This window comes from Haliotis cracherodii, unplaced genomic scaffold (assembly GCF_022045235.1).
Source record: "Haliotis cracherodii isolate W230 unplaced genomic scaffold, xgHalCrac1.p SCAF_7, whole genome shotgun sequence".
Classification (NCBI taxonomy): Eukaryota; Metazoa; Mollusca; class Gastropoda; order Lepetellida; family Haliotidae; genus Haliotis; species Haliotis cracherodii.
This window is the reverse complement of record NW_027266330.1, coordinates 34,877,474-34,949,562: the sequence shown is the minus strand read 5'-3', so window position 1 is coordinate 34,949,562 and position 72,089 is coordinate 34,877,474. Positions and strand designations below refer to the sequence as shown.

Below are 72,089 nucleotides of genomic sequence, written 5' to 3'. Positions count from 1 at the left end.
AGACACAGCGCCACATATACAGAGACACACACACACGTACACAGTCACATACAGAGACACAGTCACACACTTATATACAGAGACACAGTCACAGCGGCACATATACAGAGACACAGACACACGTGCACAGTCACATACAGAGACACATACACATATACAGAGACAAAAACACAGGTACACAGTCACATGCAGAGACACAGTCACACACATATATACATTGAATCAGACACAGCGACACATATACAGAGACACAGACACACGTACACAGTCACATACAGAGACACAGTCACACACTTATATACAGAGACACAGTCACAGCGGCACATATACAGAGACACAGACACACGTACACAGTCACATACAGAGACACATATACATATACAGAGACACAGACACGTACACAGTCACATACAGAGACACAGTCACACACATATATACAGAGACACAGTCACAGCGGCACATATACAGAGACACAGACACACGTACACAGTCACATACAGAGACACAGTCACACAGGCACGCATATATACATAGTACAGGCGCATGCACATATACATAGACACAGACACAGCGCCACATATACATAGACACAGACACACGTACACAGTCACATACAGAGACACAGTCACACACTTATACACAGAGACACAGTCACAGCGGCACATATACAGAGACACAGACACACGTACACAGTCACATACAGAGACACATATACATATACAGAGACACAGACACGTACACAGTCACATACAGAGACACAGTCACACACATATATACAGAGACACAGTCACAGCGGCACATATACAGAGACACAGACACACGTACACAGTCACATACAGAGACACAGTCACACAGGCACGCATATATACATAGTACAGGCGCATGCACATATACATAGACACAGACACAGCGCCACATATACATAGACACAGACACACGTACACAGTCACATACAGAGACACAGTCACACACTTATACACAGAGACACAGACACGTGTATACAGTCACATACAGAGACACATACACATATACAGAGACAAAAACACAGGTATACAGTCACATGCAGAGACACAGTCACACACATATTTACATAGAATCAGACACAGCGACACATATACAGAGACACAGACACACGTACACAGTCACATACAGAGACACAGTCACACACTTATATACAGAGACACAGTCACAGCGGCACATATACAGAGACACAGACACACGTACAGTCACACACAGAGACACAGTCGCATACAGAGACACTATTCCAGCTATATGACGGCGGTCTGAAAATAATCGAATATGGACAAGACAAACCAGTGACTGACATCAAGAGCATCTATCTACGCAATTGGGATACGATGACATCAACCAACCACCCGATCCGGCCTATAACGATGGGCATTGGTTGCTGAAGATCTTTCTAACCCGGATCTTCATTGGAGAACCCGTGAAGATCCGGGTTAGAATAGGCCTTCAGCAACCAATGTTTGTCTTATGTGGCGACTAACGGGGTAGGATGGTCAGGCTCGCTGACTTGGTTGATGCATGTCATCGTATCCCAATTGCGTAGATCGATGCTCATGATATCAGTCACTGGATTGTCTGGTCCAGACTCGATTATTGACAGACTGCCGTCATAGAGCTGGAATATTGCTGAGTGCGGCGTTAAACAACCAAACAAACCAATCATAGAGGAAACTAGACCAGCTCTTCTCGTGCATCTAATACTATTCCAGAAATCAAGCTATTTAAGTTTATGCGGTTGTTTAAAATGTTAAAAACTACAAATACCAGTTCCGGATAAGATAGGGAACCTTAAACTCACGTTACTCAGTCTCGAACTACCGAGATGCTATTCAACTGGCCTTCTTGAGCTCCAAGTGATGCTGATTAGCAAGTCTTTCAACGTCCTATTGAATAAATAACCAAACTCATTAGTGTTAGTTGCTGCAAAACCTGACGACGATTGAACGTGATTTCCCAGAGGGTTAGATGTTAACAATTTTAACACGCCTTGAAAACACCACACCTTTATGTAGAACAGGGCAAATTATACACCACACATAGTCAATACTTAATCAGAGAGAAGAGAGAAATAGTTACATGCATCAATTTGTGTACGGTGGTGGGAAACAAAATGAGAGGGTTGCCCAGTCGTCTTAGACGTCACAAGCAATTCGCTTTCCAGAGTTTCATCTCCATATTATTCTGATAAAGCAAGAATACCGATCAATGCGAATCTGGGATTCGAACCCACGATCCTGCACGCCAATGAGGAACCAACAATTGTGGCGCCACTACAAGACATGCCACTCGCAAATATTTTCCCGACGGCGTGGGTTTTTGCTCACAATATCAATTACTGGATTGTCTGGTCCAGATTCGAATATGCCCGATGATATATGGCCGGATTAGTGCTCGTTTTATAACGAACATTGTGTGAGTTGTGAATGTTCCCGATAGGGCAGGACATGCAAACCCTACTGGCGAACAAATGGTGCCATCACTGATTTTCAGTAAACCAATGAAACCTTTTGCCATTTTCGCCATATGGAAAATATAGATATTCAAGACTAATTAGTCTCTGTCGGTATTAGTAGTGACGACTGAATGTACATCAACACCAGATCTGATATTCAAAACTCGAATTAAGGATACATGAGATGTGGAACACAGTTGACTAAGGCATCTGACGCGCTGCAATCTGCCGTGCAGAGTTGTGTCCCTGAGGCATAGGTTCGACCTGCTTAGGTGACAAGATGTGTCTGCATCCTACTGTGCTCGTAAACGTACTAGACCGGCATCATGTCAGGCTTTCCTCCCACATCAAGCTGCCATGCCATGATATGACCGAAATACGAGGTTTTTCCACCCATCCACGAAGGATGTATTAAGTACAATATTTCCATGTTTACGGGAAGCATTGCATGTGAACATGTGAGTTCACAAAAACATATTTTGGCAGTCTTAGTTATTCTATGTTGATGAAAAGGTAAAAAAATGGCTACCATGCTGCCTCTGGTATCTCCAATGGAAAGGTGTCGATTTTGGGGATGATGTTCCTTCTGTTGCCACTCTTAAGAGTAAGGCAGTGGAGATCAAGAGAGTAAGCACGACGATGACCCAAGATCAGGAAGACCTTTTAACCGCACTGCTAAGAAAATAACTGTTTGGCAATCATTATGCATATGGTGATGACGTCATTTCTGCTGTTGAGGACTTTCTACAGCATGAAGAGCAGGCCTTTCTCCACCTGTGGGATCGAGGTTATCTGTGGCAGAAGTGTTGAGACTATGTTGAAAAACAATTAGCAACAGCCTTCATCAACGCTGCTATTACATAGTTAGGCACAGAACCTTCCACCAAAAACATCGTATCTGTCTAAGCTCACGCGTTCAATTTACACATTGTAGGGTATCACGATGGGTGTGTGTGGTTGTATGCGCCAAGCGTTAGGTTTTATACCACGAGCCGGATATAAGGAATGCATTCTCCAGTTCAGTAGTCCACGTGAAGCCTGATTTCTTTGTGGTGGGGTATAAGGGATTTATTCTCCTGCTCAGACATTTATTTCCATCCCAGGGGGGATACAGAGTATTTTATCAAGATCACGTGATCGCTACAATCTGAAATTGAGGTAAGACAATCTAATTTACTACATTCGAAATACAAAATACGCTATTTGTAATTTATATATACATGTAAATTTCGAACCCACAATCCTAGGTTTCTGACATGCCCAAGGGATGCAAGTCTGCTTAACGAATTGCGGTGCCTTAGACGACTGAGCCACTCGTGCCCCAAGAAACGTATGTGTGATATACGATGACATGCTTTTCTGGTAATTACTTTTGCAGTGATTCCAAATGCCACCAACGTAAAAAAAACAGGATCTCAAGTTATCTGTTTACCTTCAAGATTGAAGAAGAGAAGAAACATTCGCTTGAGCTCAGAGTGTGTACACAGTGATTTGTAGTGCTTGCATACTTGGCGGGAGACATGTGGCTCACTACGTGTGCACATGCGCACGTGAAAGAATGCACACTTGTGTTTGTGTATGTTTGTAAATGAAGGTAAATTTAATATTTCAAAGGAAGTGTATGCGTGAATCTCTGTGTGGTTAACACATTGCATGATTTAATAGCATTGAATAATCCTTCTTCTGTGATGCTTTGATTGTCATCCTTAAATTGTCAACTAAACTATCTTTTATAATTAGTTGCCATGATTTTTTAATAAAAACATTGAAAATCTACTTGAATTGGCGTGTTTAGTCTGTTTTATGAGTTTAGGTGTCGGATGACGATACGTGAGTTTTCCTGTGCTTCACAAATTGTGATTAAACTACAGACCGACTGTCTGGGGCGTTGCTCTTAATCGATCACTGTTTATTGTAGGATCCTGTCATAAAGCTGGAATATTGATGAGAACGGCGGTAAACACCAAACAAAGTATTAATGTTAAAAGGTTGCCGTACTTGTAACAAACAGGAAAGACATTCAGCCCACGATACAAATAGACCCGCAGCAGTTATCTCTCTTCAATAAACGCACATCATCAACTATAATATTGGAGTAGCTAGAAGACTTTTATTGCCGCTTCTTTTTCACAGATTCGCTTCACATACACCAGTTGATGAGTTATAAAGAAAGAATGAATTTTGAGGTAACCTGTTAAAGGTGCTGAAATCTTTTTGCGATAAATATATATCAAATGAATATAATTTTAAAGTTTTATGGTAAATGGCAAAGAATATAATTGTATAGTATGATTGTGAGTATAATTGGAAAAAAGAATATTTACTGTTTATAAATGTAAACTGAAGGACGTAAAACGTTTAGATTTTCAATACTGATTTCTACATTGAATTATCTACACAAAGAAGGAACTATTATCAATGAATCTTGTAGACAACAGTGTATGTAGCTTTTGTTATGCTATCATTGAGGACATCAACCATGTCAAACATTGGTATGTCGCCGGGCTGTTACATAATCCAAATGGCATACGCATGTATTCGTAAAATCCCAAGGTTCCAACGGTGAAGGCTGCTCTTTCCTTGTGTGTTTCTTCGATCTCTACTTGAGATAACCGCTCTTCATGTACAAGGTGCTGTAAAGTCTTGTTCCTGAGGGAGCTTCGAACATCTCTCCTATCCTCAGAATTGTGTAGTTGTCTCGGATCGTCTTCTGGTTCAGTTGGCGAAAATCCACGCATAGCCTTAATTTTCCCGACTTCTTGTAGCGGCCATAAAATGTCCGAGTTCCGTGATGGAATTCGAAGCACGGACCTTCTGATCAGAGGTCTGACGCCTTGTCCACATGACTCCACGACCTGCTGCATAGTTCCCGGTCAACAGAAGGCCCGTCTTACCTTGTCAGCTTGCTGACGGGATTAACCTCTTTGGTCATGCAGACAAGGCGTCCGACCTCTGATCAGATTGTCAGTGGTTCGAATCCCATCACGGGACTCGCAAATTTTATGGCCGCTAGATAATGCAGCTAAAAAATTGGAATGATCTCGAACTTTGGCTTACTAACTATCTTTCACAAAAAAATAAGTTGACAAAATATCTTGTTTGGTTTGGTTCTAACTACTCTTATACTATCAATCAGGGGCATATTCATGTATGTTTAACATTTACTTTTCAAATAAGTTAAAAAATATATTTATTTGAGACATTTGTTGCTATAAAAAAGAATGACGAAAACAACCTTAACCAAAAATGGTCACCTTTATTCTTAGTAATTGATTCTTAGCTAAGACTATGTTTGAGTCTGAATGTGACACTGTTTGTGTCAAAACCTTTACAGTTTATAGCGCGTGTCATTCTATTGCAATCCGAGATATGTCTTGACGGAATACTGTATTACTCTACAACAGTGAGAACAATAAAACTTTCAGTTAAAAAAATCCAAAACAACTTTTGAGGTTAGTTCCGATGTGTGGTGATGATAAAGTAGTGTGTGGGCGATACACGAGGGTTGATTGGTCGCTTCTGTGCCTTAAATAGAAGCAGTTGCGGAACAGGGAAAGCTTTTGTTAATGACATTACATAATATTTCCACAAACATGAGTCAACGAAGTAAACTGGCTGTGACTAGTCAGTATAATAGGAAGGGTTATGTGAACTTGAACGTGCAGTGAGAAAGTACTTGGAGAAAAGGGTTTAACACCAAAAGCCAAACAAGAAAATATTTGTACAACATTATGGAATGATACGCCTTCCTATGCCACGAAAGTGTGCAGCAGACTTAAAGCGTTGCAGAGAGAGTCCAAAAATGGTGAAGACCGATCGGCTAATGTCTAAGCGTTAAATTATTTGTTCCGTAGGCATTTCCCAGGATAGAGAACATTACATTATCACAGAAATGAAGAAAGTATCATGCTGTAGTATTCCAATGCATTATGTATATGGTGTGACGTTTTAGTAGGATCTTTTATCGAGTAAAATTGTAGTCATTTACAAGTCGGTGGCATATGTACATAATCCATACGGTATTTTGTATGGATTAACTAATATTATCATGTGTCATTTATGAAACATGTTACAATTTGTGATTAGCAATATGCTAAAATTGATATGGAATTAAAGCTGTAAAGGATACATATATTTGATTATGCAGAAATGGTACGAATATGATATTGTCAATGATTATTTGTGCAGTTAATATCGGATGTGATGGATGAAATGTATATTTGCAGAATAATTGATCGAGTCCTATATCATTGAAATATCCAAATGCCCATACTTAACGAAGCAAATTTGTATCGAGTGACTAATATATTTACTATTGGTGCTCATACTCCATCAAACGTACAAGTGTTGAATAGTCACAATGCCGAAAAGCTTTTTAAGTGTAATTGATTCCATATGCTTCTACACCGTTATGGAACATTCTCTCAATGTATTATCATATCTGTAACAAAAACCAGTTTACCTAATTTCTATATACATAACAATTTGCTGAGAATATTGTTCCAGCAATATCGTTGACAGTGCCACGTCAATTCTTTGTCCTGTATAAAGCTGAGCAGGCTCGGGCACTGCTATCAACTGATGAGGTAGTGGACCAGAAGAACATTTGCCATTTCTAACATGAAGTTCTCATCTACAGTTTTGGTTGGGCTTGTCATAGCTATCGTAATGTCTGCAGTGCTAGCAGAAGAGAAGGTACGTTAACTTTTACATGTGTTAGTTTACTGTTGCATGAGTGGTGCCTTGCTTCGTGTTGTTGCACATTCGTTTGTGAAAATTTCGATTCCCCACATCATTCAATGTACGTTTAAGTATTTACATGTTTGTGGTAGCAATAAATGTAATAGGACAAGGTCATATTCCAAATCAACAAACACAAACCTTCCAGTAAAATGAAAGAAAGGTTTCAATTGACAAACTCTGTCTATCCGTGTGAAATTACTACATTCCGTACGAGTATTGTACCTTTAAGTTAATTGAACATGCGACCAAAGGTCTATGTGATGGTCATGAATGGTATTTGCAATCATTCCGTGTCAAATTGTTATATCAATCTGTATATTGTGTACATGTATAAGTTCGGTAATGTTTGCCTCAGGTCATTATTGACCTGAAAGCAGCTTGATCTGCAATGTTCACAGACATGTTATTATTTTCTCAGAGCCGTCGGGGAATAAACAGTTATCAAGGAAGCCGCCATGGAATAAACAATTATCAAGGAAGCCGCCATGGAATAAACAGTTATCAAGGAAGCCGTCATGGAATAAACAGTTATCCACGAAGCCGCGACGGAATAAACAGTTATCAACGAAGCCGTTTCAGGAGTGCCTAAGCAGTAAATGCATTTGCAATGCCATATACCACACAGGTAGATTTCGAAACATTTTGACTGAAAATAACCAAGATATGCTATTCCTTTTCCCAAATCAGACAAATAGCTCACACTTCACTTAAGCATATGCACTATTTAACAACGCTGACGAGAGCAATATTCAAATACTTTCATGTAGAAGAACGAAGATCACTTTGTTGAATAAGCAAATTATTTGGAAATAGCCAGGCTTAAAACGATTAGTATCAGGCAATATTCATTCACCAAAACACATATCTTCATGGACGTATAATGTAGGATGATTTTTAAATAGCATTTCTAATGTTTCAGGTTGATACGGTCTTGTCTGGAGTATAATGTGCAAATTAAATTTCTCTTTTGTTGTATGATGAGCAAATTGAAAGTATATTGTTTTGAGAATGGAAATAAATGCCAAAATATATTTCATTGTTTTTGTATGTACTTTGTAGTTAATTACTATGAGTAGTTTATTCGCTGTATCATATCTCCTAACCTTTATTATAGATAGTCGAGTCGTCTTAGGCTCTTTGATTCGATGTACAAATTTGCATCTAAACACGGTTTGCCCTGATTATGTTTCGTGGTTTGTCAGTACCATTTCCGTGCTGGCGTTAATTGATGAACGTTTTTTAACATATATCTCTCTATACATTACTTCTATACGTATACTTATTGCATGCATTGGTTTTGCATTGAGCAGAACTATTTTATTTTGTAAGCGTTTTAGTTGATTGGTTTGTTGTTTGACGCCGCACTCAGCAATATCCCAGCGGTCTGTAAAAAATCGAGTATACTTATTGCCTTCTCATGATGGCATAAAGAATGAGGCGAAGCAATACATTTAAATTTTACTTTTTTAGGCGTACAGCAATTTAAATGTCGGGTTATATCTTGTGATGAGAGCATATTTTGCATGATTTCGTGATCTTTGCAATTGAAATCCTCTCACGTTTTCAAAAAGCTCTCACTCTGTATTCGTGGTGACTTGACTATGTTGATTTGCCTTCAGAAGGGATAATTATTTCAAAGCATCGTCATTAAATTATCCTTTTGAGAAATACAAACATTCACTTTATCATTGTTTTGTTTAAAAGAAAATATTTTTTTAATTTGAAGTTTACACGATATACGGCTTTTCCATTGGACGAGAGGTCGGTCACATGACCGCGAAATTGACGTTCATGATTTTATGAACGACACTATTTGATGTTCATACGTTTTTCACGAGATCGTGTTCTTGAAATGACGTAAACACTGACGGACTACTTCCACATTCCTGGGGAAACCCCTGGGAATTCATACATAAGCGTTCTTTCTGTTCATTAAGAACCTTTATTCCTGTTCTCAGCGTTTCAGTATACTTTGAGAAATGTCAGAGAGCGTGATTGCATGATTGTTCACGAATATCCTCGCTGCAGCCTATCCTAATGAACGAACGAAGAAATGCACATCTAAACTATCGTAGTATCGACTCAATCCGTGCCTAGGCTGACATTGACCGTCTCCAGCAATATATGAATTTTCCTTAGTGTCTGTTTGACGCATCTTTATTCACATTTCAATGATCGGCCAGTTGATCAATGATGACTTACACATGTAACCGCCACAGGTTCATTAACAACTTCGGAAATCTCTCCCGTCACGTTTATCGTTTCGGCCATTTTGACGTCTTGTACTTGATGTAAATGTATTACGACGCGCTGTTATTGTGACTGACTTACTGAGGTAGGTCTTTACAGACCTTTCTCATTTAATGAGGATATGATTTGAACACATGTGCTGCGTAAGATGTTTCTGGAGAGCAAGTTGTGCATCCATACGCCCATGTCACCTCTCCTTTTGAGGAACTATTTTACTCCGAGATATAGCTGGTTGTTGTATGGCTGTCAGTGTAAACATGAAGTCACACGTACTAAATAAAATTTTGTTTAGATCTTGGCCTACATCCTTTGAGGTAAGAAATTGTGTTAAAAAATTATAAGAATTCACTTTTCACTTCGCAAGCTCCGACGTTCATACAGTTTGGCCCTCACTCTATGAAGGTTCATACTCCAATGAACTCACACAAGGTGAACGCCAATTCTTAATTGAAATGATTCACAAATTTTGATTAACATGTTTTGTATAAGATAAATGATTTTTAGATTGGTAGAATAAAGTGACTGTGCCTTTTCGGATGTTGAGATAGTAAAACGATTCTCCCCCTTTTTGCTTGAACATGATAGCCCTGTAGCCCTGGTGTTAGTAGTCGGTGTTGACACTCCATGGTTGGAGTTGCGTAACTTTCTTTCATTTTTTCTACCCCACATTAATCTTGTTCTCACTCAAAAAGTAAACGAAGTGATATTGATACAGATCCTGCAATATCTTCAGATGAATATTCTGTACCCAATATTGATTGTTGGCCACGATTTCTGGTTGTTGAAGGTGTTGATTGTGTAACCCTCAAAATCACCCCCTTTGTAGTTTCAAAATCTATTGAAGGAATATGTGGAACTGTAAAAATTGTTACTCATCTCTGGTCCGGTTCATTGCTTGTGGAATGTGTACGGAGACAACAATCTCTAAATCTGCTCCAGGAACATCATGTCACAGATGCTGAGATTGTTGTCGCAGTTCACAACACTCTGAAATCCTGGCATTATCCATGACTGCACAAAATGTCAGAGGAGGAAATTGCTGCAGAGCTGAAAAATCAAGGTGAAATTGTGTTTCTGCGAGCGCCGTATCTACAACTAAGGGTTTATATGGAGAAATTCATGCTTGACGACCAAGTTCAAGCGTCTTTACAGCTATTAATTTTAAAATAAAGTCTTTGTCTTTGTAACGATTGTAACTGAAATGACTAAGTGTATTATCCCAGGAAATCAATGATGGCAAATAATTGGCATGCACCAAACTGGCATGTCATGTCATGTCGGGCTGTTGCAACCGTGTTGAACGTTAATCATATTTTACTATATCGGCTCATAAGGAAACACACCTTGACTGAACATGTGAGATGTTTGCCGAGATCAGGATGTCCATAAAAGACCAGCGCCAGAGAGGACAGGGTCATAGTAATCCCGGCAAAATGGCTGCCAACTCGTCGTTAACTGGCATTCTAACAACAGTGTCCATTAGCTCCATCAGGCGTCGACTGAATGCAGCAGGATTAAGGGCCAGAAGACCAATAAGACGTTCCCGTCTCTCACCCTAACACAAGCGGGACCGTTTAGCCTGGTGTCATGCTGGAGCATCCTGGAACTTGATTTGGTCAGATTTCAGGGGACATTAATTGGACAAGATAACATACTGGACGGTTTTGTTGTACCTCCTTTTGATAACTATGCACATACCTCACGACCTGCCTTCATGGACGACAATGCCCGACCGTACCGAGCATTGGCAGTGACTGACCATGTCCAGAACAAACGCCATTGAGACTCTGCCTTGGCCTTCTCGAAGCCCAGACCTGAATCCAAACGTTCATCTATGGGATCAGTTGGGCGTAGGGTTAGAGCCAGCGACCCTCCAGTACAGCTAGAATCGCTAAGAATTGACCCGGGGCATTGCATTAGGGATGGCAACACATCTTTCAGTTGAGGATCAGGCTTTTGATTTTGAGCATAAGAAGACGTTCTGATCCGTGAATGGAATGGCTACACCAGATATCGACTTACACTTTTCATCATTTAACTGTGACATGAGTACAACGTTACAAAGACTCGCACGTGTTTATCTGTCCATCTCATTCTTAACAGTTACCATACATATTTTGCCTCTATTTATCCCCGATTACAGTCCTAGTCCTTTTATTCATGAAAATAACATTACGTAACAGTTGTGATTACTTTTGGTTCGCTTTACAGCTTCTCCTTACTCAGGGGTAGTCGGGTAGCCGAGTGGTTAAAGCGTTTGAACGTCACGCAGGAGACCCGGGTTCGATTCCCGACATGGGTACAATGTGTGAAGCCCATTGCTGGTGTCCCCCGCCGTGATATTGCTGGAATATTGCTAAAAGCGGCGTAAAACCATACTCAATCTCCTTACTTACTCATCTGTTTTCTGATTATGAATAGGTCTTGGTGGCGTGATACTTTCGACGAGGTGGACTAGTCTAGGTACATCCAATATGTAGTCTTTATTTACTGAATCAGAAGTAGCATGGTCCCCGGAGCTGCCAAGTACAAACTGTACAGTAAAATCCCCTAAATCGACAACATTAATGTGTAAAGGTGCTCCTGTTCACTATACATATATATAGCTTTGATAATAGATACAAAAGGTGAGGTGGGGTGGGTTATATATATAGCATGCACTTATGACGGTTTCATAGTCCTAGCCCAGTAACACACACACACAAGTTACGTGTGGTGACATACTGCTACAGGTTACTTCTCAACACAAGGAAGCAAGTCGCTCTAGCCCTTTTTAAACATGTCATGGTCTCATACTGGATTTACATTGGGGCATAGTGGCATACTGGTACAGTAAGGGGATTCTGAAAAGATATATCACGTCACATCATTACATGGGTCGGTCCCCATTTCCATCACTACATGTAGTCTAAATACTAACCTAACATATACTGAACCGCCAAAGAAACGTCACCATGGATAGATATATGAGAAACCATATTTGTCCAAGCACTGTAAACATACTTTAAGACATATTATAAAGATGAAACCTGGCAAACCTGATCATCAAGGTTGAAATGAAAGTGTCAAATGCTCAAATTTTACAACTCGTTTCTCACGCAGTCAATCTTTACATTCATGGTGAAGAAGGCATAAATCATGCACCAATCCTACACCCTCATTCAGATGAATTTAATTTAACAATAAAACCTTCATTTATGCCAATTTCGGAAAATGGCTTGATAGTTCTGTATGCTGCAGATGATTCATGTGAAGTCGCGGAACACTCACAGATGGTTGATCGGCAGGAACGAAGTAAATGTTCAGAAGAATTCCGTCATCAATCTTAGTTTCCAATACTTATAAGCTCAGTCATGAAAAATATGTATGTTTTAGGTGAACAATTGACTTGCCTTTGCATGTGTTAGTGACGGGTACTACTAGATGGTTAGGACACGCCCACCATTTCGCGAACAACTTGGTATGATCATTATATGATAAACACATGCTTATGATAGAGTCGGACTTTTAGAAGCGATTTATTAAGATTTTGGAAAAGGCTTTGACGCTTTTATTAATGTCATAGTTTGACATCCAGTTTAATATATCTAATATTGTAGATTCGTGTGCACTTAAGCCAATAAAAAACATTCATTTTGTAGATATGATTGATTCTAAATGCATTCAGCGAAGTTCAGCGAAAAATAATACACTATAGCTCTAAAGGTAAATAGAGAATACTACACTCATCCTCGTTAGATACCATTTTTACGAAACAAGTGGACTTTCTATGGTATCTGACCGAACGAAGGGCAAGGTCACCACTGGAATAAAAGACAACCGTGACCTTCCCACAGCGTTTTACGCTAGAGATATTGAATGTCATTGTTCACATTTGGGATATTTTGGGCAACATAATCAGAAATCAGGCATACCTCTACGGAGTTTTTAAATGATTTGTATCGGAAACGTTCACTTTGAGTGATCTGGACGTGCAGTCGTGAAGAAACAACTCCCCAAAAAATCCACAAATACGCATCGAAGTGGACACGGATGGCACAACCGGATCTTCCCAAGTAATTCTAGATATCTGTCCAGATAAACTGACTTCATTTCACCACGCTTATACTTTTACATTAAATCAAATTGAAAGTTGCGAAAGTGGTCCCTCGGTCTGTCGGTAGCCGTACATTGCATATGGGTAAAGCTCGATTACTTAATGTCTACAGAGGCTGTATGCATAACTTATATAGAATGCAATTGAAGTTGATCCGTGTGACTATCTTGTTTGGTTTAATAAAGTTTTTGCAAATACCTCTCGCTCTCATGACATTGCTTCAATTCTGCCTTGAGTTGCACAATGAATGACGTCTCGCGATTTTTTTATGAATGAAAAAATTAGTCCTGATGAGACTTCAATCTAACATCAATATGTATAGAGCAGTTAACGAAAATCAGTTACAGTTCACCTATGTACAGTAAAGTACGGTTATAACGAACTCAAAGGGACTACTAATTATAGTTCGTTATAACCGTAGTTCGTTATAAGCATATATACAGCATAACTACAGGAAAAAGTCGGGACCAAAAAAGTAAGTTCGTTATATCCGTAAGTTCGTTATAAGCGTGTTCGTTATAACCGTAGTTTACTGTAATATGTTTTACCTGCGGCATTCTCACAGCTTATCATTGACCGGAAATAATATCCAGTAACGAGATCAAAGGATGGAAAGGAAAACGAAGATGAACACGAAGATGAAACCAATAATAGCACTTGCAAGACGGAGTGGACACTAAACACTAAACCAAACAAAACCTTGTTCAGCGATGACACAATGTTGATGAAGCCGTGAAATAAAAGATTCAACAAGGCAAACACATTGTGCTGTATTGAAAGAAGTCCAAAGAGAGAGTATAGTGTTTGTGGATCCTGCACAGATGATAAAGAGGCACGGTGAAGTAGAACACCAGATGTTAAACTACTTGCGCCAAATGGATGCAGACACTGAGGACATAACATTTGAAACAGAGTTGCAAGATCTCTGTCAATATGAAAAGAAAATGGATAAAACAGGTAAAAAAATGTTTGTCAGTAAACCAACGTCTTTGTTTCGGTATGGCTGTATAGCCCGGCATATGCTGTCTTTGATCATGAAATATTTACAAATGTGCTGCTTACAAAGTACTTAATACGAATGTACATTTGGTTGTGATGGTTGGGCTTTCAACATTCTCTATTTCTTACAGATATTCACCAAACACTGATAACAGACTTGTTCGTGAACAACCTTCATCTTTTGTTTGATGTGTAACTCAACAGTCAAGAACATTCAGGGTGTATCACGGCGACCTATGAAAAGTCAAGTCTATCAAACCAGTGGTTGATATTTTGAGCGATTTCCCATTCGTCGTGATTCCTTGACATGTAATCAACCACGCCACTGAGCCTGATACATTGTTGTTGATGTTGCAGGATATATGTATTGCAAACAATCAAGCTTTGGTCTTTTGGTCTGACATATATGTTTTCACGTTTAATTGTCGTAGAACAAATACCAGTAAAAAGAAAAGGAAGAAATAGGGACTCGAAATTAACACAAATAGATTCCCATTCCGTTGATCCATCTCAAATATCTTCTAGAGGTATGTACATCAGTAGAAGGTTGAGATGGACGATATAAGCAATAATTAACCCTGATAATGTTTCTGGGGTATGTTTTGTTAATTCTCTCGTCATTATATTGTTGCTGGGGATATTTAAAATTACCTTCGCGGTAACATTCTATATGTCGTCAGTAAAACGCCTTTTGTCTACGACTGAACATGTTACACAATCATCTATATTTATCATTGTGTGAAAGGAAACAGTGACCGTCGGATCACATTTCAGTCAGCAAAATCAAATCAAAATCACAAAATTTAATATCTACTCCAGGTACACTCACTGTCTAAATCTTACCAGATCTGTTTTACCTCTGACACTCATGAGATCGTATATTATTCCTTCCATGAACATGTCATTTCGGAAGAAAAGATGTTTTGATAAATAAATAAATGATACATGGTTTTAAGTATTTTCAGTACACGTACAAATACCAATGTATAACATAAACCCGAGGATGGATTTGTTGTACTGCACAAAGAACCAGATTCAAATAATGTTGTTCGCTTGATCGTCAAGGCAACTGCTACCACCAAAGTCTTGTTATTGTCCACAATTCGTAAATCCATGGTGTCAATACAAAAGGCAAACTTATCCCTTAATTATTAGCAGATATGCCGCATATTAATGACAGTCATTTTTAAAGTAACTTTCTCTTTATTATATTAGTTTTCCTTGTGACAGAAACCCTTTCCATATCAAATAGAATGATTAAGCTTGTGGGCCTCCCCTCAGCCCCTTCAATATATATTATACCAGTATATCACACCATTCGCATTTTCAGTGCCAGGAAATTATGCGTGATCTGAAACAAGAAATAACAGCTTTGAAAGAAGAACTTGCCAAAAAATATAAACAAATAAAAAAACCAAGAACTCTCAGCTATTCATCCTATATATTTCATTCTCCTACTTCCTACTATTCCTCACTGCATTGATATTAGAAAAGACAACTATTTTGTACCTTAAATGGGGAGAGAATGCATTCTGAATTTATGCTCTAGCTATGATGGTAAATGATGGACACGCGAAGGAGCAAGCAGGTAGTATGTCCACTATTTCAAACTGTTTTGCATTTGTACAGCATTTCTCTATGAATGCTGGTAGTGTAGCCTCGTGACGCCGAAGGCGCGGATATTGCTCAAATGTTGCTAAAATCATATGCATACACTCACTTAACTGTGTTAATATCATTTTTACCATACCCATTATACAAAGAGTAACCGTTGATATTGTGTCAACTTCATTGGTTGATTTGAAGTGATAATTGTTTCTGTAATAGTATTTGAATTCTCCTGGCGTTTAATAGCCAATAGGAAGAATGCACATTCATGTACAAGAAATATAAAAACACTTTATATTTGAAGCTCACCTGCCTCACATAACTCAACATGAAACTCGTATCTTATAGCCGTAACTCCATGCTCGTTCAAGCTTGTGTGTACGCAAAAGTGGGAATAGTAAAACAACTCTTGTCCAGCGGTTTAGTTGACATTAATACCAGTACAGAGGGTGGATGGACGCTTGTGTTAATGGAAGGTTTCACGGGTAATATGGAATTATTTAGTCTTTCGGTAAAGACAGAATGTGACCTCTCTGTTAAATTAGATGATGGAAGGAATATCGTACATGTCTCATGTTAAAGTGACAATGTAGATGTTGTTAAGTATCTTCTTTTTTTTAAACAATATTTATTTCCACGTGGTACAGTGAAAGGGGATTGATAAACAGGCAGAGCTTATATAAGTATCTCTCCCAGACCCAATTCGAACAAGCAGCAGTAGTATAATTATACAGTAGTATAGACTTGGTATTAAGTCACATGTGGTACATCAATTGCAAGATATACAGTTGTTAGTGAGATTTATATTAGAGTGCATGTTTAGACAAATCTTTTGCTCATAGAGAGGAAATTAAGTATCTTCTCTCGCATGGGATAGGTGACATCGAGAGCTGAAGTCAGCATGGTTACGCACCGGTGATGGTTGCAGCACAGAAGGGCAATGATGTACTGTACTTTGGAATATGTTACCAGAAAACCTAACGGCGCCAGAGACCGTTACATAATTTAAGAATTTGCTTCACGTAACGGGAGATATTGGTATACATTTGGATATGAATTATGGAAGCAGATTATGTCAAATTATTCACTGTCGCCTAAGGTTTGGCTGCAGCGATCTTAACGCAGATCAGTATGATAGATATATCTTGTATACAAAAACTTGTTCCTGTGGATATCACACCGAAGATGCTTTACACTTCTTTTTTGGGTGTACAAATTACTATGTTCTTTGAAATGAAATGTATTTTTACCAATATGATTATTCTTTACAAACAGTGCTATACGGAAATTCGTATTTGAGTAAGGAAGAGCAAATCCTAATATTAGGTTCTATTCAAAACTGGCAGATTTTCAGTTAAATGAATTGTTTGATATATAAATGCAAATATATTTATTATATAAACACATCTAGCTTGGCATGTACAATTTGTTACATCTAACCTTCATTGATGTATTCATTGTAATATGTCCTGAGCGGTATTAACATAAGCGCTTCGCTTGGTTACCAATTCATTTTCACACTTTTGTGAAAATAAATATGTTTAAACCAATAATGTACTGGTGAGCAAAGGATGCAGGTTGTCGGTGGTGAATAATAGAGTTGGAAACATTGTTAAGTACAGTCAAGTCTCGTTAATCCGACACTAATGATGGGAACCGATTAAATCAGTGCAATTTAGATCCGTTAATCCGACAGTCTCGCACTCCGACACACCTAATTTGCAACGAATTACCGAAATCACTCCTTAATCAGTCTCGTTAATCCGACACAGTAGACAGCGTACTCCTCTTGTGTCATCTGCCCACGAGTACACAGCCCGTCTTTTGATGCGAGAGAGTCGGCTGGTACCTGCATATTACAACGGCTGCAGAGATAAACCTGTTTTACAATAAACAATTAATGCTTGAGATAAAGAAAATAGGATTAATCACATGCTAAGAAGTACCTCAATCTCATTGGAATCAGATACAACTTCTTGCTACCACAGAGGACATCCTATTACAGGTCACGTCAGAACAACCTTTCGTGAACTATGACCGACCAATGAAATGACTAACAGGAAGTCAACGTTAGCCACTTAGAAAGCAGCTTTCTTAAGCTTTGCGGTACCAGTTTCAAACTTGCGACTTCCATCTCAGACTACTAATATTTTATAAGTCAAAAGTCCGTAACAATTGTTTTGTGTTGAGCTTTAGGAAGTGCATGATTAGAAAACATATTCCGCTAACAACGTAACATAACGTTATGAATATTTATTTTTTATTTTTTTATTACGTGTTTGTATCGTTATCTATTGTGTAGTTGTCCGATTTTTGATCACGAACGTTGACTACTTAATTTCGTTTAACTGACATACTCGTTAATCCGACATAATCATATGCAGCCAACCATGTCGGATTAACGGGACTTGACTCTATCTTATAGATGACATAAAGAGCAGAGACCAAAAGGGGAGAACACCGGTGATGGTTGCATCACAGACGACTGAGATGAAGGTATGGGACTTCCTGGTGAGCAAAGGTTATCAATTGTCAGTGGAACAGTCGTACAGATTCAGTAGCAGGTGGAATATGTGGAGGCTTTGGGCACTACACGTTACATTTTGTTTTTCAGGAACGGGGTTCTATACAGAAATAATGGCAAAGCATTGGTCTCCACACATCAGTCAGTGTCGACGACGTTGAGGCATTGGTCACTTACACCAAATAACCAACCAATGGGGTTCTCCATAAACATGATGGTAAAGTCTTGGTCTTCAGCAAAACTCGTGTGAAAACCCGAGAGAAGCTCTGTGCAGGATGTGGACGCGCGCGAATGCAGGTACTGGTAAGCATGTCTGTGTGTAGATATGTCTTCATATTGTACACCTGCCAACGTGTTGCCATTTCAAATGCATAGCTTGAGCGGAAGTCATCAACAGCTGATTTTATGCTGTTTGATTGGATTAAGGCAAGTGTGGATTAAGGCAAGGCAAGGATATGAATCATTCCACTGGTAATTTCCAGATTTAGAGTATATGTCTACGTGTCTGTGTACTGGTTTACGCATTGCCCTGGCTGATTAAATTCATATTGAGCTCATCGAAAGCTATGCTTATACACAAAGGACTGTTAATGGTTTAAATACCCTTTGCAGTATATATGTATTTGTGTCTACACGTCTACATAATATGTGTATGCATGGGCTTGCATACAGATAATAACGTTAACACAATCATATGATGTATAAGTGAGTTGGGTTTTACGCCGCTTTTAACAGTATTCAAGTTATATCACGGCGTGTCAGCTTAATGTTGGAGGAAAGCCCGAAGTGATGCAGGTCTCAGACGTTTACCACTTCGGTGAAACCCACGAGCACGGGTATGGTGCTGACAAAGCTAGAAACATAATCGGGGCGAACCGGGATTCGAACCCACAATCATTGGTTTCTGGCGCGCCCATGTGGTGAGTTGTTCAGTTCAGTACATATTATGTGTGTTTGTTTGCAGAACATTCAGCATGCCCAGTGATCATTTAGGTCTTGAAAAAGATTTTTTTCTAGCTCTTCGGGCACAGAATAGAATATAAAATGGTAGGACCCTTATTGTAGTAGTGCAAAAATTGATTCAGATGCAAATATTGATTCAGAAATCGACATCGAAATCCGGTTCATAAACTGTCGTGCAGATTTCGGTCGATTGCAGGATTTGCAAAACATGTGCACCGTTGTCAACAGATATTTTCCAAACCTTTTCATGATTTTAATCAAGGTGCTCGCGTGATTTGATGCACTTCGCGATGTAAGACCCGTTTTATCACAATATAGATCTTGATTATCGATCAGATCGTCTTGACTGGGCGCCGCCATTTTGTTTAAAACAAATGCAAGTGGTGGAATCGGATTGGAGAGACTCAGAAAGGACATAACTGGTATTACCACTGGTGGTGCTACGATCTAGCCCACTAATTCCAGCCTAGCTCGGCAAGGGTGGAAACTGGACTTTCATAGCCAGTTAACTCTCTTGCCTCGGGGAGAAGAAGTGTCCTAGTCCGGACTAATGCCGAGTAATGCCGATTTTATAGTATTAACCCACTGAGATACTAGGCCGCAGTTTTACATGAATCTCAGACACAGTATACTGACCGAGCCGACCAGTCCTTGTTTAATCCTCCACCCCCTTTAATACCGAGCGCCAGACAGGATAACAACACTTATTATCTTTTAACGTCTTTTATTATGAGAGAGAGAGAGAGAGAGAGAGAGAGAGAGAGAGAGAGAGAGAGAGAGAGAGAGCATTGGAAACAGTTTCTGTTAGCGATAGAAAGAAGAAGAATATAAATCAAAATATAATAGGGCTTCATCCAATTAAATGTATCTTTGATCTGAAAACAAAACAATAAAATGTGTACTTACTGGGTTGATTCCTTTGTGTTCAGGGTTACATACTGAGAATTACTGACACCAGCCCACAAATGTTCAAAGTGTATTAAGTATGGCCTGATCCCCAACGTTTGCCTTTTGTTTTATCAATATATATATGTTTTTTTGAGGCACTGTATTGATGTAACAAAAATTGTGAATCGATCCATTTTATGTGAAATCGGTCATTGTATTGTTCGATGGGTTGAAGGCGCTTTCATATAAGAGTTATAGCAATATCAGCATCCTATGTTTAATGCATAATATGTGGCATAAAACATCCTACAACACGTTTTGATATTCACACATTAATTCTCATAGTTGATACACACGTATCCCTTTTGTTTAGAACACGTTTTCAAATACTCACAGAAGAGCCAGTGTCCATGAGAGTCAAATCCCGTGGTGATGCTGACGTATCTGATTTTGATGGGTGTTGCGTCTGTCCACGACATGAACTCCCGTCTTCCGACAGTGACGCCATATCCCACTGCTACTCGACCATCTTCATAGCTTATCCAGAATGGTAAATGCTGATCCGGAGAGAGAGGCTTGTGAACAGCAAATGCCTCGTTTGTGCCCTGCTTACTTTCTCGGATGACAGACTTTGTGTTGCCAAATCCTCCAATGACGATCTCGTACATGTTATTGTCAGTGTCGCCGTCGTTGGCGACCAAGGCAATTTGGGCGTTGTTAGAGGCTCGTACCCAGAACACGAGGGCCGGAATACAGTTACCTCTTCGTATCAAGCCGACGCCACGGGTTGTAACAGACTGATACTGGTAGACATTGTCTGTTGCAACACCTGCTATAGGTACCCTCCTACACAAGGTGCTCTCGGAATCTGAAGGAAAAAGCGGTAATAAGATTACATCTTAAAAATACATAGTCTGTTTCTGAACACTTAACGTCACATTGGTAGTATCCTAAAATGTAGCGACGAGAGAAAGTCATACATAATTCAGTTAGCGAAGGTTCAGCAAACTAGGAAGATAAATTTCATAGATGCAATACAAAACAAAATGTTCTGTTGAAAATAAAATATAATATTCCAGTCAAACAACGAAGGATTCAATGACAGCATCATACTACAGACCAGTAGGATCAACAAAAGTCCGCATGACCTGTCTGGGGGATGTTAATTCCACTCTCATTGCAAGGCCAACAAAAAGTCGTGCAATGGTTTCAGGTTCAGGGTAACAGTGTCGTATACGACTATCAAGATCGTATCGCATTTTCAGTTGGGTTTATTGATCCATTTTTACCGTTATTATACATTATTTTCCATAATATTGTAGTTCCTGAATTTGTTTCTGAATAATGCATCATCTTCAAATAACAGAAGACATAAATGAAAACTATATCTGGATAGAATTGTATTACACTGGTGCGGTAGTTTTAAATTTGAGTTGCTAATTCAGTATATAACCTCACTCCGAGTTGTGTATAGAAGGTATCAGAAGAACCATTATGGTTATTCCTCACACAAGGTTATACATGGCCATTACATGGTAAAAAATACTCGCACAGAAGAAATCTTTTATTTTCTCATGGTTTTAGTTTTATATGGCTGTGTCAGTCAGTTGGAAATGTAAATATGTTTCTTAAAGAATTTCGAAATCGGTCTATAATTATGTTCTACCAAGAATTGCATTCCACTTTAGAGGATAGTTCACGTTATGAATATTACAAAACCTTCAAGACTTTACTTCAACAATTAATATAATTTTCAGTACTCACTACAGAAATCTTCAGAAAACATTTAATTAGATATTGACTTGTCTTACATAAAGCTGTATTATTCTTATAATCTGTATCTTTACATTTTCTAAATTTATTGAAAGATCTGAAACATTCTGTGGTCAAAGCAATTATTTACTTCATTTCTCACTTTGCCAGTTTTTCTGTTCCTGTCAGATGAAGCCGGACAACATGCCTCTACAATATATTCTGGGCTTGTATCAATACATGTAAATGCACTGTCAAGTGATTCTTGAACAACGTCAGATAAAATATTTTGTCTAAACCGTTCAAGCTTTTCATTATCCAAAATATATCTAAAAACACTTTTACAGTTGATATTCATTTTAAGGGTGGTTTCAGAAGCTTCTTCCTGGCTGAAATTGACAGGCTTCATTATCGATATGAGCAGTGTATTTAAAAGAAGATAGTTTATGTTGAAAAATAAAATGAAAACACTTTCCCAATTGTTGGATTTATTTGTAAGGCTAAGAACCTTTTGAGCAGCCCTCGGTTAAATAGCAAAGTCCCTTCCACTGATATAACACCTGAGCTAGAAATAAAGAAGCCTTCATGACAAGAGGAATGACTTCATCTTTCCATTAGTCAACTGACAACTTTCCAGCAATATTCCAGCAGCTACAGCCTTTGGTGTCTACATTTCACAACTTTTAAGGTACGATCGTGCATGCTCTTTCCACCAAGATTTCAAAGAGCGTCATACGACTCTTGCTTAAAAAGTGTTTGATCTTGGTAACAACATTTAAGTCCTCCGCAGAACTTATAAAATTTCTTGTTGTGACTTGTACTATATGTTCCCATGTTGTCCTAGGTAAGCAATTGAATTGCATTTGCATGTGACGGGTACCAGCGGTGGGGCAAATACACTCACCTTTTTGCGAACCCATGGGGTCATCACAATGATTCATAGACACATGCTCATGATATGGTCGGAATCGTTCAATCGAATCGTTTTCTTATGAATATGGAATGGGTTTTGTCGCTGTTATTTATTATGTTAAATGGAAATATTTCTTTTTTTGTTCTTATTTTTCAATTCCATTGATGATATCATTGGAATACAACTCAAAGACACTCAACTCATACTATCTCCTCTGTACTAATCCTTACCAAACTGCCAGGACCCAGAAGACCCGAACCCCGTTGTGACGGCGAGATAGTTGACCTCATAGGGAGCTGGATCCGTCCAGGTCATGAACTGTCCTGCGCCAACAGTCGTCCCTGTGCCCACCGATATCACACCTCCTTCCCAACTGATCCAGAAGTCGCGGAATTCCGTGGAACTGAGAGGATAATGAAATGCTTCGACCCTGCTGGTTCCCTGTCTGCTGTTTCTGATCATAGATCGCGTATTGCGATATCCGCCGAGGACGATTTCGTACATGTTCTGTCCCGTTTCGCCATCATAGGTGAGCAAAGCCACGTGGGCGTCATTTGAAGCCTGGACCTGTAAGCATTTTTACATATATTATCATGTCACCCTAATAGTAATCAGAGACATACAAATGCCTGGGTGAGGACATTAGAACGTTGCATCAGTATTGTTTTAGCCTTATAGAGTTATATATATATAACACGTCCCACTTTAATTCTGGAAACCCAATAGTCCAGAAACTCTACGGTCTTTGCCCAGTCTCGGTCAAAGGTATTTACAAAATTAAACATGCTGTTTTCATGGGAACATACCAAGGAAGAAAAATTGAAAAAAATTGTTCAAAAACTCAATATTAACTCTGTGTAATGGCACACCTGCCTGCCCATAGGCGAAGATTGGTCCTGGGTAGAATATGTTCTTTTACTTAAAACTCATTTTTTCGTTTCGCAAATACATAAATGTATTTCTTTCAAGTATCATGACACAAAATGTGACTCATTTTAACTTAATTCAACGATTTTATAGCGATATTGAAATATTTCGCCCATGGGCGAGAAAAAGGTTTGACCCAAGGGCGAGAATATTTTCCTTTACTCAAAACTCTTGTTTTGTTCGGCAAATACATATATGTATTTCTTTCAAGTATCATGACACAAAATTTAACTCATTTTAACTTAATTCAACGATTTTATAGCGATATTGAAATATTTCGCCCATGGTCGAGAAAAAGGTTTGGCCCATGGGCGGGAATATGTTCCTTTGCTCAACAGTTTTAATTTCGCAAATACATTAAGGGATTATAAGCACGACTCATGATTCAACTCATTTTAACTTAATTCAACTAATTTTTGGCGTTATTAAAATATTTCACCCATGTTTTCGTCAATCCCTTTAAAAAATTAACTAATTGTGTACAAAGTATATTGTATCATGTGAAAAATACTTCATATTATATCATTATAATTACATTACTATTTAAAAAGGGCCTTTGGTTGGATGTTTCCTTTGCAGAAGTTTTACAAATTTCACCTTTTTTACATATTGCAACGATCTTTAATGAACCCGGCCTTACCTCTCAAAACGTTTTGACAGTTTATCATACGAATTCATGCGCGTGTATACCAATTCATTGGCGTTATTTTCCAACGAATTAAAGTTTAGTTTTTTTTTTTTTCATTTCCCATTTTATGTCTTGTTGATACATCACACTGGGAAATTAAGTGACACTAGATGTGCAATATACAGGTACACGTGCGCGTATTTTAATGGGGAAAAACCCGATTCGTCTTTCATTGCATAACGTCTAGCTGAATATCTCACATTTTAACGAGATCTCGAAATAATTATTTAATTATATGCAGTGCGATGTTTACAGGCGATTGAGGAAAACTTGAGTGAATATTATGACTTTTAAATGCATTGTCACTTTTGGTATGAAAATGGTAACAGTTCATAAAAAACAACAGCCTTCTTATGATAATTCTCATATTTTCATTAGTACGTTGTATCTAATTACAGTGTCGGCATTATTCACAGGTGATTCTACAATACCTGCTCTCGGTCAATTACGATCTACCACACCACGCTTGAATAAACAGTTATGCAGGTGTTGCTGTGGTCAAATACCTAGCCTGTACATGTATATTTTTTTGTGGATACATGTTTTACATATTTTCGTTGATATGTGGATATATTAAGCACAAAGACACACAAAAGGTTTATGAAAGATGAATTAGTTCCTTGATATATTCAACGAGATGTGTATCATCGTTTAATAGGTCATTCAATAAAAGTATGTTTGGAGGAGATATCAAAGGAGCTGCCCAATTTACACAGTGTCGTCCGGTGAACTACCACCCCGCCCTGTCCGTAAGAGTTATGTAATCGGTACAGAAATATATTTGGTGCGGTGTCAGTGTGGAGGGGGTTTGAATTACATCCGCCACTGGCCACAAAAATCCTCAAAGTATAGTAACAATCAACAAGGTCAATGCCGTACTAATTACCTAGTGACGCACGTAATAACGACTGTCAATCTGTCTTCTACAGATACCATACCATCATCCCTAGGCCTGTCACAACTGGCATATTAACGGCTTATTCAAAATATTAATTGTAGAAACGTCGTTAAGAGACTAAAGTATGTCGTATACAGTCCTCATATTTGATAAAAAAAGAGAGTAAATACGTCAACTGGGAATTCAACTTGATGTTACCTTCCTCATATCAGCTAACAGCTGATTTAAAGACTAATAAATTCAATTGTAAGACCGCATAGACCATAAAACCGAATAAAATATGTCTTGGTATCATCTCTTGTGTATTAGATGATGGTAATGACCTGAAATGTTATAACGTTAGAATAGGAAGGAGAAACATTAAAGTGTTTTTATAATACTTGGGAACATGGGCACTATAAGATGTAGCAACATAATCATGCATGGAATGGAATAGGGAAAATGGTGAAAACAAATTGAAATAGATTTTAATAAAACATTATTGTACTAAATAACTTGCAAAAGCGGTGCCCAAGCTTGTTTGACCGTGCTATGCGTGTTGTAGACTGACGACTAGCAAGTAATTGTCATGCTGTTCCATATACAAATTCAGATATACAACCGGTGTAAAACTGAGAACTGATATGCCAAGTACACAGCAAAAAAAATCCACATATATAAGCTTGTATATGCTTTAGAAAGATGGCATATCCAAAGCATTTACAAGTTTGGAATGATGAGATATACAAAATATACAAGTTTGTATTTATGACATATACAAAAATATACAATTAGTATATATATTAGTAAAGGGAGATAATTGTAATGTATTTGTGTATAGTCATTGTATATGTGCAAAATGAAGTATTTTAAGCACTGTGTTTCTTTGTAAATGTTTATAAAGGGGGGGGTGGGGGGGGGGGGGGGGGTGGGGGGGGGGGGGGGGTGGGGGTTGTGGGGTAACTGCAGGGTATTGTTCTATAATTGTTTTGTATGTGCAAAATGCCGATCTATATTATTAGCAAGTTACAAATAAAACTGATATAGTGGCGTGTAACATTATTGGGATGTTTAATTAGTACTCCTCACTGTTAGCGGGAGTCCTTACTCTCCTTGCAATGATATTGACGGGTAAGCGATTGAGGCGTCTGGTACTTTTCCTGGCGCGGTGCTTGGTATGTGGGTAAACTTTATTGTCAAATTTACAGAGCGGATTAGCAGTCGGAGGTGATTGCACTGGAGGTGACTTCTTTATCATAATCACTTGAATATGTTGAAATCGATTTGTGCTGAGCTTGGATTGGTTTGTACGGGATGCCGCGATGCCGCGATGTGATTTGTAACATGCTCTCGTGCGCATAGCAGATTAGCCAACAGAGTGCACAGAGGATGAAAGCTAATCATTATTACTTAAAAGTGTTGAATTTGGTTTGTACGGTTTAATTGAACGGTATACATTGTTATGAAGTGAAATATCCACGGAAACGCGGAAAATCGCGTTTTTTTAAAACAGTAGTCCTTGGAAAAATCATCTTCCGCGTAAAAATATAATCAAAGATTTAAAAGAAAATACTCCGAAAAATATCGTGTTCCCGGACAACCGTCGCGGATTGTCCTGTTTTCGATCGGAGCTTTCAGCATTAAACATGCCTTTATTATTATTCATAACACAATATTATTATTGTCTGATCTTATGTTTTCGGACATCATACATTTTCTATCACGAATACTTGCACTATAACGAGGGGTGTGGCATCACACAGAAATATTCCGATGATGGCTTGTTTTTATGATAACGTTGTCTTTTATAAGTCAATGAGATGTTTTACAGTTGTTCATATGAAAACACCATGAATATTTATTCAGCATCCGAAAACTCATAACACGGGGATATATGTTGCAATTAATGTCTTATGTTTTACAAAAGGTAAGTAAGTACAAGGTAAGCTTTTCTCAATATGCTTCAACGTGGGAAAAGAGTCAGACATTGCACGTTTGTAGCAGTATTGCTCCCAGACCTGGTGCGCTGAAGCTATTCCAAATTTTTTAAAGGTACTGATTTAATTTTACTGCATCCGCAATCTTTGTTTATTTGACTTATTTACTTTGGCCACTGACTTATTACATTTGTTGGTATGAATATTGTCCAAACGGCACGAAATTGCTAAATATGCAATGTTTAAAAAAATGTCTGGGGGCTCAGCCTAATATCGTTTGCAAAGTCAACAGACTACGACTGTAAATGTATTGTACAACCGATGCAAGAAAATTAAAAAAAATGTTACAAATACAAATTATTAACAAGTGGAATATGAATACTAATACCTGTACTTTTTAGGACAGGACAAGAAATTGACACATTGACGTATTCAGATTTAATTGATATTTTCTTTACTTATGTAAATGCGAATTGTTTTTGTTTGTTTGTTTCTTCATCTACAATTCGACAAGGCACAAAACTTGCTTAAATTTAAAACAAATAACCAATCTGTGAGATACACTGGTTATTGCGCAAAGAAGAATCCAGTACCCATGAAAGTGAACAGCATCCATGGCCCGATGTTATACAAAGCAATCATATAACATATTGCAACTCATGGTTGTTAACAATCAGACCGTCAACATAATAACGGTTTCAGTGGGCACATCGTAGTTTTTTAATTTAAGAAATGATAACTTCATACTTATACTGATACAAATTGAACTCTTATATTTGCACAGTAATTGAGTTCATGCTTTCATTGGCAGCTTCAAGATATTAAATTTGATATATTGTGTATGATTAAAATAAACTGACGTCCAAAAGAAACTTTACCAGAGTTTGAAATCAGTCTTGCTAAAACAAAACAAAACATACATGCATGAAGTAAACTGTATTGAGAAGATCAATATATCAACATAATCAACACTGAAAGTGACAATCATACCGCGACCGAGAATGACGTCAGAGCCCCCCAAAGTCGGGTGTGGTACAAAACACGAGCTTTCAAAATCATGGACAATAGGCAGAGTACATAAACAATCGCTCACGTTCATTAGTCAAGTCATTAGTAGCGTGTGTGACCACCAAATGCCTCAATACACGCAAAAACTCTTCGACGCACAGAAAAAAGTCAGTCGTCTGATGAGGTCACGTGGGATTTGACGCCATTCTTTTTGGAGGGCCAAGATCAGTTCTTGCTGGATGGCTGGAGAGTGTGGTCATTGTCGAACACGACGATCAATCAAGTCCCAGAGGTGTTCTATGGGGGACATGTCGGGTGAGCGTGCAGGCCACGGCAAGGCGTTGACGTTGTTGGCTGCGAGGAAGTTAGTGACAATTCTGGTTGTATGGGCTCTAGCGTTGCCATGCTGATAAATGACACCACGTGGCTGCTGTTGGAGAAATGGTAAGACAACTTGGCGAAGAATGTTATCCATGTACCGCTGACCTGTCAAGTTTCCGTCAACGATGACCAGCAGTGTCCTCTCCTGCCCACAGATCCCTTCCCACACCATGACACTCCCTTCACCATATGGTACGACCTCCTGCACGGAACACGCCGCCGTTCGTTCACCCCTTCGGCGGTAAACACGTTGTCTTCCATCAGCCCTAAACATACAGAATCGACTTTCGTCAGTGAAGACAACCCCCTGCCAGTCACGTCGTTGCCAACGTCGTATAGTCCGGGCCTATCTCAATCGCAGACGACGATGTTGCGCTGTCAATAGCTGTCCTCTGTATGGTCTAAAAGCCCCGAATCCATGGGCCCTGAGTCTCCTGGCCACTGTCTGTCGACTAACCCTGTGACCTAAGGCATTTGTCGCCGATAACGTCACTGTCAGGAAGCGATTTCGGAGGTGCAAGGTACGCAAGTACCGGTCATCATGGGGCGTGGTCAGAGACATTCCAGGTGGACTTTGAAGTTGCTGCCATTAGAGCCCTCCGGGCAGAGTTTCAAGGTTCAGACTTCAAGGTGTGTTTCTTCCACTTTACCCAGGCGATTTGGCGGAAAACACAGGAGCTTGGTCTTGCTGTTGGATACTGAGATAACCCCCTTGTGGAACAGTGAATTCGACGAGCTGCTGCCTTGCCTCTGCTTCCTCTGCAACAGGTTTAGGATGCATGGATTGACTCCATGAACCAGTCTCCCGATGTACCCAATGCTGACGAATTCAACGACTACATAGTCACAAACTGGGTGGATTATGAAGCTAGATTCCCTCTTTCGCTGTGGAACCATCACCAGACATTCGGCCCAAGGACTAACAACAACCTGGAGGGTTTTCACAGTCGCCGCAATGCATCACTGAATCATCGTCATCCTAATTTCTACAGGTTCATCGAGATCATCAAGAAGATTGAGAAATCTGAGAAGACCAAGCTATCTCAGATGTTGATGTTGATGCTTTTATTCAGGTAATGAGGCCACCGGCCCATTATATACGTGCAGAGCATGATGGCATACAAATGTTACAGAGCGCTGAATTATAAGATTTACAATGCAGTATTCAAACTGTTAATATTGGAGTTAATTATATGACACAGGTATTCCCTTGAAAATGGAATTACGTTTCTTACCAGCAAGAAATACATATTTTGCTAAATTGTTGCAAATACTTTGATTAGTCAAGCTGAATAATAAGAACATTTTTTCACGACTTGGAAACATGTGATAATAATTGGGTATGAGATTAGACCGCAGATGTATAATATAATCATGAGCACAACCTGTCCGGGCATTGAAGTCTCCCATAATATAGATATGACAATTTGGGGAATCAGTTTTTAAATTGCTGATATCATTATCAAGTGTGTCAAAGATATTTTCAAGAGAGTAAACACTAGAGTTAGGTGGAGAGTAATATATGAGTGCAAGGAATAAAGTTTCACAACATGTTTCGAATTTAAGCCATAGGATATTTTCGGAATCTGTTTGGAATACAATACTTCCTCCACCACCACTCACCACAACACACGCTCTCCAACTCTCCAACACAACACCCAAACAACATGACTGACACCCGCAACGTCACACACGCAGACATTCCAGCTCCTTACTCACCCACTCCTGCTGAAGAGCACAACACTTCCGGGAGGTCACTCGAAACATCGTCTCGACCGAGTATGGCGAAAACACGACACACACCACCCCCACCAAACCAGCTAACTCGCCACCTCAAAACACCAAAAAAACGCAAACTCGACACATCCACTCCACCTCCATCGCCCACACCCTCACCGGTCGCCTTCCTCACCACCTTCGCCCTCTACTTCTTCTCAGCAGGCTCAGGCACCACTCTCTCACTAGAACTTTCGGCAGATAAATAGGACTTTGGTTTAAACGAGAAAAAATAAATTAAAACAAAATTAAAAAAGCCAACAAAGGATACCAGATAATCTTCACTAACCGAGAATCTTACAACGCAGCAAATAAAATAACTCAAATATTCCACGTCACGGTAATCAAACAAACACCTAATTGGCAACAATATACACGAGGCGTAATTAGGGTTAACCCAAGGGAAACAACTGAGGACTTACAATTATACTCTCTAGAAGCTAACATAAACCAAGACCAAAACCCTCAACCCCTTATCACCAGCACGCGTAGAATAACCTCGACTAGAAACGGAAAAACGGTCCCAACCTCCATTGTCATAATCAACTTCAAAAAGACTGCTAAATTCCCTGTAGCCCCCAAACACATATCCTTCGGAGCCCACACCAACTTAGAAGTCAAACCCTATATAAAGCAGGTTAAGCAATGTTCAAAGTGCCTCAAATACAACCAAACTGCCTCCCAATGCACATACCGTAAAACTAAATGTAAAACATGCGCACAAACAGACTGCCCAGGCACATGCACACTCTGGTGCATCCACTGCAAATCCACCCAACACACTTCACTTTCAAACCAATGCCCATATAGACACACACTCACCCAGCAGGCCAACAAACACATAAACATAGACACGGCTAAAATCCAAACACGAAAATTTGCTACACCTAAACCACTCCTCCCTACACCACACCCAAATACCATCCCACAAACAAACACCACACCCATAACCGACAGCTCTGTCTGGGGCCCCTACCGAGAAACCGCACCCACCTCACACACACAAGCAGCCACTCAACCAACCACGAACCCCCCCACATCTCTCATAGCCAAAACATCAACCCCCGCATGCAAAACAAACCTCAAAATGACCACCACAACACGACCCTCATCCAAGCACCCTACAACCCATATGGCAACAACACTCTCCCACAAGCAAGCACAACAACAAAACACAAACACTAAGAAATCATCAGCTACACCCATCCCGCCAACACCTTCACAATCCTCCACATCACATGCCTCCCCCATGGAAACTCAATCAGCTAAACCTAATCTAACCGATGACGAAGATTTCTCCACTACTGAGGAAACAATAGACACTACTCCAACTAAAACAAACCAAACTCCCCAACCAGCCAACACCCAAAACCCAAATAACCCCACCTTACTCCTAGCATACATGCATAGTCAAAACTCACCAAAAGCTAGCATGAAATCCTTCCACAAAGTAGCTTTCAATCTAAAATTAACCGATCTTCCCTTCTTCCTCTTTAACCTCCATCTAAAAGAACTCACCAAATGAAATAAAAACTAAAAACTAAATCACCCGAACCCAATAATGGAAGGACTAAATATTTTTCAGTGGAACGCCAACGGACTCACCTCCCAAGGCCATGAACTAAAAACTAAATTTAAACTAAATAAAGGCCCTCACATTGCTTGTATACAGGAAACCAAATTCTCAAAAAAATCCAAATTCACACTACCTAAATACAACTCAGTTAGAACTGACAGAGCTGAACCGAAAACAAGAAGCGCCGCAGGAGGACTAATCATATTTATCAGGGAAGATATAAATTACGAAGAAATAAAAATAGACACGCCAAACCTAGAAGCCAACGGCATTAAAATCACATTAAATATCCGAAACATAAACATCATAAATATTTACCACTGGGCGGAACAAAAAGTCCAACCTGAGGATCTAAACAAACTACTCCAAATAAGCGATAAATCTACTATATTCCTAGGAGACTTTAACGCTCACCATCCTACATGGAGCATAGATGATAAAATAGATAATCATGGCAAATTAATCTCCGAGTGGATAGTAACAAACGACCTAGTACTCCTTAATAGCAACCAACCCACGAGGTACGATAAGATAAACCAAAACATGTCGTCTATCGACCTAACCATATGCACTGCAGATCTAGCCCAAAGTACTCAATGGGAAGTGCACGACGTCCCGCTAGGTAGTGACCACTTCCCCATAAACATAACCATAGGAAATACAAACGTACCAATCCAAACAGAAAACCAAGAACCAAAATTCCATTACAATAAAGCTAACTGGGACCAATTCCAAGATATCTGCAACGAAGCTAACTTAAACGAAATAGAAAATAATGATCCAGAAACCTATTGTAAAAACCTAACAGACTATATAATAAACGCAGCCAAAACCTCCATCCCCTTCAAAACATCTAAGACAGGCAAACCGACGGTACCATGCTGGAATGAGGAAACAGAACAGACTAGACGAAAACGTAAATCAGCCTTCAATAAAGCAAAACGCGACTACAAATATTTAAACATAGCCCATGAACTAAACCACAAGGTTAAAAAACTAGTCCAAATAGCCAAAAGTAGAGACTGGAAAAAAAATCTGCGAAGGTATAAATAACCGTACAGATGCCAGAATGGTCTGGCGCAAAATTCACGCCATCAGAGGCTTAAAACGACATAAAAAACCCTAACATTGACAACTGAACCAACCCCGCCCAAAAAGCAAATAATCTCGCCAACCACTTTTCGGCCGTTAGCAGTAACACCAACTTCAGTCAAAAATTCCAAGATAAACTTAAAACAGAAAACAAACCCACAAAAGAACCAAACAATAACAATCTAGAAATAAATCAACCCTACACAATGGAGGAGCTCCTCTACGTAATCCAAAACAGGAAAAAGGGCACTGTCCCAGGATTAGACCTAACCTCTTACCAAATAATTAAAAAACTCCCCCTAAAACTACTCCAGGCACTACTCAAACTATACAATCTCATCTACCTAAACGGACAGGTTCCTACTCCCTGGAAACAGGCCCTAGTCATACCAATCGCTAAACCTAATAAACCAGCTAATCAAGCTAACTCATATAGACCAATATCCCTAACTTCAAACTTATGTAAAGTAATGGAATCAATGGCTAAAAACAGATTACAACATTACTTAACCCAAAACAACATCATAAACCCAGATCAAAGCGGATTCACTCCTAGCCGCTCAACCCTAGATAACCTCGCCCGACTAGAACAAGATATTAAGACAGGACAACTAAATAAACAATATACCACAGGCATCTTCTTAGACTTCTCTAAAGCTTTCGACATGGTATGGCACGATGGGCTAGTACAAAAACTTAAAAAAATATGTTTAAAGGTCAGATAATAAACTACATCCAGGACTTCCTAAACAATCGTAAAATAACCGTGGGTATAGACCAAACTCTATCGGACCAATGTCCCCTAGAAAATGGCACTCCACAGGGCAGTATCCTCAGCCCCACCCTCTTCAATATAATGATAAACGATCTATTCGAGGGCCTATCCCCTAAAGTAAACACATCAAAATTCGCAGATGATTGAGCCATCTGGATCCGCACTAAAAGCATGAAAATGGTCCAAACATTTCTTAATATAATAAAACAATGGGCTGATAAATGGGACTTCTCCCTGAACTCAGAAAAAAACAACAGTAATAGTATTCAAACATAAAAACATGAAACCCGCCTCCTCAATCCTACAGCTAAACAATCAAATTTCAAAAACAAACCAAATTCTTAGGACTTATTTTCGATGAACATCTCACCTGGGATGCTCACATCCAAAACCTAACAACTAAATGCAGTAAAGACCTAAACACCCTTAAGATGCCTAACTGGCTCTAACTGGGGAGCCTCCAAAGATACCCTCCTCTCTCTCTACATATCACTAATTAGATGAAAACTAGACTACGGCTGTGCCATATACAACACCCTAAACAACTCTCTATCTAAAAAACTTGACATAATACAATATCAGGCTCTCAAACTAATTACACGCACCCAACATGGCACCTCCTACACCTCACTTCAGGCCTTAACAGGAGAAATGCCACTAAGTCTATGCAGGGAACAGCTAAGCTTAAATTTCTGGTCCGCGTCCCAATCAAACTCTCTCATCCAAAACTTAATAAACCAAAACATCAGCCCCAAAAACTAAGCTCTAGCTCGTAAACACCCCTTACTTACCCCAATATCCCAAAGAATAACCAACTACTAAAAATCTTAAACAAAACTGCAAACAATTGAATATCTTCACCCCTAAACTTAAAATACCCTAAATAGACACACCACTAGCTAGCCAAATAAATAAACAAACCGACCGAAACATAGCTAAAACTACCACACTAGCATACATACACGAAAATTGGCCAAATTGGTGTCACATTTACACGGACGGATCCTCAGATCCGACCTCCAAACACACACGTTTCGGAGTCCATACCACACAACCAACTAAAACCACACAATCCTTCCGACTCCCAAACAACCAATCATAATTCACGGCAGAACTAATGGGCATGGCCTCAGCCCTCCATAATCAAGAATCCAAAAACCTTAAAAAATCCTAATACTTACCGACTCCCTAAGTGGACTGCAAGCCCTCCAAAACAAAAATACCAAAAACCGACCTAAATTAATAAATCAAATACTTAAAAGCTCCAACGACCTAACTAAGGCAGGCAAACAAATAATCTTCTTGTGGATACCCGCCCACGTAGGAATATACGGTAATGAAAACGCCGATAAAGCAGCTAATCCGTGAAATAAGCTTAAACTTACCCATCTCAAAATCAGAAATTAAAAGTGTAAACAAGCAAAAAATCACAAAATGGCATAACCTATCTCTAAACTCAAATAGCCATATCAAAAAAGTACTCAGCAAACCACTAACCAAACCAAAAATTCTCCATCCATCAAAAAAAATCGACAGAGTAATCACTAAACTCCAAACAGGACACACCAACCTAAATAACCACCTAAACAAAATTATAAAAACACACTACAGGTAACTGCCCACATTGCAAACAACCAGAAACCCCAGAACACGCACTCATCCACTGCACACACTACCTAACACATCGAACCGCATCACAAACCACCCTCAATCTAAACAAGGCTCTCTAGAAGCAATTATAAACCCACAAAATAAACTAGAAAACTTCAAGGCCTTAGGCGTATTCTTAATAAAAACGGAACTAATAAAACGCATCTAAAAACACAACAACCTACCAAATCAAAATCACATAAACAAACAAACATCCACCATACCCAGCTCCCTTAGTTCTCCTCCCCAACCCCATAGGCATCTATTCCAAATCTCAAAATTCACTATTGGTTGGTAGGTAGGTAGGTAGGTACATGTAGGTAGGTACATGTAGGTAGGTAGGTAGGTAGGTAGGTAGGTAGGTAGGTAGGTAGGTAGGTAGGTACAATCGCAGATATTTCCATCGTACATTTGAGGGTGAACGTGAACGAAGCCGTGCAGGATCCCTTACAGCGATTTGTCTTCAGAACACACAATGAGCTCAGGTAAGTTTATTAATGAATATATGTTTTCATTCATTCATAGATATGGCAATCATGAGCCCTGACACTATGTGTCCGCAATAGAGCATTTGGAAGACTAGACACATATTGATTCATGATATGCCAACATCAAATCCAGTATTTGTTTAATGCAACAGGATTAAAGCATTCAAAATTGTGCATTATTATAAAATACAATGTGTGTCGCTTCCTCTTTCATGTCAAATACATTGATGACTTCTTTTTAAATATAATTTAATATTACTATGACTTTTACATTGTAACTAAAATTATGGAGTCTTGCATGTCGAGCCAACAAACTATTGTACATAATATTCAAATTGGAATTTCAGTTTACTGTGTTTGCGGTGGGGGCCAGACAATTCCCCAAATGGACAATTCCAAATACTATTGCGTAAAATATTAATGCCGATTTGGAGAAAATTACCAAATGGATGAAAGTAAGTAAAATTGAATCCAGAGAAAACAAAAACTTTTCAATTTCACGTTAAATTCTTCCCAAGTGCAAAACCTAATCTTAAAATGAAAGGAATTAATATTTATGACTTTGGGAATAATATGTCAGTCAGATTCTGATGTTGACGTTAGAGTTAAAAAGGTAAGCCCTATGATTAATTGAATTAGAAGTCTTAAATACCTTTCTGGTGTCCACCACCGTGAACCATACTCACTCACTTAGTTAAATAACTCCTTTCACATAAATCGTTAGAAGTTATGTACAAGCATATATTGCCCATATTTTGGATAATTGTTCCACGAACAAGAATTAATCCCAGAAAGTTTATACTTACTTTTTTGGATTGAGTCCCGTCCGGGATTCGACCCACACCTGCCAGGGTGAGGCACCTAATCGCCAGCACACAAAGTCAGCGATCTAACCCACTCAGCCACCGAGGCTTCCACAAAAATGAAAGTCCGACAAGTGGTAGTCTAGATCACGTACTTTGAGTACCCCCCAGACAAGTGTAAATTGGCACGGCTCCCATGGCCGAAAGCTATGAATACACAATGCCATTTAGAAAGTGGTCGAATGTAACATATGTTATATTTGGTATAACACTTTCTTAGTAACTTAGGTTGAGTGGGTTAGATCGCTGACGTTGTGTGCTGGCGATTAGTTGCCTCACCCTAGCACTTGTGAGTTCGAATCCCGGACGGGACTCAATCCAAAAAAGTACTAGAATCTGTACTTTACTAAGAAAGTGTTATACCAAATATAACATATGTTATAACATATTATTTACGATTCCGGCTGCTCACAATACAATGCTAGTAACCAATATTTGTGTCCCAGGGAGTCACGGCCCTTTATGTATCATTCAATCTTTATATTTCTTACTTTCTTATAAAGGTATAACGATCGATAATATCTTGTGTTGCAGTGTGGAATGTTAATTTATTGTGACTAAGGCTAATCCCTTTCTCTAGACATTAATTGATCACTCACCAACAACTGACAAGGGATTAATCCTCGTTAAGGCAGTGCTAAGTGATACATTATACTGCAGGTTAACTAGACTAATGAGATTGTTTACTTTGAGTGTGGTGTAATCCGATTGATGTCGAATTACAAAGAGTGAATTTTCAAAAGGGGTAAGCATACCCAACACTACCGGTAGCACCTGCAATTCACAAATAATGTTGTTCTCAAACACTAATCATGCTATAATACTGGCACGTTACTTCAGGGTTATCGGAATAAATTTGAATTTGATTTTCACATATTTTCCTCCTTTGCTCATGAGCATATACATGGATATACATGCATATGCATTATAAATTTGAAATGCAATTGTAAATAAAGTTGTTGTTTTTCTTCAGAAGAGTCGTAACCGAGTCCTCGGGATACGCCATCGCGACCTTCCCGCCCAGAAGAAACGGAGGTACGGGGACGCATTAAAGATAGCTCAGTTGATGTCCTCCGAGGAAAGTAACTATGATGAAGACGGCATAAAGATGTTTACAGTACGGCCAAAGAACTGCGAGTCGACTGAACTGCAGATGGCGAAGAGGCTCGCAGTTGACACATACATGAAGAAGCTGGACAGTACAGCAGCCTTCCCTAAGGCAAGACGTGTCCGTTGACCACCATCCCAAAACCCATCCCTAACACGAAGAAGCTGGACAGTACAGCAGCCTTCCCTAAGGCAAGACGTGTCCGTTGACCGCCATCCAAAAACCCATCCCTGACATAAAGAAGGATCTGTCATGGGTCAATACCGAGTATGGAATGCTGAAGTGGTGTGTTGTGGAACGTAATATATGTGGGTGGGTTGGTGGAAGTATGTGTTCGTGGTACTTCTATGGGGGTGTGAATGTGTATTTTGTCTCGTAAGCCCAAATGGTTGGTTGTTTAAATAGTGACACTTCAATAAACTATTCTTCTTCTTCTTTTTGTTCATTGTCAAAATGCCGTGTATAACTTCCTAGACTGCTGGCATGTGTAATTCTATTAATTCTTGTGGGACGATAAATTAATACCTAATTTAGTAAACATTAAATAAATGTACCACACGCAGAAAAACAAGCTTGGAATTCTCTGCGATAATTTGGTTTGCATTAAAGAGGCGAGCAATAAAATACGAAACGAGCCTCCGTGTAATACAATGTTTTATTAAACTCGCGAAACCAAACAGTTGTTACCAAACTGTTCACTCTTTTCCTAGAAATGGTACGATACGGGGGTTCATTTAGTGTTCGAAATACGAAATGAGAGATACTGTTGTTCTCTCATCGATATTAATCATATACAATATATCTCATTCAATATCTTGAACCTGCAAATGAAAGCATAAACTCAATTACTGTGCAAATATAAGTATGAAGTATGAAGTTATCATTTTTTATCTTCAAATACCACGATGTGCCCACTGATGCCGTCATTATGTTGATGGCCTGATTGTTAAGAACTATCAGTTGCGATATATTATATGATTGCTTTGTATAACATCGGCATGCTGTTCACATTCATTGGGACTGGCTTCTTTGCGCATTAGCCAGAGTATCACACTGTTGAATATTTTATTTTATCATTTACATATGTAAAGAAAATATCAATTTAATCTGAATACGTCCATGTGTCAATTTTCTGTTCTAAAAGGTGCAGGTATAAGTATTCATATTCGACTTCTTATCATTTGTATTTGTAATAATTTTGTTTAATTTTCTTGCGTTTGTTGTACATTACATTTACGGTCGTAGTTTGTTGACTTTGTAAACGATATTAGGCTGAGCCCCCAGAAATGTGTGATTGCATTTGCATTGCATTGCATTGCAACTTCGCGCCGTTTGGACAATATTCATACCAACAAATGTAACAGTGGCAAAAGTCAAATAAACAAAGGGGGCGGATGCAGTTAATTTTCGGAGTTAAATCAGTACTTTTAAAAAATCGGGAATAGCTTCCGCAATACTGCCACAAACATGCAATGTCCCTTTTCCCATGTTGAAGCATATTGAGAAAAGCTTACCTTTGTACTTACTTACCATTTCTAAAACATAAGACATTAATACAACAATTTCACATGAACAACTGTAAAACACATCATTCACTTAAAAAAGACAACTTTATCTTAAAAAAGTCATCATTGGAGTATTGATTTCTGTGTGACGCCCCCCCGTTATAGTGCAAGTATTCATGATAGAAAACGTATGATGTCCGGAAAGCTCTGATCGAAAACAGGACAATTCGCCACGATATTTTTGGAGTATTTGACATTATAACAATGTATACCCTACAATGAAACCGACAGCTCAGAACAAACCAAATTCAACAATTTTAAGTAAGATAAAAAAGTTTTCATCTTCTGTGCAATCCACTCTGTTGGCTAATCTTCTATGTGCACCGCACGAGAGCATGTTACAAATCACATCGCGGCCTCCCCGTATGGTGTCGTGCCTGGTTAGCGAAAATCCAATTCTCCCTAGTATCAGTAAAGTGAAAACCCAAGTTGGGGTATTTGTCTCACGAAAGCGAGAAATGAGTAAATGCTATAAAACCGTAGAGTTTCTGGACTATTTGGTTTCCAGAATTAAAATGGGACGTGTTATATGAAGTAATGAAATCTAAATTTTATAGATCATAATTAGAAGGATTAGCTGCCAGATACATTACGGTTTCGGCATGCTGGGTGTTCTCAAACCACGATGGAAAATAACTGTCTACTCTTTTCATAGTTTTGATGTAGTGACCAAAAACACATCTAGGCTCTAACAAAAGAAAAAAAACACCCCAAGCCTAAAATATTATGAAACCAAAGCAATATATGTTTAAAAGCTCTCCTTAATCCAACAATTTGAACCCAATACCAAGTGACTCAATACTTAAAATGTCGGTGAATGAGCTCTTGGTGTTTGTGGAAAAACTCTGCGACATTTATTTTCCTGTGTGAAAGAACTGAACATTAATGTAAAGAACGCAAGCATGTACTGTAACCACCCAATACTCCTTTTGTGTTGCTCACACGACAAGCCTCCTACTGGGGACGCATTCTGACTCTGAAATAATGAAAAGTGACGAGGAATGATGAAATAAGATACTTTACTTTGAACTTGAAGGATGTGGCTTGTGATCTTATCTTCACATCCACCTCCTGCAATGACTGGTAGATATACCGGGTGTCTGTCTCAAGCTCTACATACTGCCTCGTCGCTGACCCGCCATAAGAGTCTAAGAAAGAAAACAAATATTCAAGCACTACGACCGTGTCATATCCGCGCCGATACGGTACGATGACACGCAATCATGCATGTCACTACCCTCTTACGACACACGCATTAATTGGCGGAATCCTTGTTTAACTCATTATCACGAATGCATCACTGGCAACAGTAAAAACGTCAACGCCAGAGAATAACCAGTCTCGATTATCCACCGACGCAGAGATAATATGAATGGAACATAAAAAATCGGTCTAATAACATCCGGGCTTAAGAAGCAACAGATGGATCGGATGGTGAATACTAGCTTGACTTTTGACTGTAAGACAGCCGGAATAATACTTCTAGTGTACCTACGGTTACAGGCCAAGTGGTAAATCAGATACTAAGATGTAAATCCATGCCTTATTTAGCGATTTTACAGTGCCAGACAACTGATATCACCCAGACACAGTATACAGACTCCGAGGCGACCAATTCTTGTTTGGAACTGATAGTAGAACACAAGCAAGCACGTTCTCCGCGATCAAAAGATCAACATTTTCTAGGGGTTCTGTCACGGAGCTGTGCTCCTGAGACCAGGGTGTCCTTAAACAAGAATAAAGTAATAATTGAAAGACATAACTTTACTCCTAACAGTAAATAGGCACTTGACAAAGTAAGCAATCACAGGAAAGTTGGTTATCGGCGAATTACTTAGAAAATGAGGTACAAAATGTAAATATAAAAACCTAGCTAATACGTTTTAGCTAAATACCAATAGAAAACGTCAGTACCAGACAGAAAACTGCCCTTTAACCAGTAAGTAAGACGGTCTAGCGATACCTGGAGGTAATGATTTCGCCAAGGGTCAATACGTGTGCGCGGACCTCGGAGAAAACAGCGAACCTGAACCATCCAACGGTTTCATTGAAGATTTACAACTAAAAACAGTGACCATAGATACATGCGAAATATATTTACCAGTACTAGATAATCCCGCTTTTGCGTGAAAATCAAAGTAACTAAAACAATTTCAATAAATTAATAAATTTGCATAGATATACTAGGTAACATATAACAAATGCATACATGATAAATGTATGCGATTAAAATCCTAGTGAATTTCTTTTAAGGTTATTAATTCTCTAAGGCCAGGTTCACACAGTGCCGATTATGGCTCCTGAATGAGATCAGACAGCGCTCCGACACAAAAAGTGAAAAAGTCGGATTACTATCCACAATGATCTAGAATGTCCTATCATTTTCTGAACGCAGTCTTAAACGTTCGTAACAGAGTCCTACGGATTGGGAAAGGTCCAGAGAGGTCGGCCAAGCACTCCCGACAGTATGGTGCATCCCGTAACATTCCGTAAACTCTGCCGATTTTGTCTTGTCGAATTACAATCGCGACTATGTCGTGACAGATTCTGCTGTATCAGATCAAAATCGTAACAATGTCCTATGTTGTCTCGACGGTGTCCTGTGGATCGTGATGAACGTGCATGAATTGTTTTATTGCCGTTTCTTGGCGATTGAGTCAAGATTGCGTCCAGATCTTGCCGAATGCGAACCGTATTTGTCGGTTCAGTGTCCGGTCACAGTTTGATCTCTGTCGGATCGCATTCGTGAGAATCGGGACACTGTCAGAACAGATTTTGTCGTTTTGTAACCATGCGGAAAATAGAAATCGGATCAGATTTGGATTGACTACGCGAGAATGGGACGAATTCTGCTGGAAACGGCTGAATCGGGACGCTTCCTGAACAACATCTGATTGTTTGTGAATTCCCCGCCACGAATCGCAGGATCTTGATCAGAATTTTGACAAATTTTAATCGGGAATGGTCCTATCAAGGACGGCAGAAAAAAAATCCTATATGTGTGACTGACCTCAAAGAATGAACTTAAATTCACCGGAGTACGGCGTCTGTCGGAGTTTGCCGAACGGTGACGACGCCGGGCAATTGAGAGAGAGGGAAGCAGTACTCTAACTGGACCGTGACTAGACTGGTTTTACGACCTGGTGACAGGTACCAAAGTAACGTACCCAAACATATTTCAACATTCTGGCCTATTGATATGGAAAAACTTTAAGATGGAGTCTGAGAATATTAAGCGCTAGAGAATATTTATAATGAACGTAAAGACACTGGAGTACGACGACCGAAAGAGTTTGTTGAACGGTGACGACGCCAGGCACTTTTTGATATGTTCTTTGTTTAAAACCCAATATTCCAGCTATATAACAGCGGTGTGTAAATAATCGAGTGTGAACCAGACAATCCAGCGATTGACATCATTAGCATCTATCCACGCAATTATGATATGATGACATGCATCAAACAAGTCAGCAATTCTTCCCTCCCGATTCCGTTAGTCGCCTCTTACGACAAGCATAGTCGCCTTTTACGGCAAGCTTGGGTTGCGGAAGACCTATTCCACCCCGGATCTTCACGGAGAGAGGGAAGCGGTACGGTCATTAGACAGTGACTACACTGGTTTTACGACCCATTCACAGGTACAAAAACATATGGCGACAGGTCATTTCAAGATGCTGGCCAATTACCATGGAACAAATAGGAACCTGAGAAGCAGATCTTTAAAAAGGCACTCACGACCTGTGTGTTCAACAGTGTCTTTGACCAGAATAATCATGGTCTACACGCTGAGGGAGGTGTACATGTAAGTGCATTTACCAGTACCTCTACGTTAAAATCTGTCGCCCACGCTAGGGCCGAAAAGAGGATCAGAATAAACCTCCAGCAACCCATGCTTGTCTGTCCCCCATGAAGATCCGGGTTAGAATTGGTCTTCAGCAACCCATGCTTGTCGAAAGAGGCGACTAACGAGATCGGGTTGTCAGACTTGATGACTTGGTTGATGCATTTTATCCTATTCCATACCTTTTGCATACCTTTTCGCATGACATCAATCACTGGATTGTCTGGTCCAGATTCGATATAACCAGACAACCATCATACTACTGTGTACGGCGTTATACAACAAACAATAACAAAAGGACGCACAAAATAACCGAGTCGAGTCACGATATTGGGTACGATGAAACAATGTCAACCAAGTTACCGACCGTAACATGTTTACTTTGCCCAACATCTCACAGTTTGTCGATCGTACCATTTCTTTAAACCCACAAATCAGAAAACCAGGGCTTACAATGATTAACATGTCCTTGTTGGACGAAGCATGGACATCGTGAGCCCTTTGGGATGTTTAAAATCAACCCTACCAAACAGTGAATCATGGTCAAGTATCTGCATGCGTTTACCTGGATTGGCCAATTCGACATTTACCTCTCCAAATCAGGACTGACCAAGTAGGTGTCACCGATGATTACATGCAATTTGTTAAAATCTACTTGGGTGTCCCACAACTTTTAATACTTACTTCTTACGAAGACACAGGTAATGGTCAACAGCAACACAAGCGTCAGGGATGTCATGTTTGCGAGTCAGTGATGTGATACAATAACTGACTTCAATGCAATGCGCAGATATTACTATATAAGTAATATTGAAACACCATATGTGACGCTTATCACGTGATCTCACAAACGAATATCTATCTAACGCTATATCACCTGATGGAGATGCAAGAGAAGCAAGCAATATATCTGGTCACAGTTTGTTAAAGGTGTCGACCCACGGAATTCAGTGGCGAAATCCCTAGTGCTTGAATATCGAACAATTTCATTAAAATCAGGGCCCACTTGTACCAAACAATCTTAGTTGCTGTTGATCTTTAGCGCTTACAGTCAACTTTACAATTGCTATACCTCAGTCCTATTCCTCTTTCACAAACCGGCTTGGATCGAAGACCGCCATCTGACAAAGATCGAAATCTTCAACGGTTGAGGTACGAATATCTTAATCTTGACTCCTGTCTATAGTTGTCTGCAAACGTGCATAGCCTGCAGCGCAAACAAACAGTGGTCAGATACTACGTCACACGTACCTCCCTACACCGCACCTCGCACAGTTTAAAAAAGGTCCCAGAAAACATACTTACTTTGACGAAATGGCAAGGATGATAACATATTTCTTCTTGCATTGATACCGTCGTAATTTTGGAATTGTGAGTTTGATATTCAAAAGGAGAAATCTCCTACCCATCTTTTATGAAAATATTGTAATACAAAAAACACAACCATATTTTTTTCTTTATATTAATTGACATAATCATTATGATAATTAAAATAAACATTGACAATACTTTCGTATAACAGAACGACCAGTGATTGTCATAAGATCATTTGTTTAACATGTATCTTGGGAGCGTTTCGTATTTATATCCTACATGTATACAGTTTGTTGCTATAAGAGAGAGTTTGGTTTATTGCCTCCTTGTATTGCAGTTATATCACAGCTTGTCAGCTTGATGTTGGAGAAAAGCCCTAAGTGATACAGTTATTAACTGGTTTTCACCCTACCACTGGTAAAACCCAAGGGCACGATTGTGGTGCTGACAAATCTACAAACAATAAACTGGACGAACCTCGATTCGAACTGGCGATCAGCGGTTTCCCAGGGAACGCTTCTCTGAACAGTGAATTGCAGCACCTGAGACGACTCACCAGTGGCCCCCTCTCCTGTAAAAAAAAGATTTTGTGATCACTTTTTCAGGAAGGAAAGGACGAAGATTGTGAAGACTACATGGAATAAGAATAATAAATTATATTTTCAGATAGTGTTTTTTCAATATATATCCACTGTGTATCAGCTAATTAATCAATCAATTAATTAATTAATAATATATGAAAAATAAGAATGTTACTTTTGCTATTCATGACAGATTTTACATAAATTCAGAATGTCTGACGTGTATGTTCTTCATCGATGAATTATTGAACTTATTTACAATTCATATATACTCAACAACAAAAGTTCATGTGACATCAATATTTTAGTGTATTTTTCAAACAAGTTTGGTTTTCAATAGTGTAGTATGTATATGGAATCAAGTCACAAAAACACAACTGCTACAGAAAAGGATGCATTTGTTGTATATAGTACTTTTCGCCCATTGTAAGTGCATTCAGTTAAATTTGTATCCCCTGTGTAATATATTCCGTGTTTTCAAGGGTGTAAGTAAATACACGTTGAGTGTCTCGTCCACGGTCTAAGGGAAATCACTCTTCCAGTCCTCTGAAGAGTTGTGCCGCTTAGCGCACTGTCAAATTGAATGCGCTTACGTCATTGGCTGATGTATCTTTGTCAGCCATGTTTTATGAAATATTAACTGATGTGACCCAAAAATCTTTGTTGTTTTCAGGTATGTATGATAATCAACGGTCGAGATAAGACCACAACATATGTAATTATGTAGATAAGAACAACCCCTGAGAAAAACATCAAACATTTGGTGTTTATGGCAACGTTGGCAACAGACGAATGCAATCAGGGACCATCCTCGGGGTGGCAGGCCACGTGTAACCAATAATCGATAAGACAACTGGATTCGAACAACATACCTACGAAACCGATTCCAGCCAGCAACAGTGACTGCAAGAAGCATCCCTGGCCTTCGACGAATATCTTCACAAACCGTACGTCGCTGCCTCAGATGTGCAGGGATTATCGCTAGAAGACCTGCCAGACGTCCCATTTTGACTGGAAACCACCGTTAAGCACAGTGGTGCAGACAGCGTCTACGCTGGACGGCCATGCTGTTGGGACAAGCTCTATTCACTGACGAGTCTCATTTTCACCTCAGCCACAGCGATGGACAGATTCGAGTGTACCGACGTCGAGGTGAACGTTACGTCAATCATTGTGTCATGGAAGAAGATCGGTTCGGGGGCGGCAGCGTTATGGTATGGGGTGGTATTACGGCAAGCCAAAAGACCCGTTTGATAGTGGTAGAGGAAATCTCAATGGACTTGTCTGCATCACTGTAGACGTGCTTGACGGCATCTGACCGAACGAAGGGCAAGGTCACCACCGGAATAAAAGACAACCGTGACCTTCTCACAGCGTTTTACGCTAGAGATAGGGAATGTTATTGTTCACATTTTGGATATTTGGGGCAACATAGTCAGAAATCAGGCATACTTCTACGGAGTTTTCGAATGATTTGTATCGGAAATGTTCACTTTGAATGATCTGGACGTGCAGTCGTGTACAAATTCCCGAAACATTGCCACAAAATACGCTTCGAAGGGGACACTGATGGCACAACTGGATCACTAGAATGCAAACAGAATTGATTTGATCTGTGTGCCTATCCTGTTTGGTTTAATAAAGTGTTTGAAAATATCTCTCGCTCTCATGAGTATGCTTCAATTCTGCCTCGTAGTTGGTAAGTAATAATGAGTTTTCTTAATACATTACAGTTTCAGCCGAATGGAATATACATATAGCATCAGTGTCTGACGTACCTGATTACAAACATGAGAATGGGCACGTGAAGGAGCAAGCAGTATGTCCATTATTTCAAATTGTTTGCATTTGTATAGCATTTCTCTATGAATGCTGGTAGTGTAGCCTCGTACGCCAAATGCGCGGATATTGCTCAAATGTTGCTAAAATCATATGCACACACTCACTTAACTGTGTTAATATCATTTTACCATACCCATCATATAAAGAGTAACCGTTGATATTGTGTCATCTTCATTGGTGGATTTGAAGTGATAATTGTTTCTGTAATGGTATTTAAATTCTCCTGACGTTTTATAGCCAATAGGAAGAAGCTATTTTATTGAAAGCATATTGGGTGAGGTTATTCGTAACATAATTTCAATTACTCCCCCTGAAACTCTGACAACCCTCAGAACATTCCTATATCTTTCGAAAGCATGGTAGGTACTAGTCGCTCTTTCTTTCCTGGCTCGTGAAAACGACACGTCAAATGCAGCACATGTATGTTACGCTCCCCTGTTCATGGCGACATCCACACAGCAAACCATCTCCGATATCAGCCAAATGTGTATTCCACTAGCTGGGGATGATTTGGGGGATATTGTCCCACAGCATATCAAAGAAAAGATTTGGAATCATGAGTATGTGGATTTAGCCACAATGCTCTCAACAACTAAGGGGTCATCATATTCTGAGGTTTTGTAGGTGTAATGGGCCTAAATAATAGAGGCAATCTGGAGATAGTAAACCGCCAGCAGTCCAAGATTAACAATGTCGAAGAGTGGACATCAGCTTTCTTGGTTTTTACTAGCATTTATATTGAGAAATTTCCTGCTAGAGCTCAACAGATGCTGAAGTACACAGATATCATCCGCACAGAATATCACAGGCTAAAGGGGGGTGGCTGGAAACACTATGATCAGCAACTTAGACTGCTTCTTTCGCGTTACCCACTGACGCCTTGGTCTAAAGTTAACCAGGAATTATGGTTGTTATTCATGACCCCATAATCGTACAACCCAGGCATGCCATATGAGCGGCATTAAGCTTACAAACCATGATCTTCTGCCATGTTGCACACACCGGCATTTGGCACACATCAAACCGGTACATGTTTTGAATTCAGCCGTACACAGTGCACACGTCGATTTTGCAAGTATGTTCATATCTGTACACTTTGCAGCAAGCCTCATCCACCTAAGGTTTGCAGGGCATAATTGTCACGGCAAGCTAAAAACAAATCCACAAACTGACTGAACCAGTAACTATCCAAGATAAAGGGACTTCTCCAATAAATTTGCAAGTGTTAAAGTCCTATTTATCAGAATATCCTAGGTGTAAGGAGGCATCCTACCTGTGGCAAGGTTTCAATGCTGGATTTAGCTTAGGCTTTACTGGAGTTAACACACCTTGTCCTGCAAAGAAACTAAAATCTGCTTACCCATTTCCACAACTTGTTCAACAGAAAGTAGACAAAGAGATAAGTTTAGGCAGGATGGCAGGACCCTACGTTAAAGCCTCACTGCAAGAATATCTCCCACAGAACTGGTTCCCCCCAAAAATCCCTGGCGAGTTCAGACTTATTCACCACTTATCATATCCAGAAGGTTCATCCATAAATGACAATATTTATGACAATGTTGCCTCTGTCACATACACCCGCTTTGATGATGCGATCGCTTTGGTACAGGGTTTAGTCAAAAAAGCACTTTTGGCCAAGGCAGATATCAAATGTGCATTTAGGCTTTGCCCAATAAGGAAAGAAGATTTTAATTTGCTTGGTTTTCAATTTAAACGTAGTTATTACTATGATATGTGCCTTCGAATGGGCTGTAAAATCACTTCTGCCAACATTTTTTCAATGGGCCACACAACGCACGCACCCAAAAGCAGAGGTTTTGCATTAACTAGATGATTTTCTTTTTTTGGGGATCAGCCAATACAATACAGTGTCAACGAAGTTTGGATATTTGCCATAGTCTTGGAGTACCAATCGCAGCGGAAAAGACCGTACTACCATGCACTTGCCCTACATTTCTGGGCATGGAAATAGACACAGAGGCAATGGAAGCAAGATCATCCCTGCTGAGAAAATCATACAATGTCAGCAAGCAATGCCAGATTTACTTAGGCAAAACAAAGTCCTACTTAAACAAATACAATCACTACTGGGTTTACTGAATTTTATCTGCAGGACCATAACAGTAGGCCATCCTTTCTCTCGCAGACTAATTGATGCTACTCTACATGCAAAAAACCCCAATCATCATTGACGCAAGGAGTCAAAAAGGATGTACAAGTGTGGCAGGAATATCTGCATCAGCACAATGGATAGCGCTGGAGGTGAGGGGAGAGGTTTCGGCCTATATTTTGGGCATCAGTGGTCCTATGGTGCTTGGCCATCCGAGTTTTACAGAGGACATAACCTTTTGTGAGTTCTTTCCAATTCTGGTAGCAGCACAGCTGTGGGCAGATCAGCTTGTAAACAAGAAAATTGTGTTTCATTCAGACAACCAATCAGATTTGACATCTTAGTCTACACGTGTCATGGTTCTTGTTAGCTCTTTTTGTGCTTCACTGTTAACAGCACAACATCTTAGTAAGGGGACAGTATATCCCAGGTAGTAAGAATGTCATCGCAGATGCTATTCCTCGTTTTCAGGGAACATTGGGACAACTGGAAACAGAAGCTATCAGGCTACTAGAGCTTTCACAAGCTGACAACACTAACAAACCCTATACAATTGCTTTGCATTCCTTTGGCAGGTTTAGATCTACTTACAACATAACAGAGCTATGACAAGCCCCTATAGAACACTTACTTCAATATATTTTTCATATACTGAACAACAAAAGACTCCCGTAAGTGTTCAAATGGTTTAATTTGCCATACTGACTTCAGAAAATGAGTGATTTCATAAAAAAAACATGGACATGCCAAAATGTCAATTTACAAATCAATAGCGTGTGTCCACCTCTGGTTGCGATGCAAGCAACACATCTTCGTCTCATGGAATGGACCAGGCGTCACACAAAGTCCTGTTGGATATCTGTTCATATCTACTGGAGTATGTTTCTAAGTTCCTGGAGTGTCTGTGGGACAGGTGGTTGACATCGAAGGCGCCGATCCATCTCATCCCACATGTGCTCGATTGGTGAGAGATCAGGGGAGCGAGCCGGCCAGGAGATGACATTCACGTTGTTTTGCCGGGCGTTGTCATGTTGGAAGGTAATGCCTGGGCCATGACGACGCAAAAACGGTAGAACAACAGGGCCGATCATCTCGTCGCAGAAGCACTGCCCATTGAGATTTCCCTCTACCACCATCAAACGGGTCCTCTGGCTTGCCGTAATCCAACCCCATACCATAACGCTGCCGCCCCCGAACCGATCTTCTTCCATGACACAATGATTGACGTAACGTTCACCTCGACGTCGGTACACTCGAATCCGTCCATCGCAGTGGCTGAGGTGAAAACGAGACTTGTCAACGAATAGAATTTGTCCCCACTGCATGGCCGTCCAGCGTAGACGGGCGGGTTTTCCGGCGACGTGCGGTTTGTGAAGATATTCGTTGAAGGCCAGGGATGCTTCTTGCAGTCACTGTTGCTGGCTGGAATCGATTTCGTAGGTGTGTTGTTCGAATCCAGTTGTCTTGTCGATTATTGGTTACACGTGGCCTGCCACCCCGAGGATGGTCCCTGATTGCATTCGTCTGTTGCCAACGTTGCCATAAACACCAAATGTTTGTTGTTTTTCTCAGGGGTTGTTGTCAACACGATGCTAAACAATCATATGGAATCCAGTTAACACACATGGTTTTCTACCCATTCTTGGGTAGTGAAATGCATTGGGCTTGAATAAAGACAACTTTTGCATGGAATGTGTTACCCAGGTCACAATCGCTCAGCCTGACAACTAAAAACAACAAAGAATTTGGGTCACATTAGTTTATGTTTCATAAAACATGGCTGACAAAATATACATCATGTTTATGCTTCAAGTTTTCAACTTGGTGTGGCGCAACGGATAAAATATCAACACTCATTAACTATACTAGGCATACAATAAAGTATTATAATACCCAACTATTTGGACGTTAAATTGTCTTGCAACATCATGTTGACTCGATCCTGCTTCAAGCATACCAATGGCTCGCAGACGCTCATTTTCGGACAGGCGTGGCATTTCGTAATATTGAATAATTGCGTAATTTTGTTGTTTTTCTGAGTGGTTGTTGTCAGCACGATGCTAAACAATACATATGGAATCCCGTTAATGCACACGTTTTTATACCCAATCTTGGGTAGTGAAATGCTTGGGGCTTGCATAAAAGTCAACTTTTGCATGGAATGCATGCTTTTCTGTAGCAGCTGTGTTTTTGTGACTTGATTCCATACATGTACTACAATATTGAAAACCAAACTTTACTTGTTTGAAAAATACACTAAAATATTGGTGTCACAGGAACTTTGGTTTTTGAGTATATTTATCTCTGCACAACAGAGCTCATTCAACTGCATCAGTACATATGGCAATGATCTGCTGGTATCTCAAAGTAATAAAGCTTGCAGACACCACTGATCACTTCATACTTAGAGGGGGCACGGGTGGCCCAGTCGTCTAAGGCGCCGCGATTCGCTATGCAGAGTTGCGTCCCTTGGGCACGCCAGAAACCTATGATTGTGGGTTCGAATCCCGGTTCGCCCCGATTATGTTTCTAGGTTTGTCAGCACCATACCCGTGCTCGTGGGTTTCACCGAAGTAGTAAACGTCTGTGACCTGCATCACTTCGGGCTTTCCTCCCACATTAAGCTGACACGCCGTGATATAACTGGAATAATGTTAAAAGCGGCGTTAAACCCAACTCACTCACTCACTCATACTTAGAAAAAGCGCAGTGCATATGCGCAGTGCATAGGCAAACCAGATTCTCGTGCTCTGATTACTTTAGATATACTGCATAAGTTAAGCACAGCATTAAACCATGTTTGCATCTCCAATTATGAAACTCGCCTTCAGGGTAAAGAGATGTGTAATGTCATGGATGCAGACATGGATGAACTACATAAAATCCTGTAAAAAAATCGCATTATCTTGTCAGAAATGTTGCCGCGCAGGAGATGGGATGGAGCTGACTCGCCAGTGGCAATTGATGGCAAACGAAAACGAGTAAAACAGTTCATGAATTGCAAAAACTGTCATATTGGAGGTGCTAGAATCAAGCATCAGATCAAGGCAAAGGATGCATGCCTCTATTTTGGTGATGACATTCATCTGTCTGAGTTAGTTTCTGCCTTTTTTTATGAATGCCATTCAGGAGGCAACTTCAAAACAATTTGGTGGCGGTGATCCCATACAGGGTCAGTGGCGGGATCCTGTCTTCTCTCGCATGGGATAGGTGACATCGAGAGCAGAAGTCAGCATGGTTACACACTGGTGATGGTTGCAGCACAGAAAGGCAATGATGTACTGTACTTCGGAATATGTTACCAGAAAACCTAACGGCGACAGAGACCGTTACACAATTTAAGAATTTGCTTCATGTAAAGGGAGATAATGGTATACACTTGGATTGAAATTATGGACGCAGATTATGTCAACTTATTCACGGTAGCCTAAGGTTTGGCTGCAGCGATCTTAACGCAGATCCATAGGATAGATATATCTTAAATACAAAAAAGATGATCCTGTGGATATCACATCGCAGATGCTTTACACTTCTTTTTTGTATGTACAAATTACTATGTTCTTTGAGATGAAATTTTTACCAACATGGTTATTCTTTACAAACGGTGCAATGCGGAAATTCGTATTTGAGTAAGGAAAAGCAAATCCGAATATTAGGTTCTGTTCAAAACTTCACATTAAAAACTGGCAGATTTTCAGTTAAATGAGTTGTTTAATATAAACTGCAAATAGATTTATTATATATATACATCTAGATTGACATGTACAATTCATTTGTTACATCTTACCTTCATTGATGTATTTATTGTAATATATCCTATGTGTAATTGAGAGGTATTGACATAAGCGCTTCGCTTGTTTACCAATCCATTTTCACACTTTTGTGAAAATAATTATGTTTAAACCAATAATCTACTGGTGAGCAAAGGATGCAGGTTGTCAGTGGTGAATCAGAGTTGGAAACATTCTACAAGCCTGGGTGACAATGTTCATATTGATATTGTTATGTACAGTCAAGTTTCGTTAATCCGACAATAGGCTTTATCTGACACTAATGATGGGAACCGATTAAATCAGTGCTATTTTGACCTGTGAATCCGACTCCGACTCCGACACACCTAATTTGCAACGAATTACCGAAATCACTCCTTAATCAGTCTCGTTAATCCGACACAGTGACCAGCGTACTCCGTGGTCATCTGCCCACGAGTACACAGCCCGTGTTTTGATGCGAGAGAGTCGGCTGGTACCTGCATATTACAACGGCTTCAGAGATAAACCTGTTTAACAATAAACAATTAATGCTTTAACTAAACAAAATAGGATTAACCACATGCTTAGATTGCCTCCATCTCATTGGAATCAGATACAAGGTCTCGCTATCGCCGAGGACATCCCATTACAGGTCACGTCAGAACAACCTTTCGCGAACCATGATCGACAAATGAAATGACTAACAGGATGTCAACGTTAGCCACTTAGAAAGCAGCTTTCTTAAGCTTTGCGGTACCAGTTTCAAACTTGGGATTTCCATTTCAGACTATGCTTTTTAATGTATTAAAAAAGTCAAAAGTCCGTAAAAGTTGTTAGGTGTTGAGTTTCAGAGGTTGTATGATTAGAAACATGTTCCGCTAACAACGTAACATAACAATATGAATATTTAATTTTTATTTTTTTATTACGTGTTTGTATAGTTATCTATTGTGTAGTTATCCGACTTTTGATCACGAACGATGATATTACCTAATTTCGTTAAGTCATACTCGTTAATCCGACATAATCATATGCAACCAACCATGTTGGATTAACGGGACTTGACTGTATCTTACAGCTGACTTCAAGAGCAGAGACCAAAAGGGGAGAACAACGGCGATGGTTGCATCACAGACGACTGAGAGGAAGGTATGGGACTTCCTGTTGAGCAAAGGTTATCAATTGTCAGTGGATCAGTCGTACAGATTCAGTAGCAGGTGGACTATGTGGAGGCTTTGGGCACTACACGTTACATTTAGTTGTTCTCTACAGAAATAATGGCAAAGCAGTGGTCTCCACACATCAGTCAGTATCGATGACGTTGAGGCACTGGTCACTTAAACCAAATAACCAACCAATTGGGCACTACACGTTACATTTAGTTGTTCTCTACAGAAATAATGGCAAAGCATTGGTCTCCACACATCAGTCAGTATCGATGACGTTGAGGCACTGGTCACTTAAACCAAATAACCAACCAACGGGGTTCTCCACAAACACAAACATGATGGCAAAGTCTTCAGCAAAAATACCCGTTGAACGTTCGTGTAAAAAAACTAGAGAAGCTCTGTGCAGGATGTTGACGCGTGCGAATGCAGGTACTGGTAAGCATGTCTGTGTGTAGATATGTCTTCATATTGTACACCTGCCAGTGTGTTGCCATTTCAGAGGCATAGCTTGAGCGGAAGTCATCAACAGCTCCATGGATTACTAATATAAGGGACTTCTATGCTCTACAAACACACGTCAGAATGCTGGCAGTGACAATGGGATCTGTAAATCTTGACATTAATGCAAGCATGATTTAAGTGCAAAAGTGTGTAATAAACTTTTCACGATGGGCATCCGGTGAGTTATCTACCCACTCGTGTCAAGCTTGTTGACACCTACTCTGCAGACCAATCAGTGGACTTTTGTAAGTTCAATTATTGAATTGCCTTTGAACTTCCGTAATGCCAATCAACAGGGTAAACATATAAACTCTGTGTTGTTTTTAGCGGAGTTATTTGCTGTTTGATTGGATTAACGCAAGTGTGGATTAAGGCAAGGCAAGGGTATGAATCATTCCCTGGTAATTTCCAGATTTACAGTATGTCTACGTGTCTGTGCGCCAGTTTACGCATTGCCCTGGCTGTTTAAATTCATGTTGAGCTCATCGAAAGCTATGCTTATACACAAAGGACTGTTAATGTTTTAAATACACTTTGCAGTATATATGTATTTGTGTCTACACGTCTACATAATATTTGTATGCATGGGCTTGCATACTGGTAATGACATTAATACAATCATATGATGTATAAGTGGTGAGTTGTTCAGTTCAGTACATATTATGTGTGTTTGTTTGCAGAACATTCCGCATGCCCAGTGATCATTTAGGTCTTGAAAAAAACTGATATGAAGATTTGTTTCTAGCTTTTCGGGCACAGAATAGAATATAAAATGGTGGGACCCTTATTGTAGTACTGCAAATATTGATTCAGATGGAAATATTGATTCAGAAATGGAAATCGAAATCAAAATTGAAATCCAGTTCATAAACTGTCGTGCAAATTTCGGTCGATTGCAGGATTTGCAAAACATGTGCACCGCCAACTCGTTGTCAACAGATATTTTCCAAACCTTTTCATGATTTTAATCAAGGTGCTCGCGTGATTTGATGCCCTTGGCGATGTAAGACCCGATTTATCACAACATAGGTCTTGATTATCGATCAGATCGTCTTGACTGGGCACCGCCATTTTGTTTGAAACAAATGCAAGTGGTGGAATCGGATTGGTCCATAGGAGAGGCTCAGAAGGGACATAACTGGTTATTACCATTGGTGATGCTACGATCGAGCCCACTAATTCCAGTCTAGCTCGGCAAGGTTGGAAACTGGACTTTTATAGCCAGTAAACTCTCTTGCCTCGGGGAGATGGTGTGTCCTAGTCCGGACTAATGCCGACTAATGCCGATTTTATAGTATTAACCCACTGAGATACTATGCCGCAGTTTTACATGATTCTCAGACACAGTATACTGACCGAGTCGACCAGTTTTTGTTTAATCCCCCACCCCCTTTAATACTGAGCGCCAGACAGGATAACAACACTTAATATCTTTTAACATATTTTATTATGAGAGAGAGAGAGAGAGAGAGAGAGAGAGAGAGAGAGAGAGAGAGAGAGGGGGGGAAAGAGAGAGGGGGGGGGGGGGGCGAGGGGGGCATTGGAAACAGTTTCTGTTTGCGATAAATAGAAGTACATAAATCAAAATAAAATAACAGTCAAAATTATTGCAGTATGCAATAACTTTTTACAGTAATGGCCTTCATCCAATTAAATGTATCTTTGATCTGAAAACAAAGCAATAAAATGTGTACTTACTGGTTTGATTCCTTTGTGTTCAGGGTCACATACTGAGAATTACTGACACCAGCCCACAAATGTTTTACTCATAGTGTATTAACCATGGCCTGATCCCCAACGTTTGCTTTTTTTTGTTTTATCAAAATATATATGATTTTTGAGGTACAGTATTTTTGTAACTAAAAATTGTGAATCGATGCATTTTATGTGAAATCAGTCATTGTATTATTCCATGGGTTGAAGTCGCTTTCATCTTACATTTATTATAGAAATATCAGCATCCTATGTTTAATGCATAATATGTGGCATAAAACATCCAATAACACGTTTTGATATTCACACATTAATTCTCATAGTTGATACACACGTATCCGTTATATTTTAGAACACGTTTTCAAATACTCACAGAAGAGCCAGTGTCCATCAGAACCAAATCCCGAGGTGATGCTGACGTATCTGATTTTGTTCGGTGTTGCGTCTGTCCACGACATGAACTCCCGTCTTCCGACAGTGATGCCATATCCCACTGCTACTCGACCATCTTCATAGCTTATCCAGAATGGTAAATGCTGATCTGGAGAGAGAGGCTTGTGAACAGCAAATGCCTCGTTTGTGCCCTGCTTACTTTCTCGGATGACAGACTTTGTGTTGCCAAATCCTCCAAGGACGATCTCGTACATGTTATTGTCAGTGTTGCCGTCGTTGGCGACCAAGGCAATTCGGGCGTCGTTAGAGGCCCGTACCCAGAACACGAGGGCCGGAATACAGTTACCTCTTCGTGTCAAGCGGACGCCACGGGTGGTAACAGACTGGTACTGGTAGACATTGTCTGTTGCAACACCTGCTATAGGTACCCCACTTAACAAGGTGCTCTCGGAATCTGAAGGAAAAAGCGGTAATATGATTACATCTTAAAAATACATAGTCTGTTTCTGAACACTTAACGTCACATTGGTAGTATCCTAAAATGTAGCGACGAGAGCAAATCATACATAATTCAGTTAGCGAAGGTTCAGCAAACTAGGAAGATAAATTTCATAGATGCAAAACAAAACAAAATGTTCTGTTGATAATTAAATATAATATTCCAGCACAAAAAGAAGGATTCAATGACAGCATCATACAACAGACCAGTAGGGTCAACAAAAGTCCGCATGACCTGTCTGGGGGATGTTAATTCCCCTCTCATTGCAAGACCAACAACAAGTCGTGCAATGGTTTCAGGTTTAGGGTAACGGTGTCGTACACGAGTATCAAGTTCGTATCGTATTTTCAGTTGGGTTTATTTATCCATTTTTACCGTTAATATACATTCTTTTCCATAATGTTGTAGTTCCTGAATTTGTTTCTGAATAATGCATCATCTTCAAATAACATAAGACATAAATGAAAACTATATCCGGTTAGAATTGTATCACACTGGTGCGGTAGTTTTAAATGTTAGTTGCTAATTCAGTATATAACCTCACTCCGAGTTGTGTATAGAAGGTATCAGAAGAACCATTATGGTCATTCCTCACACAAGGTTATACATGGCCATAACATGGTAAAGAATACTCTTATATTTTCTCATGGTTTTAGTTTTATATTGCTGTGTCAGTCAGTTGGAAAAGTAAATATGTTTCTTAAAGAATTTCGAAATCGGTCAATAATTATGTTCTTCCAAGAATGGCATTCCACTTTAGAGGATAGTTCACGTTATGAATATTACAAAACCTTCAAGACTTTACTTCAACAATTAATATAATTTTCAGTACTCACTACGGAAAACTTCAGAAAACATTTAATTAGATATTGACTTGTCTTACATAAAGCTGTATTATTCTTATAATCTGTATCTTTACATTTTCTAAATTTATTGAAAGATCTGAAACATTCTGTGGTCAAAGCAATTATTTACTTCAATTCTCACTTCGCCAGTTTTTTCTGTTCCTGTCAGGTGAAGCGGACAACATGCCTCTACAATATATTCTGGGCTTGTATCAATACATATAAATGCACTGTCAAGTCATTCTTGAACAACGTCAGATGAAATAAACCGTTGAAGCTTTTCATTATCCAAAATATATCTAAAAACACTTTTACAGTTAATATTCATTTTTAGGGTGGTTTCAGAAGCTTCTTCCTGGCTGGAATTACATTTCACAATTTTTATGGTACAATCGAGCATGCTCTTTCCACCCTGTATGCTGTTTCTGATTATAGATCGCGTGTTGGCAAATGCACCGAGGACGATTTCGTACATGTTCTGTCCCGTTTCGCCATCATAGGTTAGCAAAGCCACATGGGCGTCATTTGAAGCCTGGACCTGTAAGCATTTTTAGATATATTATCATGTCAGCGTTATAGTAATCAGAGACATACAAAATGTTGCATCAGCATTGTTTGAGCCTTAAAGAGTTATACAGTTTAAGTCATAATTATTGAGAATTGAAAAATCTTGAAAATTGTAAATATGAAAATTTCCCCCCAAAATAAAACATATTTTAAGTGAGCGCAAACCTTCTATAATCACATCACAGTATCATCAATATTTTATCAGACCACTATTTGCTTCCAAACAAAGTTTTATACGATTGGGCATACTTCCTATGAGAGAGGTTAGAGTCTCGTGGGTGAGAGAGTCCCAATATCGCACCACCTCGCGCTTCATGTCATCAACTTTTGTCAATCCCTTTTGGTTCACCGACTCCTTCATAAGTCCCCCAACATTTTCTATAGGATTTAAGTCCGGGCTGTAGCTAGGCCAGTCCAAAACGTTCACATTGTTGTCCACAAACCACTGCCGCGCATGTCTTGCGGTGTGTTTCGGGTCATTATCCTGTTGTAAAATCCAAGTATTTCGATAAAAAAACATCTGCATTGGGATCAGGTGAGGTTCCAAAATGTCTGTATACCTTTCACTGGTTAAATTACCCCCAAAGAGACACATGGGCGTCGTTCAAAGTGAAAATATCCCTCCCCAAACATGAAACTTCGGACTGTACTTTGGTCTCTGCTTCAATGGAACGGAATGACATTTTGTCCACATTTTAACATTGTTAGGATACACCCATACATAGCCCTCATCTGTGAAAGTAACACTGTTCCAGTCAAAGTTTTCATGCGCCCATTCTCACACGATCACTAAACACCAGTTTTCGAGGTCTCCCAGCTCCTTTTCTGTGCTCAATTCCCGAACCATTCTCAATATTCTTCTTAACTTTATACACTGTAGAAAGAGGAGTATCTGTGCCCTTCTTCTAGCAGCATCAGTGATGCCTTCATCATGGAGCTCATGTCTGAACTCATTTCTGACATATATCAGGAAAAATCGTCTGCTCCATAATCAAGGGAGATAACTCTAATTTGCTACTTCTAAAATTGAAGAAGAGTTGCTTCCCTTTGACCATACCTTAATTTTAAACACTTGTCAATATTGATATTTTATGTATGCTTCCTTGAATATGACATTAAAATTCACAATAAATTTGAACCAGACTATATGTATATGAAGTAATGAAATCTAAATTTTATCGATCGTGAAAAGACGAATTAGCTGCCAGATACATTACGGTTTCGGCATGCTGGATGCTCTCAAACCACGGTGGAAAAGAAATGCCTCCTCTTTTCATAGTTTTGAAGTAGTGACCAAAACACATCTAGGCTCTAACAAAAGAAAAAAACACCCCAAGCCTAAAATATTATGAAACCAAAGCAATATATGTTTAAAAGCTCTCCATAATCCAGCAATTTGAACCAAATACCAAGTGACTCAATCTTTAAAATATCGGTGAATGAGCTCTTGGTGTTTGTGGAAAAACTCAGCGACATTTTTTTTCCCATGTGAACGAACTGAACATTAATGAAAAGAACGTAAGCATGTACTGTAACCACCCAACACTCCTTTTGGGTTGCCCTCACGACAAGCCTCATACTGGGGACGTATTCTGACTCTGAAATAATGAAAAGTGACGAGGAATGATGAAATAAGATACTTTACTTTGAACTTGAAGGATGTGGCTTGTGATCCTATCTTCACATCCACCTCCTGCAATGACTGGTAGTTATACTGGGTGTCTGTCTCAAGCTCTACATACTGCCTCGTCGCTGACCCGCCATAAGAGTCTAAGAAAGAAAACAAATATTCAAGCACTACGACCGTGTCATATCCTCGCCGATACGGTACGACACGCAATCATGCATGTCACCACCCTCTTACGAGACACGCATTAATTGACGGAATCCTTGTTTAACTCATTATCACGAATGCATCATTGGCAACAGTACAAATGTCAACGCCAGAGAATAACCAGTCTCGATTATCCACCGAAACAGATTCCAGTGTCCAGGAAATATCGGGTGCAGATAATATGAATGGAACATAGAAAATCGGTCTAATAAAATCCGGGCTTGCAAACCCTTGTCTTCCCTCCACAAAGCGACTGATGGATCGGGCGGGGAATACTAGCTTGAATTTTGCTGAGTAAGACACCCGGAATAATACTTCTGGTGTACCTACAGTTACAGGCCAAGTGGTAAATCAGATACTAAAATGTAAATCCATTCCTTATTTAGCGAGTTTATAGTGCCAGACCACTGATGCCACTCGGCATGGATACCCCACCCAGACACAGTACTCACTACGGAAAACTTCAGAAAACATTTAATTAGATATTGACTTGTCGTACATGAAGCTGTATTATTCTTATAATCTGTATCTTTATATTTTCTAAATTCATTGAAAGATCTGATACTTTCTGTGCTCAAAGCAATTGTTTACTTCATTTCTCACTTCGCCAGTTTTTCTGTTCCTGTCAGATGAAGCCGGACAACATGCCTCTACAATATATTCTGGGCTTGTATCAATACATGTAAATGCACTGTCAAGTGATTCTTGAACAACGTCAGATAAAATATTTCTACCTTTCTAGCTTTTCATTTCAGACAATATAGAGACTCAGAGGCGACCAATCCTTTTTTGAACTTAAAGTAGAGCACACGTTCTCTCCAATCAAAAGATCAACATTTTCTAGGGGTTCTGTCATGGAGCTGTGCTCCTGAGACCAGGATGTCCTTAAACAAGAATAAAGTAATAACTAAAAACGTAACTTGACTCCTAATAGTAAATAGGCACTTGACTTAAAGTAAGCAATCACGGGAAAGTTGGTTTTCGACGGATTACTTGGAACATGAGGTACAAAATGTAAATATAAAAGCCTAGCTAATACGTTTTAGCTAAATACCACTAGAATACGTCAGTACCAGACAGAAAACTGCCCTTTAACCAGTAAGCATGACGGTCTCGCGATACCTGGAGGTAATGATTTCGCCAAAGGTCAATACTATAGGGCTATTGCGTGAAAATCAAAGTAACTAAAACAATTTCAATAAATTAATAAATTTGTATAGATATACTAGGTAACATATAACAAATACATCCATGATGAATGTATCCGATTAAACTCCTAGTGAATTTCTTGAACGGTTATTATATTAATTCTTCAGGTTCACACAGTGCCGATTATGGCTCCCGCTTGAGATCTGACAGCACTTCGACACAAAAAGTGAAAAAGTCGAATTACTGTCCTCAATGATCTGGAATGTCCTGTCATTGTCTGAACGCAGTCTTAAACGTTCGTAACACAGTCCTACGGATCGGGAAACATCCAGAGAGGTCGGCACATCACCCCCGGCAGTATGGTGCGTCCCGTAACATTCGGGAAACTCAGCCGATTTTGTCGAATTACAATCGTGACTATGTCGCGACAGATTCTGCTGTATCGGATCAAAATCGTAACAATGTCCTGGGTTGTCTGGATAGTGTCCTGTGGATCGTGATGAACGTGCATGAATTGTTCATTGTCGTTTTTGGTGATTGAGTCCAGATTGCGTCCAGATCTTGTCGAATGCGAACCGTCTTTGTCGGTTTACTGTCCTGCCACAGACTTATCTCTGTCGGATCGCATTCGGGAGAATCGGGACGCTGTCAGAACAGATTCGGTCGTTTTTCAACCATGCGGAAGATACAAATCGGATTAGATTCGGATTGAGAACGGAGAATCGGGACGAATTCTGCTGGAAAAGGCTGAATCGGGACGCTTCCTGAATAACATCTGATTGATTGTGAATTTCCCGGCACGAATCGCAGGATCTTGATCAGAATTTTGACAAATTTTAATCGGGAATGGTTCCATCTGAATGTATGACTGAGGCCAAAGAGTGAACGTGAAGACACCGGAGTACGGCGACTGCCGGAGTTTGCCGAACGGTGACGACGCCGGGCAATTAAGAGAGAGGGAAGCAGTACTTTCAATAGACCGTGACAAGACTGGTTTACGACCCGGTGACAGGTACCAAAGTCACGTACCCAAACATATGGCGATAGGCTATTTCAACATTCTGGCCTATTGATATGGAAAATCTTTAAGATGGAGTCTGAGAATAATAAGCGCTAGAGAATAATATGTATCATGAACGTAAAGACACTGGAGTACGACGACCGTTAGACTTTGTTGAACCGTGACGACGCCGGGCAATTTTTGTTTTGTTCGTTGTTTAAAACCGCAATATCCACCTATATGACGGCGGTATGTAAATAATCGAGTGTCAACCAGACAATCCAGCGATTGACATCATTAGCATATATCCACGCAATTAGGATATGATGATATACATCAAACAAGTGAAGAATTCTGCTCACCCGATCCCGTTAGTCGCCTCTTACGACAAGCATAGTCGCCTTTTACGGCAAACATGGGCTGCTGAAGACCTATTCCACCCCGGATGATCACAGAGAGGGAAGCGGTACGGTCATTAGGCCGTGACTACACTGGTTTTACGACCCATTCACATGTACAGAAACATATGGCTATAGGTCATGTCAAGATGCTGGCCAATTGCCATGGAGCAAGTAGGAACCTGAGAAGCAGATCTTTGAAAAGGCAATCACGACTTGTGTGTTCAAGCGAGTGTTTGACCAGAATAATCATGGTCTACACGCTGAGTGAGGTGTACATGTAGGTGCATTTCACAAGACCAAGGAGCATCCATTCCAATTTGGAATGAACGTTGGATTGCTTTGGAAAGATCGCTCATTAACCAACCTTTCAGAAGCTTGGAAGGATCGATCTTTACGGAAAATCCAAATTTGGATTGGTAACATTTCCAAACATATTTCCAACAAAGGAAATGTTTGGAATGACTTGGAATGGTTGGGAATGGTTTGGAATTGTTTGGAAGTATGTTTAGAAGGAACACCTATAGATGAGTATTATATCTACCTAAATATCTCTTTATAGTGTCTCAGATCGCGTTTTTTAAAGAAAACAAGGTGCTCAAAGTGAAGCCCTTTTTTCCTCTACATTCTCAACATAGTCTCTTATCAGAAATGTTTGGCTTGTGTTGGGTCCGACTTGGCCCGGGCTGTCAAAATCAACTTTAAACACAGAGATGTATCATCAAATGTCTTTACATCTGTAGCTTAGTATTTTATCTGCCTGTATACCACTTTATAATGTCACAGTACATCGTATTTAAAGAAAACAAGGTGCTCAAAGTGAAGCCCTTTCCCCTCTACATTCTCAACATAGTCTCTATCAAAAGTGTTTGGCTTGTGTTGGGTCCGACTTGGTCCGGGCTGTCAAAATTATATTTTCCTGCATAACATGTTGTTTGCATGTAAAATATATGTCCCTGTTCACCTATGTAGAAAGTCAATAAGCGAAATAAAACTGAGTAACAGACTGTGTATTATAGATCCATAGAAATACGATTGCATAGACGATCAATTCAGAATACAACAGGTGTAAGGTGTAGCTAATTGAAATGTATCTCGATGACTAATTGAAATGTATTTCGCAGGTAATAATCAATAAACATTGTGACAGAAAAACAAATGAAGGATTGAGTTGAATTTTAGTTTTGGGAAAAAGGTCCGTGGTTTCTGTGGATGAAACTAAGTTTGACAATGTTGCAAATGATCACTTTCTTTGACTTCATTACGCATTCCCCAACCTGGATCGAGGAGAATTGTTTACAGTGAAGTAAAATTCTAATTAAGATTTCTTAAAGCTGTCACTGTGGCAAATTCAATTTTCGATATCATGGTACACAGTTCTATTGTAAAGGCAGATTGGGAGTTCGAGATGGCGCTATGTATTTTTATCTCGAATTTGAAATAAGCGGTTAAATTTATGGTGTTGTTTTTTTGTTGTTTTTTTACGCCACACTCAGCAATATGCCAGCTATATGACGGAGGTCATGCAAATAATCAAGTCTGGACCTGACAATCCAGTGATTGACATCACGAGCATCAATCCACACAATTGGGATAAGATGACAGTCATGCAACCAATCAACCAAGTCAGCGAGCCTGACAACCAACCCGATCCCGTTAGTCGCCTCTAACGACAACCAGTCACCTTTAAATACAAGCATTGGTTGCTGAAGATCTGCTGTAACCCTGATCTTCACAGGTCCAAATCTATATGTATTTTTATGGTGAGGCGGTCGTGATCGGAGAATAGGTTCGAGAGTTCGGTACACACATTCGTGGTAAATATCTCTCACGTTGTGGATGATAGGGATTTTGGCATGTTTTGAAGAAATGTCATCACTGTCATGCTTTTGATGGTACACAAAACGTAAGCTTTACCTCGAACATGCTTCTTCCGGTCACAAAATATATGCTTTACCTTTTACTGATTTTTGTATTAATAACATTACAACGTTTCTCAAGGTTACAGACTCCAAGGATTCATTAAAGTGCATTTTAAGCACCTTAAATTGACAACTAACACCCTGATCGCAAAACTCCTAACGGTTTTTACTAAAAAGAGATACGAAAACTTTTGCTGAACCCGAGATTTGAATGACTGACAAATACGTACTTTCTTGTGTTCTCATACATAAAACAGCAGTGAAAACATGATCTAACATGGCTTAATGTGGAATGTGTCTAGGATTGTAAACTATCCATATTCTTCCAAATTGTATGCATACACATGTGTCATGTCTTTATTTGGTTTTGTGTCTCTACCCGCTAACATATGTGGCAAGATACACCTTCCAGGATAGTGGACGATGTGGATACTGACGTAAATTTCTACAACATGTCCAAACATTCCCAAACAGACAGAATCATAAGCTTTCTGAAAGTCAATCCAGCACATCGTTGTTGACGTTGTCGTTTTTGTCGTCTACGTCATCAGTATCCTTCAGGGATAGTGGACGGAATGGACACTGGAATATTTCGAATATTTGGAAATGTGTGCATTTTAATTAATATAAACACTATTTCAAGCGACAGGAAACGGGATTTTTCTTGTCATGAATGGCGAGTATAACAACTTCGGAAGCTAGCTTGACATTTCGTTAGTACGGTCCTCATACTGTCTTTGCCTTGTTTCTCCTGAATCTCATTAGTTTCAAAAGAAACAGATAAATCGGTCATACAATGGTTTCATTGGATTTATCAAAAAGGACCATATCAGGTTTATTCGCTTGGATACGCCTGACTCTGTAAATGGGCATATTCCAAATAATTTTATATGTAATTATCATTTCCCACGACGCCCTCTGCATATTCTGGGTCGTAAATTGATGGTCTCGGAGTCAAAACCACACATTACCGTAACAAGAGGATCGAACCACGCCAGAGATACTGTGTTTGTGTCAAGTTGGACATCAACTTTGACACAAAATCACACATTGACGTTTTCGAGTGACAAGTGACCGGTTCTGGGTCGATTTGAGATGGCACTTCACTTGATTGACACTCATTTCTGTACCGTCCAGCACCATCAACAAAATAAACATTAACATTGAAAGTCAGTACTGCATCAATGGGTCGTTTAGGAAAATCCATTGAATGACTTGTTTTCAGTCTTGATACGCTTCACAAGAGGATCTTCAGATAAATAAATATGTGCAATAGTGCACGATTAAATTCAATCATGAAAGGCCTCCTTGTTAATCACACCATAGACGTTATAATATGGTGATCATCCTCATCATAAACAACTATCATCATCATTGTCATTAGAATGTTTATGTTCCCGTCACAGTGCGGCGTATTTAAAGAAAACAAGGTATAGATATAAACACATTTGATGATACATCTGTGAGTTTAAAGTTGATTTTGACAGCCCAGGCCAAGTCGGACCCAACAGAAGCCAAACACTTCAGATAGAGAATATGTTGAGAATGTAGAGGGGAAAGGGCTTCACTTTGAGCACCTTGTTTTCTTTAAATACAGCGAATTGAGACACTTTAAAGTGGTATATAGGTAGATACTATACTCATTATAGTTCATTTTGACAGCCCGGGGCAAGTCGGACCCAACACAAGCCAAACACTTCTGATAAGACCGCGATCTGAGACACTATAAAGAGGTTTATAGGTAGGTATAATGCTAGTCCATAGATGTAAACACATTTGATGAAACATTTTTGTGTTAAGATTGGTTTAACCGGACCCAACACTTCTGACAGAGATTTCTTAAGAAAATACAGTAAAAGTGTTTAACGGTTCAGTTTTTTTTAAATACGATGTACTAAGACGCTATAAAGTGGTATATAGGTAGCTAAAATAGTAATCTATAGATGTAAACACATTTGATGATACATCTATGTGTTTAAAGTTGATTTTGACAGCCCGGACCAAGTCGGACCCAACACAAGCCAAACACTTTTGATAGAGACTATGTTGAGAATGTAGAGGGAAGAGGGCTTTACTTTGAGCACCTTGTTTTCTTTAAATACGACACATTGTGACATTATAAAGTGGTTTATAGGTAGATAAAATACTAAGCTACAGATGTAAAGACATTTGATGATACATCTCTGTGTTTAAAGTTGATTTTGACAGCCCGGGCCAAGTCGGACCCAACACAAGCCAAACATTTCTGATAAGAGACTATGTTGAGAATGTAGAGGGAAGAGGGCTTCACTTTGAGCACCTTGTTTTCTTTAAAAACCGCGATCTGAGACACTATAAAGTGGTATATAGGTAGATATTATACTCGTGATTTAAAACTATTTGCTTACATGTATACAAGATGAATATTGCACGGCCCACTGTCTCCCGCTCTTTATGGTTTGTATTGCTTGTTAGTTTCCAATATAATGGGGGTTGATATATGCCAGTATCGAATGGCAGTCGGGCGCTTTGCAACTACTCTTTATGCTAGAAATAGGCGCCGTTTTGACAAGTTTTTGTGTTTTTGTATAGTTTTATACCTATGTTTAGGGGTTCGTCACTTTTTAATAATATCAATATTGCTGCTATGCTCGGGGAATATTCACCCACATCCGGGACCTTTTACTATTGTACATCTGAACATAAGGAGCTTGAAGGATAAGGTTGATCTATTAACAGCAGAATACGGTAATTTTTATATTATCTGCCTTTGCGAAACCTGGTTACAGCCTTGCATTTCAAATGATGTAATTATGATATCTGGTTACCATCCACCGATTTCAAAGACAGACCTTCAAGGGTTGGAGGGGTCGCAGTGTATGTAAAAGATAATCTGTATTTTACGCAAGTCCCCTATCTTGATCTCCCAAACTTAGAAGCTGTATGGCTTGAGGTCATTGTAAATAATAATAAATTGGTGATTGGTACATTCTATAGAGGGGACCTCAGGAACTACTACTGGGATTTAATTGATGAATCATTTGCGAAAGCTGCTGATAAAAATATTAAAATGATTGTAGTACGTGACTTTAATGCTAATATACTTAACAGACGTAACGACAAAACTGAATATTTACAATTATTTTACAACCTAATACAACTTGTTGCTGAACCTACACGAGTAACGGATACTACTAGTACTTTGCTTGATCTCATCTTTACCTCTGTTTATAGCATTGTACATGAATCAGGTGTTCTTCCTCCAGTATGCAGTGATCATAGTCCAGTATTCGTTTCCCTCAGGTTTGGAAAGGGACGTAAGGAATCTTTTAAGCGAATTATATATGATTATAACCATTGTGACTACGATGGCCTAAGTGATTTTATTGCTGCCACTGATTGGGTAAATATTATTGACCACACTGATATTGACATGTCTATTTCACTATTTACTTCAAAATTATTACAGTTGATAGATCTGTACATACCCCAAAAAGAAGTGGTTGTACGACAAGGGGATCGTTCTTGGATGAATAGCTACTTGCGTAAGCTGATGAGGAATAGAAATCGATTGCATAGAACTGCTAAAAGAAGAAAGTTACAGATTGATTGGGAGCGCTTCAGATTAGCACGGAACAAAGTTATTACTGAAGTTAGGAAAGCTAAGCGGGCTTATGATTTGAAATTAGATGATACATGTACTATTAATTCAGAAAGTGGTACTAAATCATGGTGGCGCTTAATTAAAAAAAATATACAGCACAATAGAAATTCAAATACACAAACCCCTCCTATTATGATTAATGGGAACGTTGTTGATCATCCCAGTGATTATTGCTGAGTCTTTTAATGACTTTTTTATTCAACATGCCCAAGTTGAAGAACCCGAGAAGAAAACTAGTAACTTACAAGAGGCTGTAAATAAACTTAACGACTTGCTCTTGTCTGAAAAAGAAGTCCATGATATTTTATTAAGTCTGAATACTACCAAAGGTAAAGGTCCAGATAATATTGGTAATAAGCTTTTAAAAAAAATACCTATACCTCTATGTGCTCCCATTACTTTGCTGTTAAATTTATCGCGACGACTTTCCTCCTTTCCTTGTCAATGGAACAAATCTCTTATTGTTCCAATCCATAAAAAAGGTAGTGTTCATGATTGTAATAATTATAGACCAGTTGCCCTGACAACTTCTCTTTCTGAGGTATTTGAAAAATGTGTATTCAAGCATGTCTACAATTTTTACTTGGATAATGATATCATAACCACTTCACAATAGGGATTCAAACCTGGAGATTCAACTGTTTATCAGCTGCAGTTAACCGAATTATATCACGTGATCTCCAAAGCCTTGGATGATGGAAAGGAAGTTCGCGCCATATTTTTGATATAAGTAAGGCGTTTGATCGTGTTTGGCATGAAGGCTTATTAGTTAAATTAAAGTCAACAGGGATAGGCGATAATCTTCTGGACTGGTTTGGAAGTTATCTTTGTAATAGACAACAGGCTGTAGTAATTAATGGCTATATGTCAAATTATAAACCTGTTCTAGCCGGAGTGCCACAGGGCTCAGTTTAGGACCTCTGTTATTCCTTATTTATATTAATGATCTGACTCATGGGATAACGAGTAATATTAAACTTTTTGCTGATGATACATCTTTATTTCTAATTATTGAAGATCCCGAATCCACAGCCGCTATATTGAATAGTGATTTAGAATGTATATCAAACTGGGCAAGCAAATGGCGGGTGAAATTTAGTCCTTCCAAAACGGAAGCCATGTTATTTTCTACCAAAATTAATCCTAGTCCTAAATTACCTCTGCGAATGAATGATATTCTTATACCCGAAGTAAGTGATCATAAACATCTAGGAGATGGAAAATGGCACAAACACATTGATTATATTGTACGTAAACTGAGCCCATTAATTAATTGTTTGCGTAGCCTGAAATACCGTCTAAATCGAAGAACGCTCGAAACCATGTACAAATCTTTATTTTACCTGTTTTTGATTATTGTGATAATATTTGGGATAATTGTAATAATGAACAAGTAAAACTAATAGAAAAGTCACACTTGGGTGCTCTACGAGGAACCAGTCACAAAAAAACTTTATAGGGAAACGGTTTTATGCTCACTGTCCGACAGACGACATTACCATAAATTATGTATATTTTACAAAATGGTCAATGGGCTAACTCCTAAATATCTATCTTTATGGGTCCCACCTAATATATCCAGCATAACTGGATATAACCTTCGTACTTCTAATGACTTCCAGACCAGTGCAGGACGCTTATCCCAGTATAATCGATCTTTTTTGCCATCTGTTACACAAGCTTGGAATGCACTTGATATTGATATTAGAAATGTAGATTCCTTACCTCGGTTTAAGCAATTAATTTCTATAGAAACTAAGCTTACTTCAAATTTTACATCTTTTGCTAGTTATGCCCAGCGGCAATGCCAGGTGAATTTATCTAGGCTTAGGCTAGGTTGTAGTGATTTAAAATCATATTTTTTTGACAGATTTCTGATTGATAATCCCATCAGTCCATGTGGCCTAAATAGAGAGGATGCGTTCCACTTTTTTTCTGTCTTGTCCATGCTATGCCAAGTTTAGAATTGATAAATACTTCATAAAATCAGTTCACAATTACATCACTGAAACAAACCGCTTTACGTAAGTTATGTGTCAACTTAAGAATATAAAATGCATTTGGTATCCTGCTTTCCATTTTGTTTCATTTTGTGTTACTCATCAATGTCTGCTCTATTGACTTCATTACAATCTACATGTATGATGTACAATATTAGGAGAAGCATTACTATAGGCCTTTTCGACCTGTTTGTTGATCCTTTTTCCATATTGTAACGTTATGTAATGTAAAATCTGAACATTAATGGAAAAAAATACTGTTTAAAACATATTATACTCGTTTATAGACGTGAATACATTTGAATATACATCTGGGAGGTTTTAAGTTGATTTTGATAGCCTGGGCCAAGTCGGACCCAACACTTCTGACAGAGATTTTCTTAAGAAAATACAGTAAAAGTGTTAAAGTGCTACCTACCTACCTACCTACCTACCTACCTACCTACCTACCTACCTACCTACCTACCTACCTACCTACTTTACTACCTACCTACCTACCTACCTACTTTACTACCTAGGGCCCGGCCAGGCTATTTAATTTGTTTCCGAAAGGGGAGAAAGTGGACTGTGCAACTCAAGAGGGGGTTTTAGGGATTGCTTATATAGAATTTGGGAAATTTGAGATTTGGAATAGATGCCGCTGGGGAGGAGAACTAAGGGAGCTGGGTCTTTAACGGACCAGTTTTCTTTAAATACGATGTACTGTGACATTACAAAATGGTATGTAGGTAGATATCATACTAGTCTATGGATGTAAACACATTTGATGATACATCTATGTGTTTAAAGTTGATTTTGACATCCCGGGCCATGTCGGACCCAACACAAGCCAAACACTTTTGATAGAGACTATGTTGAGAATGTGGAGGGAAGGGGCTTCACTTTGAGCACCTTGTTTTCTTTAAATACGATGTATTGTGACATTATAAAGTGGTATACAGGTAGATATAATACTAATCTATAGATGTAAACACATGTGATGATACATTTGTGTGTTTAAAGTTGATTTTGACAGCCCGGGCCCAACACAGACAAAACACTTCTTATAGAGACTATGTTGAGAATGTAGAGGGAAGAGGGCTTCACTTTG

The 72,089-nt window shown here is 39.3% G+C and overlaps 2 protein-coding genes across 2 annotated transcripts; one reads left to right on the top strand and one right to left on the bottom strand.

Annotated features, from left to right (window-relative positions):
• Nucleotides 1-20,387: 20,387 nt before the first annotated feature.
• On the bottom strand, nucleotides 20,388-44,540 carry LOC139447774 (uncharacterized). Its single transcript, XM_071229269.1, has 5 exons — nucleotides 44,452-44,540; nucleotides 40,950-41,074; nucleotides 23,446-23,782; nucleotides 20,945-21,418; nucleotides 20,388-20,537 (listed from the first exon to the last, which is right to left on the bottom strand). The coding sequence occupies exons 1-5, from the start codon at nucleotides 44,504-44,506 to the stop codon at nucleotides 20,521-20,523; spliced, it is 1,008 nt and encodes a 335-aa protein (XP_071085370.1). The 5' UTR covers nucleotides 44,507-44,540; the 3' UTR covers nucleotides 20,388-20,520.
• A 3,405-nt stretch (nucleotides 44,541-47,945) lies between these two features.
• Nucleotides 47,946-48,640, top strand: LOC139448836 (uncharacterized). The gene is made up of 2 exons (XM_071230362.1): nucleotides 47,946-48,124; nucleotides 48,550-48,640. Exons 1-2 carry the CDS (start codon nucleotides 47,946-47,948, stop codon nucleotides 48,638-48,640), a joined length of 270 nt encoding a protein of 89 aa, XP_071086463.1.
• Nucleotides 48,641-72,089: the final 23,449 nt, after the last annotated feature.

Excerpts from the sequence above, each read along its gene's own strand:
- LOC139447774 (XM_071229269.1), bottom strand. The coding sequence starts at position 44,506 with ATGACATCCCTGACGCTTGTGTTGCTGTTGACCATTACCTGTGTCTTC. Across the intron at positions 41,075-44,451 it reads TACCTGTGTCTTCGTAAGAA|ACTCTTATGGCGGGTCAGCG; the intron begins GTAAGTATTAAA and ends TTTCTTTCTTAG. Across the intron at positions 21,419-23,445 it reads TTCTGGGTCCTGGCAGTTTG|ATTCCGAGAGCACCTTGTGT; the intron begins GTAAGGATTAGT and ends TTTTTCCTTCAG.
- LOC139448836 (XM_071230362.1), top strand. The coding sequence starts at position 47,946 with ATGGCGACATCCACACAGCAAACCATCTCCGATATCAGCCAAATGTGT. Across the intron at positions 48,125-48,549 it reads TCATCATATTCTGAGGTTTT|CCGTACACAGTGCACACGTC; the intron begins GTAGGTGTAATG and ends TTTTGAATTCAG.